At 42.6% G+C, this 61271-nt stretch overlaps 1 protein-coding gene and 1 long non-coding RNA gene across 3 annotated transcripts; one reads left to right on the top strand and one right to left on the bottom strand.

Moving 5' to 3' along the window:
* Nucleotides 1–677: 677 nt before the first annotated feature.
* On the bottom strand, nt 678–19526 carry ARF1 (ARF GTPase 1). The gene is made up of 5 exons (XM_028749937.2): nt 19187–19526; nt 7010–7193; nt 5734–5844; nt 3005–3129; nt 678–2198 (listed from the first exon to the last, which is right to left on the bottom strand). Exons 2-5 carry the CDS (start codon nt 7155–7157, stop codon nt 2037–2039), a joined length of 546 nt encoding a protein of 181 aa, XP_028605770.1. The 5' UTR covers nt 7158–7193; nt 19187–19526; the 3' UTR covers nt 678–2036.
* A 1257-nt stretch (nt 19527–20783) lies between these two features.
* On the top strand, nt 20784–29341 carry LOC144329288 (uncharacterized). Of its 2 annotated transcripts, XR_013394764.1 has the most exons (3): nt 21106–21212; nt 21751–21852; nt 28565–29341. It is a non-coding gene; the product is annotated as an uncharacterized LOC144329288 (long non-coding RNA). The 2 variants fall into 2 exon arrangements; XR_013394763.1 differs by lacking the exon at nt 28565–29341 and having other exon boundaries at nt 20784–21212; nt 21751–21853.
* Nucleotides 29342–61271: the final 31930 nt, after the last annotated feature.

Raw genomic sequence — 61271 nt, 5'->3', positions numbered from 1 at the left:
AGTTCTGGCCCACTAGCCTGTTCCTGCCAATACTCTGCCCACAACCCATATGGTAACTCACTGTAACCCACAATATGATCCCAAGTAAGAGTGGAACTGGTATGTGGCAGATTACAAGAGGGGCAAGTTCCATAGCATTCACATCTACTTTAACATGATATATACGAGCGAATCCCCGTGGCGGGATGCGCTCCCGTTGTTTGGTCCCAGCGCCTGCCAACCTAGCAGTTCGAAAGCACCCCCGGGTGCAAGTAGATAAATAGGGACCCCTTACCGGCGGGAAGGTAAACGGCGTTTCCGTGTGCGGCTCTGGCTCGCCAGATGCAGCTTTGTCACGCTGGCCACGTGACCCGGAAGTGTCTCCGGACAGCGCTGGCCCCCGGCCTCTTGAGTGAGATGGGCGCACAACCCTAGAGTCTGTCAAGACTGGCCCGTACGGGCAGGGGTACCTTTACCTTTTTATACGAGAGAAAAAACAGCTTTACTCTAACTTTGTGGACTTCTTCTTTACTTCAATATACAGGAGCTCAAGGAGGTAGGAAGGGAACTCGTCTAGTCCAAGCAGCTACTCAAAAGCAGAAACTGACGAGCGCAAAGACCATGAAAGGCTTTATTCAGTATGTATTTGGTTATGGAGCCCAGCAAGATGGAACAGGCAAAGCATGAAAACCCCAGGAAATAGTTAAGAGATTTTTATTCTAATAGCTTTAATTACAGTGCTTGTTTGTCGAAATGAAAACTGAAAACAAGTATACAAAACAGTTGATTACTGTGTATTGAAAGCAAATAAAGAGATTTTCCACAACACTAAACAAACCAGTTCTGATAGTTCCTCAGTTAAAGTTTAAACAGCTCCAGCTTCTTCAGTGTTTTATCAAAATACAAAAGAAAAAAAAAAGTTAAGAGGTCTTCTTGATGGCAAATCTGAACCTTGCAGTATGAGGGATGTGAAGGGGTTTCCACACATATACAGATATGGGAGTGTTCCAAAAAATGGCATCAAACACTTCTAGAATGGAATGAAACTCCAAACTCTCATGCTTTTAGTATTTCCCCCCCTAAACATTACATTAGGTGGCTTGGATGGCATTTCTTACTTAAGTACAGTACTTGCTGATGACAGAGCTGAGCACTGCTATGGGCTGCTGTACTCTGTGGAAATAATTTGTCTTCTGGAGTACTGTAGTTCTACATGAGAAAAGTCCAAAACACTTGGGGAGGGGGCGACAACGGAACAGGTAAAGGATGGCATCCAAATTAGACGCAAGAGGAGAAAAACGTTCTTGCCCAAATCTGAGAGAGCACTAGAGGGTCATAGTGTTTTATACGTGCGCCAATTTCTCTTAAGTCTGTGGCCTGAACTGAACTGAACTGAACTCTGACTTTAGGAGATCTCACATTCACAAAAAACACAAGAGAGGTTGTCAAGCACAGGAAGATCCAGGATGCTGCCCATTCCATGGACCTATAACATGTTAAATTGCTGGTATTCAAGTTGTTGCAGAACTCACAATGGACATTTTGTTCAAGTGTTTCAGCTTTCCTTCTTTTCTAAAAAAGAAACTGACATCTCCAGGCTAAAAAATAGCCACCAAATCTGGCCTCCCCACAGACCTCGCAAGCCAAGAGGGATTGTATTCAGCTCTAGTGTACAACCAGACAACTGGCAACTTTTCTCTGAATCCACTTCAAATCCCTTCCCCAGTACTAAACAGCGAGTTGATTTTCTTTATAATAAAAAAGCTGAGTAATATTGCATAGGAGTACCAGAAACTGTCTCATTGGAAACAAGAACTATTTACATTAAATAAGAAACCTAAACTGTTTTCAGGCTTGGATTTGCCACATGTACAGCATGGTGAAGGACATCCTGTGACAAGAGAAATGAAAACAGCTTCCGGCACTCAATACCACAAAGTAGCATGGTTTGCCACGTTAGAGTAAAGCGAAGGGTGAAGGAGGAGGAGGAGGAGGAGGAAGAGGAGGAAATAAGGAGGGGTGGAGAAAAGAGGGAAAAGAAGAGTATTTTTAGGGCTTCATTTCTGGTTTCGGAGCTGATTGGACAACCAGTCCAGTCCTTCATAGAGACCGTCTCCACTAGTGGCACAGGTGGCCTGGATATACCAGTTCCTGTGGCGAAGAGAATGCAGTCCTAGTTTGTCTGTGATTTCTGCTGCATTCATCGCATTAGGCAGGTCCTGAAAAATGGAAGCAATTTGCTTTAGAAAATGGATTTTTGTTTCCTTTAGAGAATTCATAGGAAGAATCTGCAACATACAGTTCAAATGTGGCATAATGGTAAGATGTTGCATTGACCATTAATCTGTGCGATCTGGACTACAGTGTGATATAGACAGAACCAGATCTGGTTCCCTGGGGCCAAAGACATCCTTGTGCTCTCACATGGCCCAACAGTAGCAACCCACCCTTCTCAATCCAGTGAGAACACAGAAGGCCCATAGTACAGATCATGACAAGAGTGGCAATTCTGAATCTGGCCGTATATGTAGTATACAAAAATCCTAAATTGTCTGAAGTGCGGTGGAGAAAAAGTGATAGAAAACTGAGACTTGTAAAGGCAACAGATGCTCTGGGATATTCATATAGTCCTCTAAATTCATACTCTGACAGATATTTTTGGTACTTTTAAACCCCTACATAATGGCATTGTGGTGCCACAACTCCAATTTGTTTGGAGGTGCAGCAGTTCAGGAAAGTCAATAAAGAAGCACTTTTAGAATGGTAAAGTCGTATGTTTTGTGTTGCAAGGGAAGTCCCAGGGGCTCCTTAATGCAACTGTGTCACGCAAGAGACCATATATTTTACTTCTGAAATCTGTCAGTAATATTATTTCCAGCCCACTGCCGACAGCAAGGCCCAGAGACACTAGGCATAACCAACAGAGGGTGACTGGAAGGTGAGAACTCTTACAGGCCACCATCACAACTGGAGGCAAAGGGAACCCTGGGGTACCATTCTGGCTATGCTGTTCACGATCACTTACCTGTTTGTTAGCAAACACTAAAAGGACAGCATCTCTGAGCTCATCTTCTGCCAACATTCTCATAAGTTCTTCTCGGGCCTCATTGACTCTCTCTCTGTCGTTACTATCAACCACAAAGATCAAACCTACAAAGGAAACAACAGTTGTTTACATGGACAGGCATGGAGACAGAGTGCCTTTCTGAAAGGAAGTTTTAAGTATGGAACTAGGTCTATTGCCATAAAAATGTGTCTATACCAATAGGCACTGGCAATCTATAATGTAATTTAAATCAAATTCACTAGTTACGGGGCTAAAGCTAGCCACACAGCAACCAAGTAATAGTGAACTATGTGAAGAAGCCATTTACTCAAGTATTGCTTTTGATCAAGCCAATGGATGTATATAATCTTCTGGAATCTGCTCAAAGTCCAAGGCTATAACAGTATCAAAATGATGAGATAATTCTGGGCATTTGCAAACAAGGTAGGAAAGAATGAGTAGGAACCCTTTAAATAAGATTCTTGGGCTCTTAGAAAGAAAGCTGTAAGAAGCGCCTACCAAAATTCTGCATGCTAAAGCCACAGATGAAAGAAAAAAAGACCAATATTAAGAGAAGAACTGTTTAACATGATGGGACTTGCGTATTTTTTTACCTTCATCTGTCAGTCAACATGTCCTAAGGTGGTGCTATCTAACCAAGTGTTCAAGAGAAGCCATCCTATAGCTAAGATCAGCGCTATTGCTGATGTTTCCATCAGTAACATGCTGATGCAGCCAAATTACAACATACTGGAAAAGCTACTTAAAATAGCTCACCTTGAAAGTGCTTTGATATCTATATGGAAAAAAGTCACAAACTTGAGACCTCGCACAGCTTCATTTACAGAATAGGTATGGAGAAGCTATATGACATTACTACATAGGAATACCTCAACAATCTTCTCCTAATACCCAGATTACTCAAGAAGGATAGCAAAATGCTGGTCGAATGCTTGAGATGCTACCAAAATGACTTTCTTACTTACCAGGATAAAAGCCAATGTCTAGTATTTTACTTATGAAAAGCAGCCAGTAGACGAGGCACAAATGACCACCTGAAGTCATGTCCGAGAAAACATCTGACTCTTGACTTCCTGACCTAAAGCTTGCTTTAGTGCCATGCTGCTGCTGTGGCAACCTTATTACACATGTGCAGGTACATAGGAAGCTGCCATATACTGTAAGTTCATCTAACTCAATTTTGTTTACAGTGGTGCCCCGCAAGACGAATGCCTCGCAAGACGAAAAACTCGCTAGACGAAAGGGTTTTCCGTTTTTTGAGTCGTTCCGCAAGACGAATTTCCCTATGGGCTTGCTTCGCAAGATGAAACACCTTGCGAGTTCTTGCGAGTTTGTTTCCTTTTTCTTAAAGCCGCTAAGCCGTTAATAGCCGCTAAGCCGCTAATAGCCGTGCTTCGCAAGATGAAAAAACCGCAAGATGAAGAGACTCGCGGAACGGATTAATTTCGTCTTGCGAGGCACCACTGTACATAGATTGGCAGTGGCCCTCTTGGATTTCAGTCAGGATTTTGTCAGCCCTACCTAGGTACTCCAGGAAACGTAACCTGGAACCTTCTGCATGCAAAGGTAAACTGTGAAAGCGAAACACATTCTGATCTGTCACAGCCTTTGTTAAGTCAGCCCTGAGGGCTGAAAGAGACACTCATAAAACAGGTCCAAGATTTAATGCACACAGCAATAACTTCACTAAAAGATCATGAAGCTAACAATCAATAGGCCACTGAGTGATCTGAAAGTGGTTTTTATTATACAAATTACATACCCTCAGTTACAACATGCTAGCAGGTTTAGAGAGTTGCCTTCAGTTTTCCCTGGACTTGTTCTATTCAAAAGAAGGGACACTTGGCTAGTGTTGCTGACATGAACACCCAAAACAGACCAGTAGTCCATGGGTTCAATTTGGCCCACAAAAGGCCTTCAATTGTTCCCTGGGGTGATATGGAGGAGTTACACACAGGTGCACAGCTACTTTAAAACAATGTATGGCCAAAACTACTGCAGAAGCTAGAGAGGGGACAACTGGGCAAGCTTGTTGGCACTCCTTTTGTTTGGCTGCCAAATACTGTCACAAAACCTGAAGCCAACACTGAAGGTACTTGTACTGACCATGGCATACTACTGGAGTTTGTTTTTTGTACATCCTGTGGAAAGGAATCTCATAGAATCTTGAGATTAATTTTTGGGAACACAGAAGTTGCAGAAAGAACCAGAAGACTGACCTATGTATCTAGCTCTTTACTGTCTGACAACAGCTCTCCAGGGTTCCAGATAGCAGTGTCTCTCGATCTCCATTGGAGATGCTAGGGACTGAACCTAGATTATTATTATTTTTGCAGGCAAAACTATGGTTCTGATTTAGGGGAATGCAAACACTCAAAATGCAATTGCAAGGGTTATGTCACATATGTGAATGAACTAAGATAACCTAAGCTGACGCAGAATAGAGATGTCCTATCTTGATACTTGTGCTAAGAATGGACTATCCCTACTGCAAGTTTCACATTCTGAATGACAAAAGTCTGTGGGACAGAAAGACCTAAAGACATATCCCATCACACTCAGTACTAGACAGGTAGCTGATAGGTTTACTTCATGCTATCAACATAGTTATGGAGTAACTGAAGATGCCTGAGTGGGTCTCTATAAATACAAAAAAAGGATATGGTCAGTTACAGAAAATAGCTCACCTTGTGTATTCTGGAAATAATGGCGCCAGAGTGGTCTGATCTTATCCTGACCACCTACATCCCACACTGTGAAGCTAATGTTCTTGTATTCTACAGTTTCTACATTGAAACCTGAAACAAAAAAGTGGGAGAAAAGTTGAGCAGTTAACAAGTGAAACAGCATGCTCATCCATATAATCCAAACTAAGATATAGAAGGAAATGGTTGAATTCAATTATATGCTTGTTACCCTCCCCCCCCCCCCCACAATCTCCTGACCAACTGGTCCACATTTTAAAAGCCAGTCTTAAAATGCATATTCAGAATATACACTAATACCCCCCATCAAATATATACTTCATAAGGAGCAAACAGCTTATTTAACACAGATTTTTGCATCTGAAATGGCAATATCAGTGAGCTACTATAGTCCAAAGAGCTGAATTGTATTGAAGGCCACACTGAAAACATATTGCCAAGTGAAGAGCCACAAGTAAGTTAGAATACATAATTGCACCTAAATATTATTCGCTTGTCATTTTCAAAAGCATACAGGTCAAGCTTCACGTATTACAGTGGTATCTCCAGTTGTGGATGGGATCCGTTCTGGAGCTCCGGCCAGATCCTGAGGTTTCCGCAACCAGAGGTTCTGCACATGCATGCAGCGCGATAGAGCGCTTCTGCACATGCATGAGCGGCGAAACCTGGAAAAATACTTCCAGATTTGCCGCTTTTGCAACCTGAAGTTTACATTACCCAAAGGTAACGTAAGCCGAGGTTCTACTGTATTTTGCAATGTTTCTTCTTTCAAATGTTTGCCACAAGTTTTTAAAGGATTTACAGGATGACACCTCTCCTATGGCTAGTTTCTCAATTTTAAAAAGGAAATACAACCAACCAATGAGATAACATATTATATATCACAGCAGATATTAACCAAAGCAACAAAAATGGCTGTAGCAACATCTTAACATTCATAGACATTGTCAACATTTTCGTCCCTCTACTATTCCAGCATTAGTCAAATCCTTTCTTGAAGAGAAGCAAATTAAGAAATATTGGAGTTGTATCTTGTGCTCTCTAAGCAATGAGTTCTAATGGATCTATAAACATGGTTAGAGTGACCAAATGCTTATTTCACCTGGGTAACAAATGCATCATCAGACACATGCAGACCAACCATATGCGAGTTTACTCAACAGTACTGTCAGTCTGTGTACAATTCCAATATTTATCTACTTTTAAATATGTTTACAACAGTCACAAATTTGTAAAGGGAAGCTGCTTGACATCTTACCTATAGTAGGGATGGTAGTTACTATTTCACCAAGCTTAAGTTTGTACAATATAGTAGTCTTTCCTGCAGCATCCAGCCCGACCATAAGTATGCGCATCTCTTTTTTGCCAAAAAGGCCTTTGAAGAGGTTAGCGAAAATATTTCCCATGCTTAAGTCTGGTGCTCACTCACTGGCCAAAGAAATCTAGGAGAAAATAAATTCAAAACAGTTAGTTCTGTACAGTGTGATGATCACGCCCAGCTCAATCCTTAGGAGTAAAAGCCCCCTGGAACCCAGTGAGATTTATTTCCAAGTGTTAAGTGTGAAAAGCCACCTCACAACAATGGAGGCTCAATGCAGAGCTGAAGTTTTAAGAGTGTGAACAGGGAATAGATTGGAAAGGTCATTTTCAATGGTGGGTTCTCAGCTTTGGATACTGCAAAAAGACCAACAGTAACAGATACTTTTAACACAAGACACACAAAATGGGTTTTGTAGGAGACTGCAAGTAGTATGACTATCTTGGCCAGTTTGGGGGAAGGGGAGAGAGAGAGAAGAAAGAAGCTTGAGGAATCCCCACCATCCAGCTTGAATGGTAGCCCCTCCCTCTCCCATTACAGGGCCTTCTGCAGAAGCATTTTGTTTTGAATGAAGCCATCTTCTAAATAAATGGTCTTTTCCATTCTACTGTTTTGTTTTGAATCAATGCTTGTTGTTCAAGAATCTTACATAAACTTTGTGAGGTCTGCCTAAAAAGGGTTGTATGGATACCTTAAATGAAAAGTTTGCTGCCGTAAATTCATATTCTTCAGTATATAGTATTCTAGAGAAAGCATTCAAAGTGTACAAGAAACATATTTCTTTATACTACTGCTTCTCACAGATGTGAACATGAAATCTTTATTACGTCAAAACAAAAAAAATGACCACTGGAGTCGGATTGAGATAATGTCATGCCTATTTCACAACTTATTGCTACTGATTTTCAATCACTTTTTATTTTGTAACCAAACCTCGTAACAAGCAAGGCAAGGCACCAACCAAGGAGCAGTAGGGCGAGGAAACCCCCAAGTTACTCTGAGATAGCATAACAAGAATATTGACAGTATTGTCAGCTACCATGGAAGTCTTACAACTCAAAATACATTGTGAACCTAAATATACTGGATTGTATCAAACCAAGCAGTCCCGTTAGCACAAGGACTTCCACTTGTGCACTAGATCTCTCCCCCCTCCTTGTACCCCCACCATGACAATTTGCAGAATAAATTTGGGGGCCATACAGGGGGAGGAGAGGTTGTGTTGCAAAGTCCTAGTGCTAAAATGACTAGCATCCAAGGTTTTAAAATGTCTGAGTAAAAGCATAATGCTACCAATTTCCAGCATTTTGAAAATTGTCATAAATATGCTATAGTAACAAGGAAGTTAGTATCATTAGCAGGAATGTCATAATAAAATATTATTTTACTTTCCTTAACTAAAAAAAAAAAAATCACTAATCCGCAGCACATCAGGCACCACTTCCCCAAAATTAGGATTGACTTGATAATTCAGAGATGGAAAAATCAGATTCCAGCAGAGCCATTCTTATAAAAGGGTAAAGCACTGTTTCAAAATTCCCAACCCCCCCCCCAAAAAAAAATCCCAAAAAAACCCCAATCCATCACCAACAGAGACTTAGGCAACTAAGCTCCTGGGGTTCTCCCTCCACTCCAAATAGTAAAAACGCTTTAAAAAGCTAAGGGGGAAAAAAGATGATGGCTACTTGGGGACACAGCTTCTACTTAGCCACACTTGGCAGACATATCGACAGCTAGCACCACGGTTCAGGCACACGAGAAAGAAAAAGGAATTATATATTGGTAGCCATGTGGATTTGAAAGCACTTTCTTAGAACAGGATCACTGCTTGTCTTAAAAAAAACCCATTACCTTTATTTAGCAACAGATTTCACTGTGGCAGCCAAAAAGAACATTTTATATACAGTGAGTCAACACATGGTTCACACCTTTATTACACTTACACACACAAAGATCAGGAGTAACATCGTGACTAGCTCATATTAGCAAAGCAGCTTTTTCCTACAGTTTCAGTCATTCTCTCTGTCACCAGAGGAACAAACAACAATCCTTATTTGGTTAGAGGAAGGGCCTTGTAGGAGTAAAAAACAAGTCCTGCTTTCTGGCCACGGTTTCTCCATGACAGCTTTTAACTCTCTGCCTGCACCTTGTGAAAGTACACAGCCCTTCCAATGCTCTGCAACTTATAAGAAAATTCACCCATTTTTTCTTTTGCTCCACAACTGAATACTAACCTAGCAGAAAATGCAGGTATCTATATTATTGTAGTAAGTACGTATCAATGTTCTTAGATCACTGGGAAGTGGCTTTAAATCAAACTCAACTATGTTATTCTGGGACATCGCTTTTCTTTTGAAGATGATGCCCTGCTAAGAGCGTGTCTTTCAGAAATTAACACAGAGGCCAAGAATATTCCATGTTTTCTTACAAAACATATTCCACATGCTTGCTAGGAGTGCTCCAAAGATAATCAATCCATACATTTCACATTTCAGCTTTGCAAATTAACACATCCTATCAACTTTGTTAGGACAAGCTGACAGTATAACATGGTAGTCACACAATGTTCAGTTTCCTGCAGATCACTGTCAACACCACTCAACAGCTGCTAATTGCATTTCCAAAAGTATGACTCTCAAGAATGCTTCAGGAAACAAAGACACCTCAAAAATAACAAAGAAAAGATTGATGGCCAAAAATTTTAAAACTGCATTATTGTCACAGTTTTCTGCTAGGAGCTTAAATATTTTGAGATTAAACCCCTGCTTTTAAACATGCCAGACACTAAGCACATGATATGAAACTCACAAGAAAACTGCACGTACCAGGGGCTCAGTTACCTTTGCTTCAAATACCACCAAAGATATTAACTTTATGCAGCAACAAAACTGAGAGGGCACCACTTACCTGGTGCCATGATCGATGGCATAAATCAACTACAAACATTAGGTGAGTAGTTATTAACATCAGTTCAGCATAGAGTACAGTGTGGGAATCTTTCCTAGGAACATCTATTCACTGCCACACAGTGAATTCTAACTGCATGTACCCATGCTTAGATCTGAGGAGGGGAACCTGCAGCACTCCAGGTTTCATCAGCTCTAGCCAGCATGGCTGTATGATACAGCTCAACATTTAGAAGCCCATAGGTTCCCCAGCCATAGTTCAGGAAGAAGCTGCATTCAACACTCTTAATACCTGACTATTGTGTGCCCATAATTGCTTATTTCACACAGTCCATACATATCATTGCATAGTTGTGTCTAAACTACACATGAAATATTTGTAGCTCAATTGCCTCTGGCTGTTTACAGTATTTAAGATAACATCAAAACTAAAATATTTATGCATGACAGCTGTGTGTACGTTTATACTTAAAATCTCAACCCATAAACTCTTGAGTAATTCTACAGACTTCAGTAAGGCTACTCTGGAGTTGGAAAAGACTAATTTTCAGGTTCCACAGGAACAGGATTAAATAAAAATCATGATTATGCAATAGTTCATTGCAGCATTTCTTGACCATTTTGGAACTTTACAAAACTATAAATTAAGTGTTAAAATAGTGCCATGGAGATACTGGAGTACAATATGCAACTATTTCTGCCTTTCCCCAAACATTTCCACTGCCCTTTCACCTTTCTTCGTACAGGTCCAAGTAACCATTTCTCCTACTTATTCTATACTTTGTCTCCCACCCCCTCACACACCTCATGACTACCAACATCTTTCATTACCCAACAGAATGTGCAGAGATTTTTGTATGCAGTTGTGTACCTTCTGCCTGCATGGACTACAAATACAAGATGGGCATTAGAAAAGGAATACAGTGGTACCTTGGGTTACATACACTTCAGGTTACACACTCCACTAACCCAGAAATAGTGCTTCAGGTTAAGAACTTTGCTTCAGGATAAGAACAGAAATCAGGCTCCAGCGGTGTGGCGGAAGCAGGAGGCCCCATTAGCTAAAGTGGTGCTTCAGGTTAAGAACAGTTTCAGGTTAAGAACAGACCTCCGGAACGAATTAAGTACTTAACCCGAGGTACCACTGTACCTTAACTTTAAAACTACACAAACTCACTAGCTAACCAAATCAATGTTTTCAGTATCATGTGCTGCTTGCTACAGAACAATTCCCTTGTGGTCAAGACTATCTGCACACATTAATCCCCAACTGAGACTTACAGGTTCTCCCCACAATTAAGAGTTGTGCTTTTCAAAAAATAAACTAAAGAGTGCTTCAAGATACTAGCAGTGTCCTGGCTATTCATGTAAGAAGCGTAGACTGGCTTATGTGCATGGATGCAGCACAAGCATTTGTCCTATTTAGAGTCGGCCATTTAGCATCCCTTCCAAGTCCCTTCATGACGAGGCAACAGCCGCCAACACGTATACTTTATTCACTATACCTTATGGCCTGCAGGCTGGTGTGAACTTCATACAGGGAAATGTTATTTCATATTTAGCACTCCCTATAATAGCAGACGTGCATGTATATCCATTGCATCAAAAGGAAGAGTGGGGTGAGGAGACTTGTTCAATGGTACAGAGCCCTTTATTCTTAAAGAAAATACAGCAGCAGGGTCTTTTAACACCCCATGCCTCCCCTCAAACACCAGCCCTGTTCGCCCATGTGTACTGGCAGCATGCTGGCATAAGGAGCTCCCTGGCAGTAAGTCTCCGGGTCTCAAACATGTTCTGCTTTCAAAGTCATAACAATTAGTAAAAGAGAACACACTGTGATATCACTGTGTGGTAGAGTTTCCTATTACTGCTTCACTTGCTCATTTGCAGGGGCAGGGAAACCCTCCAAGGACTCCACATTCTGCGGTCTTTACTAGCTGTTACAGGAAGAGGAAGATATTTCATAGGGCTGTTGCTTCTGGAAGCATCTACCTATCCTGCATAATGTCTACAGTTTAGTCCCAAACATATATTTCAATAATTCTATAGCTCTTTTAACACAATTTTTTGGGCTCTTGCACAGGAAGGCAGATTGCTAGATACAGATACACGGGGCAACTCTCCACATTAAAAAAAAACCCTGCATGTTCCTTGAACATGCCTTCATTTGCGACCAGCAATGAAAACTAAATGGATTGCAATTAGACAAGCAAAGAGCATAAACAGCACACAGGCCTAGAGCAAAATACTTTTTCGCAGTAAATGGCTTAAATATTAAGCTGCATTAATTGTTACTCAGCACAGAAAGGTACTGAACTGTTTTTATACTCTAGTGAGATTATAAATCAGAGGAGGAAGCAAACAATAGTACGTAACACTTTTCAACTGCGATGCCTATGAAAAAATAATTTGAGAATGGAAATGTTAGCATGTGGTATTTCACTTCTCCAAAAAATTACTTAGAAGTAATATTGTTGGATTTTTGCATACTGCAAGAAAGACTGCTGAACAAATTTTAAAAGTTGCAAAAGCTGGAAGCTTACTAAAACTCCTTGCCTAAAAGTTGCAAAAAGGGGCTCAAGTGACATTTCAAGGCTGGACAGCTGACATAGCAAAATATTCAAGTTAGTAAAAGGAATTCCTGCAGATCAGTTTAATGGAACTTCACTTTCACATTCTATTCCAACAGTGGCCATAAAGCATAATCACAGTTACTCTGATTAGTGTTAATACTGTACTGAATTTTTGTCCTGCAGAAATGAAGGCAAGAGCCATTCATTGATATGTCTTCCCAATCATATGCATGGTAAATTATAGGTAACATCCAGGGAACAACACTCGCTGCATTTAAAGCCCCATTCACCTTCAGTGCAATTCTATACATGTTTACTTAGAACTATGTCAGACTGAGTTACATGGTGATCACTCCAAGCTAACTAGGTATCAGATTGTAGTAATTCAGAAAAGAAGAATATCCAGCTGTTCTCCAATCCTATAAAATAACCATGTTTTAAAATGAATCCTAATTAGCCCATACATGATTCATGAATCTTAATGAAAAAACAATTAAGTCATAAAATATGTTAAAGTACATTTGAATTTGAAACAAATAGGACAATGATAGAGACTCTTACCATATCAGGGTATAAGAAAAGCAAATGATTGCTAACTGCTCAGACAATAAATGCCCCTGAGCTAGGGTATCAAGATTCTCCCATAAGGACTATTTCCCAGTTTCAAATGGGAAGCAAGCAGCACTTAGCCAGCTATTTTAGGTATGACAGTAACACAGGCATTCATATTTTGTTTTCAAATGATCTCTTTTGACAGCACTAGATCTCACATAGCATGAGCATATTATATCTTGCTTACTCAAATAAGTCATGGAGCAGATTAATTGAACATTTTCATGACAAATTATTTTTGTCATGAAAGAATTTGAACTTTCAATATTACCCAGACAGTGGGAAAATGTACTAGCTTCAATACCTAAGGTGTCATTAGATTTAAAATTAAGACTAATACAACAGAAAATAATATTTAAAGTTTATTGGACCCTTTAAGGTTGTATTAAAAAGGTTAGCTAAGATAAGCTCGGTGTTGGAAATGTGGCAAGGAAAGCATATTTGTACAGTGTTCTTTACTTAAGAAGTTTTGGGAGAAAGTGTTAGACTGTGTAACTATGACTGTGCAGAAAAAGTTAAATCAGAGGAGAATATTTTATTGAACTATATACCTGCAGTATGGAAATTATCAATGGGACAACAAAAATTGATTTTCTGTGCCCTAATGTTGGCCAAGAGATTGATATTGAGGAATTGGAAAAATAAAGATATGATACCCTTCACTCAAATGGACTGGTATGACATAACTGGCAATTTGTGAACAGACTACTTACAGGCGCAGACTCTGTATGGATAAATACAATAACATTTTGAATGAGTTTATATAAAATGTAGTATGCTATTAACATTTACATAAGCACTAGGACAATAGCACTATACTAATTTATGCAAGAATGTATGGGAATATCATATACTGTATTGCTTTTTGTGTATATTTTCACTTTTATATGTTTCTCGTTTTTCTCCCTCTCACTTTTCCTTTTTTCTGTATCACTTTATTTCTTTTAACTGAAATCACCTTAATAAAATATAAATATTAAAAAAGACAAATTATTTTTGCAAAAGTAGTGCTTAGAGTAGCAGAGATTCCCTCCAAATGTAGGCTAATCTGCAAAAAAATTAAAATGGTTAGTTATGCATTATCTGAATGCTTCCTTTTGTCCAAAGGATGGACTTCACGCAATGCATACATACCTTACCTGGTTGGGGCAATAAGTCACTACCTTAAAAGTGGTTGAAAAAAGGATTAGAAAAAACTCATGAAAAGCAAGTTTAGCAATGACTAATAGCTCTGACTGCTAAATAGGACCTCAATGTTTTCAAAGGCAGCATACCTTTGACCCTAGGACTCAACAAGCAGCAGCTCATATGGTCAGTTTGTAATCTTCCCAGAGATTTCTGGCTGTTCCACTATTGAAAACAGAATGCTGAAGAGATGGACATTGGCCTCATCCAGCAGGGCAATTATTGTATGGAGTCTGCTTAGAGAATTAGAGGCACAATGAACGTGATCACCCCCCCCCCCCGTACAAGTTTATCATACATGAGCTATAAAGAAAGAAACCTCATTACAACAAAGGGGTATTTAATGCTTATACTTCCAACCATGTAACATGCTTCTTCTATAAAGTCTAAAATAAGACTAACATGTATTAAAAGTGCAATTCTGGTGCACATTATCTTGGAAACTAGGCAATAAATAAAGAAACAGAAACTTCACTGAATTACGTCATAATCTGAGATTAATGATACCTGTAAGAGATAGCACCGCTTTACAACAGGGCTGATTAACCCCAGGAACAAAGGTCTGATAAAGTTTCTCAGCATTTTTTTCTGCACCACCTCCCAAACCACATGGATTTTGGAAACAATGGGAAAAGCAAAAGCAAATACAGCATGTGGTGGGGTAGAGAAGTTACTGTCTAGAGCAGAGGTAGTCAACATTTTTATACCTACTGCCCACTAATGCATCTTTCTTGATGGTAAAATTTCCTTGCCACCCACCAGTGTTCGATGGAAGGAGGATTCAGCTTGTGCCATAGAACCCACTACCGCAGACAAGGTTGACAACCCCTGGTCTAGAGGGAAGCTTGTATGGTGCTGAATTTTCATGTCTTCAGCATATTTGTTTCCCCAAGGAATTTGGATAGCACCAGTGGTCTGGCATTTGGTGGCTATTATATGCCCATTTATGTGTTGGATGTGGTGTGTGTCAAACTTAAAATAAAATAAAATGGGATAAGCACTGCAGTATATCTGTTCTGTACTGCTATTCATCATTCTTTTGATAATATTTTTATATTTAGATCACCTTTCCACCTAGAAGCTGAAGGTGGCATATATGGCTCTCCTCCTCCAATTCCCCCCCCCCAGCAACCCTGCAGGGTAGATTAGGTGGAGACAATGTCTGGCTCAAGGTCACCCAGTCAGCTTTATAGCTGAGTGACAATTTGAACCCTGGTCTGCTAGATTTAGTCCTTTGGGACTTCTACCTGTTTTGTGAAGAAACTGACATGTAACTTAAAGTAAACTAATAAACACCTTAGTCACCAGATTGATAAGTGATGCAATGATGACAACTCCCCCTCTTTTGATTTGTGTGTCTGCAAGTGTACATGCATACTGTGAATGAGTGCGCAGAATATGAGGGTGGAGTGGCCACATCCACCACTGGCATGTGGCCAAGGGTTGGAAACATGTAAATGCCTTGGGCCAAAAAAAGGTCACCCACGCTCACTTTTTGAGGAGTGTGGAGTACCTTGGTAAGAACTCCACAACCACTTCAACAGTTAACTTTTTTCTAACTTCAGAAATAATGAGTGTTTCCAGTTAAGGCTTCTTGGTGTGCCCAACCCAAGTAAGGAACTTGAAGTTGAAGACGACAACCGACAAGGTCAAAGATAAACAATGAAGCTGGCTGATTTTATGGCCCACAAAGTTTTAATACAATTATAAGTACAACCTCATGCTACGGTGTAAGCTGATACTTCCCTGAAGGAGTTTGCACAACAGACACTGCCTATTCCCTTGCGGTCGAAAGGACAGCAAAGTTCTTATGCCTGACTAATCCAACCTCCCATATGACAATGTAATCAGTGTTAGAAACTAAGTTATGAAAGTTAGGAGCTAAATGGGACCTTAAACCTAGGTTATAGGTGCAACAAGGCACAGTTTTTAAATAACAAGAATACAAAGCTGAAAATGAATGAACTTCAGCTAAAATATTATGTTCATTTTTCACAGGCTCTAGTCCTTCCCCTGCCTACCCCCCTAATACAGTGGTACCTTTGGTTACGAACTTAATTCGTTCCGGAGGTCCGTTCTTAACCTGAAGTACCACTTTAGCTAATGGGGCCTCCTGCTGTCGTCGCGTGATTTCTGTTTTCATCCTGAGGTAAAGTTCTTAACCCGAGGTACTACTTCCGGGTTAGTGGAGTCTGTAACCTGAAGTGTTTGTAACCCGAGGGGCTTGTAACCCGATCTTAAGAGGGTCTCTTCCCAGTCTTCAGAGAGTAGCCGGAAGTGGGGAGGCAGAAAAAGGTCTCCTTTCCTTCCACTTTGCAGTTTTAATCTGACATTTTAGGTGCGGGACTGCTCCCAGAGCTCAGAAACTGCTTGCGCTAATGAAATTCCGTCGCAAAATGCCGCTAGAACAATGGGAGTTTCGAACACAAGAACAATTCTGTTCTAACCCTGCTCCAGCCAATTAACCACTGAATCCCCCAACATAAGGACTGTTATGTAAAACAACCTGTAAAGCGTTTTTCATCGCTCTCTTTCACAGAGCTGCTTAGAAGATGCATCTAAAGAAGTTAGTCAGAAGAAAATGAGAGAGAGAGGAAGGAAAAGTCTGCCTTGTTCTTACACATGACCATATTCCTTGGAATGAGCCAGCACCACACCAACCTCCTATCAATGTTCATTCTGGAATATATACTATTTGTTCACTGAAGATGTACAGCCAATTTTCCTCAACAAGCACCAAAGTAATTACCTGCACCTCCCCTACACACTACTCACAAGCCGAGGAGGCCTTCAACACTCTCTTACAGCCTTAATCCTTTAAATATAGAAAATTAAGCACCACAGTACATGTGAATACAGGAATGTGGGTAATAGTCCACTAACTGTTTGCACAATATCCCCTTAAGTTCAGATACAGGGGCAAGAGTGGAAAGATATACACTAGAAAAGGAGGGAGAAACAAAACTGAATGGTTGGGAAAGCTGAACTTCTCTAATCTGGATCCTTCCTTATTCTGTAGGTTTCACCCAACATACCCAAAGAATGCACAGAAACACTTCCTAGATTTTCACACACTTACTTCTAAGCTATAGAGTTTAAGCTAAAAACATAAGCTAAACAATGTTTTTCAGGGAAGGGAAGAGGTCTGTAGAGAACTAAATAATTTAAACAGTATTCATGAATGGAGGACTAAATGTATTGATGTAGTTTATTAAGAAATAAAAACACCACCAAACACCTAATGTTTCATTACCAATTACAAGGCATACATAATTAAGAAAGGATATTGACCAGCATTTGGCTGGTATTCCTTCACAGCCAACTTGGAGCTACTTATTCAAAGGGGCCAAGGAGAAAGACATAGGTACCAAACCCCTTCACTGGAGAAACCTATTGCCCTTCCTCATTCCCTCACAGACACACTGCGGTTCTGTCACTACCATACAAGCTGGCAAAAAACCCAAGTAACTCAATGAGAAATATTTCAACTGAAATTGTTTTAGCTAAAAATATAAGAGGATGGGTTGTTGCCAGTAGAGTGCATCTGGCTGCAAAGACGAGCTGTGCCAATGAGCTCAGGACTGCCAATGTTGTAGTGTATTTCGGGGAGGGGGGGCCTATGAAATAATTCTACGGAGCAATGAGACTGCTTTATGTGTCTGCTGCATAAAGCCTCAAATCTCAACCCTGGAAATGGTATCATAACCATTTCTCCCCTGGAAATGGGGGACGAAGAGGAGCTTTCTGTTCTGCCATTTCACACTTTTTCTGCACTTGCGTAACTTTCTGTCCTGCTGATGAAGTCACCAGTGAGTGACTAAGTGATCAAAATTCAGCTTCCCCACCCCATACCCAGAAACCTCGGGATCAACTACAGGAGACGAAATAAAGGGAGGGAAGACCTGCCCACCTATACTCTACGTACCCCAAATGTTGAGATCACAAACTTATTGGGGGGATGGGATGGGGGTGTTGCACAACAACTCCAGGGGCTCGAACTAAGCAGCAGGTCACGATGGGGCGTGCCCTCATAGTTATGGGGGTTCCCCCCCCCCTTCTAAGTCCAGCCTCAACTACTCAGTCAAAGAGGGTTTTTTAATTTTTATTTTTAAGCTGCTACTTTAGGAAGTAAAGGAAAGCAACGCGAAAGCGAGTCGGGGAGGAGGGTGGGACGAGACATTCCTATACATTTCTACAAAGACATAATAATAATAGTAATAATAATTCTTAAAGTGTTTGAAGGAAGTGCCCGGCGTAAATTGGGGCGAGTGCGGGGGGGGGGGGAGAAGAGAGGAGATCTGACCACAAGGATAAACAACTGGCTGTTTACAACATTAAAAAAAAAAAAAAAAAACAACGCGAGGGTCTTTTTCGGGGGGGGGGGGGAGCAAGAAGGGCGGGCGAAGGAGGCCTGGTTGCTTCCTAGCCGAGAGCCGTTAAGGTTCGATGGTTGGCGAGGACGGCGTTCAAGGGTGGGCCGTTCGCCTGCGTCTCGCTTCCCGCGACTATCCAAGGAAGTCTCCCCTCCCCGCTTCAGTATTTTTCACCCTCAGAAGGGCCTCTCCTCCCCCCCCCCCGCCCGCTTCCTCCGCCGAGGCCAAGCCTGCAGTGCGGCCTGCGGCTCCGCTCCCCTCCCCGGCCTGGCGCTAAAGGCCAAACGGAGGAACGGCAAGAGGAGAGCCGAACCTCCGGGTGGAATTCCAACGCCATTATTGCCACCCTCCCTCGCCCGCCGGCCGACCCTGAGCTAGGCCCAAGCGCCGGCACCGCCCGGCCTCTCGCCGCTTCCCCGCCCGCCCTCAGCCTAAAAAAGCGAAGCGTTGAGGGTTAGCGCTGCTTACCGGGCGGCGTCTCGGTCTGCCTCGCTGCTTTGAACCCGGGGCTGCTCCTTCCCTGCGTTTTCCTCCTCCTCTCTCTCTCTTTTTTTGCTCTTTTCCTTCCCCCCCTCCTCCCCGCCTTCCTTCTTTCTTCCTCCCTTTTCCCTCCCTTCTCTTTCCCTCACTGCGCCCAGGCACACAAGATGGCGGCTCCCGGCGGCCACGTCAGTGCCAGGGAACCTCGCAATGCACGACGGGTAAGCAGGGAACGGCTCCCTCTTTCTCTCGGCCTCACCCGCTCGCTCTGTGCGTGCGCGTGGGTGTCCACCACCCCCTCCCTCCCTTCTTTACCTCACGCCGCAGAAAGGGGGGGGGGGCGAGAGAAGAGAGAGGGGCGCCGGAGAGCAGGAAGGTTGAAGGAGGCAGGGGGCGGGGCTTTGGGCGGGGCGGCCGAAGGAAGAGCACCGCGCGTGCGCCAAAGGGAGGGGGGAAGGCAGAGCGGGCGGAGAGGGCGGGGTCACACAAACGCACAAAAACCACAGGGGAGCAAGTGGTGGTGGGGGGGAAGTGTAGTCAAGGGGAAGCTCTACGGGAGCATGCGCGCTCGTACCCTTGGCTCGTGCCCATGTAGACCGTTAGAACGCCGGCTGGGTTAAGGGCGCGCGCGCCTCTTCAAAATGCCGTTGACGGCGCGCGACGGTGGAGGTCGCCCGGCGACAGTGCGCGCGCGCGCTTTCTCACGCAGAACGGCAGTTAGCCTCGCGCTCTAGAAACGAGGCAGCGCCGGAGCGCGCCCGACGAACAGGGGGCGGAGCCTTGTTGGCCCAGGCCGTTCTCTTTGCCCCGCCCCGTCGTCGTGAGGCGACTGGGGAACGTGGTTTCCCTCAGAATATATGCAATACCGTAGTTCCTCGCGGAGAAATAAGCTTTCTGCTTACTCTTTAAAAAAACATGTTCTGTCAGTTTTAAGCACGTGGGCCCAATGCACGCCTCTTAGGGAGCATGTCCCCCTTGAATTCAGCGGAGCTTCTGAGTCGAGTAAACAGCCCCAGCGTGTCCACTTGGGCGAGTGTGAGGGAATTTATTGAAGTTACAGATAGGTAGCCGTGTTGGTCTGCCATAGTCAAAACAAAAAAAATTCCTTCCAGTAGCACCTTAAAGACCAACTAAGTTAGTTCTTGGTATGAGCTTTCGTGTGCATGCACACTTCTTCAGATACCTGAAGAAGTGTGCATGCACACGAAAGCTCATACCAAGAACTAACTTAGTTGGAATTTATTGAAGATTTCAATACAGGCTGCCAGGGCCATAATGCAGAACAACAAACCCCTGTGTTGCAAACTAAACACAACAAACAATCCAAGCAACACGCAGACCAGTATACTAGTTATACTGTATACTAGATATGCCATAATGCAGGCTGCCATAAAACACGCAGGAAGTAACGCCGCAAGGATAAAGCAACAGAAGTAGAATATGCGAATATTCCATGGTTGTGTAGTTGGGGTTGTTTAAAACCACAACATTAGAAGCTCCGCTAGAAAGTACGGTTTTACCTCAGACCAAGAAAGGATGCCAGCCAGGTTAACGAGCAGAGTCAGAAACGTTGCTGAGGGCAGGAAGCCTTTCTGTAGAAAACAGAAGTCCGAATGAGAACATCAAGGTACACAAACTTAAAAGAAGTGTCAGCAGACAGCAACAGGGATGCTAAAAACAGAGAAGAATTTGAAGAGCACATTCAAAGACCATGAAAATATTACTTAAATGCATTGGTAGCAGGAGGTGATCTAGTGAGGCAAATGGATTACAGGTGTGCTAAGGGAGGAGAAGCTGAATGAATTATTTGGATGCGTCTTTGCAGGAAAAGAGTCTGAGGAACTGAGGCAGATAGTGGTGTTGAGGTGTTTATTCTACCTTATTGGCAGAATAAAAGCTGACAAGTTGCTGGGTCTGGAAGGCATCCGCAAGACAGTTCCTAAAAGAACTCAAATGTGAAATCCAGGACTGGGGAGTGGCCAATGCAACTCCAATTTTTAGAAAGAGACCCCAGGCCAGGGGTCTGCAACCCGCGGCTCCGGAGCCGCATGTGGCTCTTTTACACCTTTGCCGCGGCTCCAGAGCGGATACTAGCGAGGGGAGGAGGCGCATTGTGCGCCCTGACACTCCCCACTGTGGCGGGCGCTGTACTGGCTGTGACGTTGCATGGGGGCGGTGCGTGCGTTAGTCACGCACCGTCCCGACGTCACCTTCCCGCCCGCCCGCTACATTGTAAGGGGCATGTATGGTGGTCACTACTACATTGTAAGGGGCATGTACGCTGGTCACTGCATTGAAAGGGGGCATGTACGCTGGTCACTGTTTTGAAGGGGAGTGAAGAACACACACATACAAAAAAGGTAACTTGTTAATTTAACGTTTATTTCTATGAGGAGGAGTAATTCTGAGGGGTCAAACAAAGAAATAATTTTAAAAAGTGACAAAAAAGTTATTTTTATAATGATGAGTTTTGCGGCTCCCAGTTTTTTTTTCCTTCCGAAACGGGTCCAAGTGGCTCTTTTTGTCTTAAAGGTTGCAGACCCCTGCCGCAGGCGATCCTGGAAAACAGGCCAGTTTGCTTAACAGAAAACTGGTGGAAATCTCTTGCCAAGAACAAGTCTTGCTGAAGTGGAACCAGCATGGCTTCTGCAAGGGTAAGTGCTGCCTCACTTAAGATCTTTGAGAGTGTCAGCAAGCGTATACGTAAGATAGAAGTGACGCAGTTGACATAGTGCACTTAGCCTTTTGAACAGCCTCTGACAGAGTGCCGTATTTTTTGCACCACAACACTCTCTTTTTTCCTCCTGGAAAGTAAGGGGAAATGTCTGTGTGTGTTATGGAGGGAATGCCTACGGGTGGCATGCCTACGGATTTTCCTCCTCTAAAAACTACGTGCGTGTTATGGTCGGGTGCGTGTTATAGAGCGAAAAATACGGGTACCTCACCAAAGACTCCTAAGTAAGCTTAGCAGCCACAGAATAAGAGGAAAGGTTATCTCACGGATTGGTTATGTTGCGAAACAGGAAGCAGGACTATCTTGGCTCAGAGGCTTCTAAGATTAGCAAATAAACAAGCACCTACGGTATATTTCTTCCTACTTCCTTGAAGTATTTGCAAAACTCCTTTTTGGTATGAGCACACCCCACTATATTCCATTCACAGCAATGAATATGACATAGGTGCTGTGTTTGGGTAGGGTCACTTGAAGTTCTGCACACATTCACTGTTTAATGACCTGTTCAGAACGAGACATTCTAATTAAACAAAAAGACACATTTTTAACATAAAGAACATACAAGCGCAGCCAAACTTCTAGTACTTGCTTTATCTGCTGTAGCACACAGGTAAGTTAGATCCCAAACGGTGTCATCAGAACCACTATGTAGGTATAGGTTAGAAATCAAAGGTCCTTCTTGCTGACTTTCAGTCAAAAGAGGCAGGATGGAATCCATGGAGCATAGCTTTGCCTAAAGACCCTAAACACTAAAGTTGATTGAATAGGGCTTTGCCAGTAAAACTGTCACAATGCTATAATTGGAATTGTGCTTACATCAAATTCATACACTTCTTGACCATAAAAACCCTCAAAGCAGTTTATAAAAAGGAAGAAAAAGAACAACCCTTATTGAAAACTATTAATGAGGCTATAAAGTTAAAAGCGATACATAAACCATGGAATGAGACAAACTTACAACTGATCCTCTAAGTTTATTGAAAGATGGATTTTATCCTCGGTAGTTTGGAATAGTAAGTAACCATTTCCCTCTTTGTTATAAAAGAATTCTCCTTATACTTTGTTCTTCTTTGCTTACTAATTTATTTCTTGTGTGAGTGAGTTACAGATTTTGTGATTGTGCAACAATGTATAATTGGTGTGTTTGTTTGTTTGTGTGTGTATGAAAAAAGATGATAAAGATACACAAAGAAGAAAGACACAGAAAAAAAGCACTTGCTTAATTTCTTCACAACAAATTACTGCACTTTTAAAGTCATACAAGCAAAATAACTTAGCAAGAATATGTTTGTTGGGAGATTATTTAGCGTTCTTGCAGATTTTTCCTTATAATTTGCTTGAGACCCTCCCCTGTCAGCAGTTATCCATGAGATTTTAAAACATTTTTTAAAGAGTGAGAGAGATGATCAATTATAATGGTGGATACTTTAAAATTACATTTTCAAGCTTTTCAGTTCTGTGAATCAGACACATCATTTATTATACAAAGAAACTCACAATAAACTCACACTAACAGTCAACCCATGGGAGCACATGAAGCAATCTGTTCTGGAGTCTGAGAGAGGGAATCTGTCTTTATTACAAAGTATAATTTATGTGGATTTTATATTTATGGGATTGGAGTCTGAGCACTTCAGTTTTATCTTCTTATTCTTAAGTTGATAAGCGACACATTCTAGGAAGACTCCTGCCTTAAAACCCTTAATCCCTTCTAATATTTAAGGAAAAAATTCATTTGCCTTGTGTCTCATTTTATGCCGGGACATGCATTTCTCATATTTTTTCTTTGATGTCTGGTTAATGTGACTTATTTTTTAATTATTTAAAATTCAAAAGCTTGCCATCTCAATATTGGGAAAAGCTGTTTGCGAATATGTATCAGTATTGTGTCTGATGCTGTGACTTTGCATTGCAGTTTGTAATATCTAATGCATTGGGTTTGGCTCTTTCAAAGCTAAGAAGCAGCATGATATATTTTAATATGTATTATATACCTGTGGAGATTATAGTCTGCTGTCCTTCCCCTAAAGGGAACAGATTTTATGGTTTAGTAGGTCATTGACATCTTTAACCTCAATGACTCTACACAACACAGTGGGAGAAGATTTTTAAATGTCAACACCAGGAGTGGGTCACTCAACTTCCACTGACTAATTCCTGGAAGTTAATTGTACAGTGTTATACTGTTTGTTCCCTTCTGGGAACATAATTTTAGGTTCTGGCTCTAATCATAATGCAATGGACTCTGTTCTGTATACCTTAGAGAACAAATGGCCAAAGTCTCTCTTACCCTGCATAACTCTGTTTCCAAGCAGCAGTCTGTGGACCTGAAACAATACACCCCATATACCTGTATTTACTCAGATTTACTCTCAGCCTGCCTCCAGCCCGCTTACCACCTTCCTCAGCAGAGTTTGCTCGAAGGCATGGTCCAACGCAGAGTGGCCACTGCCTTCCCCTGGCTCTTCCTTGGCATCTTGCTTCCTCTCGCTTCCCTGCAGCAGCAGCTGCCACCTAGGGGGAGCGTGTGGTGCCCCATTCACTGCCTTTGCTTCTGCACCATGGTGCACTGCATGCACCTCATGCTGGAAACTTTGAGGGCGATCAACAACTTGTCGCCACCAATCACCCAGATTTTCACTTCTGTTTTAAGATTTCATTTTCTTAATTTTGGATTCAAAAAAACAGGGGTTGTCTTGTACATGGAAAAATACAGTATGTGCAAAGAAATTTTCACAAAATTAGATCTACTTAAACATTTGTAGGTCTAGCCATTCCTCTCCAGTTTTTAAGACAGAGCTGCTTTCTGGGATCATCAGCTGCTGTATTTCCTGCCTTTGCAATTAAAATTGCTGTGGTAAGGGACCAAAACATATTCCAGTTGTTTTTAAATGTCGATTGTACTTAACGTATGTTGGCCTACCTTTGGCACAAATACAGATACTGCCAGGAACAGGGCAGGTGGCCCAGATCCCAAAGTTATGTTGTCTACCAGAGTGGTTCTGAGTACTGGGGACAGGGGCCTGAAATGCAGTGGAACAGCATACCAAACTTCATGGATAGGGTTCTTCTAATGAGTTGAATCAGCTGAAGCCCTGCGTGAGAGCTTCTGCTTGCACAATGGGGCTTTCCCACCTCTCCTTTCCCTAGCACCCCCAAAACAATTGGCTGGGGGGGGGAGGTTGGGAAAACCCCTAGAACACCACACAGTGGGAGGAGAGGAGGTTTCTTCTATCTGCAGGCTGCAGTGCTTGTGCTGTTAGGATGTTCACCAGAGCACATTGTTGAATTCCACCCCATAGTTCGATCCTAGATTACAATCCTGATTTGGATGAGTTATTTAAACCACAGTTTGCAGTTTGGGTGGCCATGGGAAACTCAGGTTTGAGCAAACCTACAAGTCTTCTATAGCTACCACCCATGGTGGCTATGTTCCACTTCCATTAGCAGAAGCAGTGGGCCTCTAAATACCAGTTGCTGGGAATCACAAGTGAGTAGAATTAGGGTTGCCATATTGTTGCCGTATGTCTGGATTTCCAGGGACATTTCAGCGATTTCTGCCCAGACACTGTTTCCAACTGACATATTCTGGCTATGGCTGGAAAATTTTGGACGTATGACAACCCTAGTAGATTGCTATTGCACTCATACCCAGCTTTCCAAAGGCATCTAGTTGGCTATTGTGTGAATTGGATGCATTTTAAGGCACTGGTTATGTTTTAACCTGGCTTTTATCCTTTGAATTGGATATTGGATGTTAATTAAAGACATGTTTTTCAACATTGCGTTTAGGGAGATGTCCACGTGCCCAGGATACTATAAAAGCAGTAAGCCTTTATGATACCTGCCTTTAATTTTCGACACTTGCAATGGTATTATCCTCTTGGAATCAAGCTTTGGAATAGCTTTTTCTTTCAATAAACTTTCAATTTCTTCCTAATATTATTATAGTTTTGTTTGTTTTATGTTTAATAACTTCGTTGGAGAGAGAAACATTACTGAAGACCTCACAGTTCTGAAAACTACAATCGGAGCTTTAAAATGCTTTAAATGTGGTGAATTTTTGGCTGATGTGTGGATGCTGCCCTTAGTAATTAATTATGTTAGTGGTTTGTATGTTTGTTAATTCCTTATGGGGAATATTTTTGCAGTTATCATCTGAGAAAGTTCTTCAAAATGGGACCTTATCTGGTAGTCTTTTGTCAGTGCTTAGAGGATTCTTCAGTGATTTTTGCACTGTATGGTTCTCTGCAAGCCTTGCACTTGTAATAATATTTTGCCTATTTTATTGTAAACTCTACAACTGTAAAATCAATACGCAATAAAAATACATAATACATAAAATACACGATAACAATTCCACTGGGGCATTGATACTTCTTTAATTAAAATATGTAATATTTAATAATAAAAGGAACGATTAAAAAGCTTGTCAGTTAAAACAGTTAAAAACAGTTAGAGCAAAAACAAAAACACAACCCAGAGCTTTAGTTCTGGGAATGCTTGCCTAAACAAGTGTGCCTTCAGGGGCCTCCATTATTTCAGCAGAGAGGATATTCTGCAACACTAGTGCCACCTGTGAAAAGACCCATCGCCACATTACGGCATCTCAGTAATCAGCAGATTGTGGTAAAACTAACTGGGTTCCATTAGTTGATCACAATGTCCTTACTTGAAAGTGAAGAGGAAGACAGTTTTTCAAGTCACATGGTCCAAAGTTGTTTAGGGTTTTTTAAATTTATTTAAGTAGCAAAATTTTAAAACGGGCTCAGTGGGTTATAGGCAAACAGTGCAGATCTCTCAGCACTGGTGTGATATGTGCCCAACAAGGTGCACCACTCACCACCTAGGCTGTGGCATTCTGCAACAGCTGCATGCAGCCTCTGGATCAACTGCAAGGGAAGCCCTACATAGAGCACATTACAACAGTCCAGACATGAAGTTAACAACACATATGTCACATTGGTCAGGATATTCCTGTCAAGCACAGTGTGCATTTGACGCACCAGCCAAAGCTGATGGTAGGGCCCTCCTGGGCCCCCATGGGCAAAGATGGTTCAAAGACCACTCCTAAACTACGTACCTGTTCTTTCAGAGGCAGTGCAGTCCCATTTAGAGCAGGCAAACCCCCCAATTCCCAGACCTGGGGACCACTTCCACAGTGTTCAAAATTAGCCAGAAGCCAGACATGTTTTGCTACTGGCATGGGTCCAATTGTGACCATGTAAAGATCTCTGAATGCCAGGTTGGCAACTAGGGAAAGCAAAATGTCACTTAGAGAAGGATTTGAAATATTTTCCTTGAAGCTTGAATTTGTTTTCTTTGATGTTTTAATGTGTTGTAAACTCCTTTGAGATTTGTTCTTTAAAATATAAAGCAGTATAGAAATAATAATAATAATAATAATAATAATAATAATAATAATAATAATAATAATTTCAATTGTCATCAGCATCCTGATCACACAGTGCTCCAAATCTCCTGATGATGCTCCCAACAGATTCATATAGATGCTAAACAGCATTGACAGACTTGTGCCTTGTGGCACCCACAGCTAAAATGCAAAGATGTAGACTTGTAGTCCCCCAATGCTATTCTTTGGTACCAGTTATATAGGAAAGACCCACAGAGACAACCCAGGAGAATTCCATGGTCAATGTTATCAAAATCCACTGAGAGATCCAACAGCAACAACAGGGTTACACTCCCCTTAACTTCTTTTGAGTCATCTGCCAGGGCGATCAGGGTTGATTCCATGCCAAACCCAGGCCTGAACCAAGATTAGAATTGGTCCAGATAATCTATTTCCTCCCATAGTGCCTGCAGCTGAACTGCCACCACCTTATTGAGAACCTTACCCTCAAAACAGGTATTAGAGACTTGATGGCAGTTGTCAAATACCTCAGGATCCAAGAAGGGCTATTTCAGTAGCTGGCCTACCACCACCTCCTTCAAGGCAGTTAGGAAAATCCCACTCGGATTTGTTAGCTGCCAACTGGACCCACTCAGTCAACCTCTCTGACTTGCACAAACAATCCAGCATGGGCAAGGGTCAAGACGGCAAGTGGTGGAGCAGGTGGCCAGAAGCACCCTTCCCACATCCTTAAGCCTCAATAGCTGGAACTAATCCCTCAGAACTGGATAAGACAGTACGTTGGATATTTCTTCAGAGACTATATTAGCAGGGGAAAGATCAGTATGAAGGCGAACAATTTTGTCTTCAAAGTGCCTAGCAAACTTAACCACAGTAGGCATTTGATGGTTTGAATGTCCCATTGACTGGAACAGGTAGGATAAACTTTTTCACCACTTTAAAGAGCTCTGCTAGGTGGCTACCTGAGAATGCAATGGAGGCAGAAATGTGGGCCTTGATGGGAAAGATTTCATTATGTAGGCTCCTTTTTTAGGACTAGCAGAAAACACATAAAGTAAGCAAAATAATCAGATATATGCTAAGTCTGGAGCCTCTTGAATCGTCAAACCAATTCCTGCTCCTCTTGGTTTAATAATAATCAAAGAGAAAATGAGTAAACTAGTAACATGTGTTGTTGATCTCAAGCATGACCACTGGCAAATAAATTAATGTGTAATGCCAGATGAATCAAGCTTATTTTCTCAATTCTTTTTCCTAGAGAGGAATAAAGTTCCATCAACAGAACCTCATTAGGTTGTGCAGCTTATACTAATTTGAGGAGCACATAGCTTGACAGTAAGCATAAGAAGAGAAGACAGAAACCCAAACGAAAGCTGCCAATCTACATCATACAAGAAGTGAACTTTGACCTCTCATAAGAAGGATGGTGATTGTTTCAAGTGCAAGAAGAAAAATGGAAGCTTGTCTGCTTATAAACATCAATGTCAGGGCACATTCCCTAATGGGACACCTGCATGAGCGAGGAAAGAAAAGAAAATACCAATCATGTTTGTAAAAAATGGCAAATGATAAGCTCCCATGTCTTTATTGCACAGTCGTCATCATCATCACCTGCCTCCTTCAATAAAATTCCCAGGGCAACTGGTAAAAATTCAAAATACAATAAAAATAAAACACATACAGATTTAATATGTGGATAAAATACTAAGAAAAGTAAAATACAATAAATGGGAACAGCATGAAAACCGTAAAAACAACAAACTCAGTCCAGATTAAAAGGGTTTTGCTTGGTGCCAAAATAAGAGTTGGCACCCGGCAACCCTCTTTTGGGAGAGCAACTGGGGCACTGCCACTGAGAAGGCTCTTTCCCCAATAGCTTCTGCCATGCCTCTGATGGCAAGAAATTCAGAGAAAGGTCTCTGATGTCATGCAAGTACATTTTGTTTTGAATATTTAGCACTACACATGCTTTATGCCATAAGAAAAGCTGGACTCTACCTGAAGGGGCTTTAGATTCAAAGTTTGACAATGGGGAGACACATCAGGAGAAGCAAGAGTAGGAAGGGATATTTGTGAGCAAATATTGTTCATATCCTTAGACTTAAGAACCTAAGAAGAACTTGCGGTATCAGGGCAAAGGCCCATCTAGTCCAACATCCTTAACTAGATGCCTCTGGAAGCCCACAAGCAGGGCATGAGGGTAGTCTTCAACTGAGGGATCCTGCTTCCAGCCCTGCTGGTTCCTGATCCCCATCTAGAGTCATCCCACTGGTCCATCTAGCTCAGTATTGTCTACACTGACTGGCAGCAGTTCTTCAGGGTTTCAGACAGGGTACACTATCATCCCTACCTGGAGCTACGAGAAATTGACCATGAGACCTTCTGCAATGAAAGCAGATGCTCAACCAGTGAGCTATGGCCTTTCCCCTGATGCCCCATGTTGAAAGAACTACAAGGCTATTCAACAAGGTGGCCTTTTCTCAAAGATGTGGTTAGAGTTGTCTAAATAAGCTTAAAATGTTGATAGATCAGCCTTACATGATTTTAAAATCCTTTTTGAAGCATAGGGAGGAGGGGAATTGGTCTGAACTAGTATTTTCTATGTTGAAGTTGTTGGTTTTTTTTTAAAAAAGCCTCCTTCTTAATTAACCAAAACACAAATGTTGCTTAAGAATTTCCAGCAAGCCCTACTTATTTCAGAGTAACACTGTCTTACATTCCTATTTTAGCTTGGCCCTTGTGTGGCTTCACCTCTCATCTATTTCAATTATTCATTTGCATTGACAGCTGATATATGCGATGTCCTTATCTCCAGGGAAACAGATCGGCTGTTGCCGTTTGATTTATCCTACTGGAATGCATTTCAATTACCATCTTAAGCCTGCGTCCATGATGTGGGGGCTAAGGCAATGATGTGAATCACCCTATTTAATATGCTCTGTTACTTTGCTGAAATCCATTGCGATGGGCGTTCAATGTCTGTAGATAATGGTGTGTGTGTGTGTGTGTGTGTGTGTGTGTGTACAGATGCATTTGTCAGTTTGTGGTGAGGAGGGAGAGTCACAGTTTATGCTTTCTCCTTGACACAAATCTTTAGTTGCAGTTCCAGCAATGTTATAGATATGGAGGGGAAAGCAACCCAAAATAACAGAAGAGTGCAAAGGGGAGCGTAGGAAGACTCTGCTGCTTTGACTGTTTAATAAACCCAATTCATATGTTTATATGAATACATTCATCAATTTATTATTATTTTTAAAAGTATAACTCACTTTTGAAAGAGGTGCAGAATTGTTCCAGAGATGATAGTGGGACAACAGGTTTGTGATGCCACTAATACCAGCCAGTTAGGCCTGTGCTGAAACACAGAACTGGTTTTAATTGAGTCTTGACAGAGAATCTTGTATGACTATATACAGTTTGGTATGTGTACTTCTGCAGTAGTGTGACCACACTAACAGTGGGTTTCTTTCTTTCTTTCTTTCTTTCTTTCTTTCTTTCTTTCTTTCTTTCTTTCTTTCTAGCAGATTTTTAGACATCAAGGATATGCTTGGAAGTGTGCATAAGATCTAGGATGCCAAATAAATTGTTGAGTAAGATTCCTAGTGGGTGAATTTGGGATGGGGGTTTAGTGTCCTGCATTAGTTCCTATTCCCTCTAATAACTATACAAAATAGGTTAAATCATCCAAACTGGACTGTGCTATAATAATTCAGTATTTATGCAAAGCTAAATTCTATGCCAATAAAAATTGAAATGCAGAAAGTACTTTATAAAGATTTAGTTTTAAAATATTTCATCACAGGTTTGAGAGTGGGAGAAACTGGCAAATAATGTTCTAGAGGTAGTTCTTGAAACAAAACTGAAATTTGACTAGAGGCCTCTGAGGCAGTGTCTCTGGAGGTGTGAAATGGTGTGAAATCAGTAATTAGGAAGCAGCTAATTAGCTCATGCTCACCAAGAGTGCACATTGAGAGAGAGTTATATATAGCTAGAGGCAAAGTGGTGCTCCTCAGGATCACATCACTGCACAAGCATATTGTGCATGAAACCGAGTCTCCAAAGCTGAGTCTTGCCATGAAGTGATATAAAGCAGTGTTTGTGGGCTTCCTGGGGCCCCTCCAGACATCCTGTTTATTGGATGATTTGTTATAATTCATGATGATTTGTGCTCATTATAGTTTGAGGCAGTTACATGCAATTCCACTTTCAATACTGTTCACACCTTCAAAAGTTTCAGGGCAGACATATTGCTTCCTTTCCTGTTGGTGCGTGTTCTTGCTGAAATGAAGGGCCAGAACCAAAGTGGGATTGGTCATTAGCTCCACCCCATATCATCAGGCCCAACCCCTAAAGCTGGCATGGGGGGCCTCTGGACTGTAGGCCAAATTAGGCCCATCTGGGGTTCTAGTTAGGCCTGCAACAGTTTCTCCTCATCATGCCACCTGCCCCATACCTGAAATCCTATCTGTCCCACCCACCTGCCAAAGTGGCCTGCAGAGGGCATAGGAACTCGGTATCCAGCATGCTGGCTGCATCTTAGTTTCCACCCTTGCCCATATAGCCATTAGGAACAGCCTGGTGTTGCCTGACCCGTCAGATGATATCCCTTGTCATATTCTACAAAGCACTACCCCTACAAAGCTGCATCACTCAGCTCCAAGCTTCCACCCTATGGATCTCAGAATCTGAGCCTCAAGAGATCTGGCAGTCCTGGGCAGAAACTCAACTGGAGAAGCTTTCTCCATGCCAGGATGTTGCACCTGTAGATTTTTCTTTGCTTGCCTTGAAGTTACTAGAGACCAGAGTGGGTGGGGATGAGCCGGTCCTCTTTTTAGGAAGGGTTCCATGTGAGATTAACCAGCAGGAAAACTGCGGAAGAGTGGAGGGATGTATGTGTGTGCTACCATGGCCACATCAGAACTATACGTTTCAAGCAGTATCATGCCACTTCAAAGAGTCATGACCCCCCCCCCAAACAAATCCTGGGAAGTATAGTTAGTTACATGTGCCAACAGTTCTTAACCTAGGTAGGTAGCCGTGTTGATCTGACACAGGGGGGGGGGGATAAAAAATTGCCTAGTAGCACCTTATAGACCACCTAAGTTTGTTCTGGTATAAGCTTCCATGTGCATGCGCACTATGTTGGAATTTTCACTAAAGGAATGGGGAGGTCACACCATCTTGTCCTTTGCCTCAGATAGCAAAATGTGTTGAGCGGGCCCTACAGACATATTTTGGATGATATATATTCTTTTTCATCAGGGCATCCTGACCTGTTGTGATTTCCCTGCAAATCTGAGCATTTGCCACTATATAATACTACTAATTTTATATTAGTTTTTAGGTTGCTAGTGGGTGGCTGTGACGCTAGCAGCTGAGTCATTTTCATGGGGGGATTTTGTTGCTGCCAGGGTATTCAGAGTTCTGTGTGGGAGGCTGACTGAGAGATGGAAATTTTCTTCACCCCGTGGCATAGTTCTGGAACGAAGAGAAAATGATTTGCCATTGATGTGACAAGTTGCTGTTAGTAAGGTGATTCACTTCAAATTACTCATCATCGAGAGGCTTGAAAGCAGACCATATAGTGTCCCACAAGTGGATCAATCTGCTTCTGGGTTTTTTGTTGCGATGTCCGTTGCCCTTGGGTAGAGGTGGGACTGACTGTTAAGAGCAGGCATAGGCAAACTCGGCCCTCCAGATGTTTTGGGACTACAACTCCCATCATCCCTGACCACTGGCCCTGTTAGCTAGGGATGATGGGAGTTGTAGTCCCAAAACATCTGGAGGGCCGAGTTTGCCTTTGCCTATGCCTCCGTAAGAGGATAAAGCCAAGTAGCTCTCGGTGATAAAGACTATGCATACCTGCCAGAAAATTTGGACACCCCCCCCCCCCAGTCCTGTGGTGAGGGTAGACAGCAGCAGCAGCAGCCTATTTGCTGGGTGCAGTTGAGGGATGCCTTCGTGCTTGTTTTGGGGCAAGAGTCTTATAAGAGATCCCAGAGTGGGCTACAGCAATTTAAAAGACACTAAAAACAATTTTAGTGACGCGGGTGGCGCTGTGGGTAAAAGCCTCAGCACCTAGGGCTTGCCGATCGAAATGGCAGCGGTTCGAATCCCCGCGGCGGGGTGCGCTCCCATTGCTCGGTCCCAGCGCCTGCCAACCTAGCAGTTCGAAAGCACCCCTGGGTGCAAGTAGATAAATAGGGACCGCTTTCTAGCGAGAAGGTAAACGGCGTTTCCGTGTGCGGCTCTGGCTCGCCAGAGCAGCGATGTCACGCTGGCCACATGACCCGGAAGTGTCTCCGGACAGCGCTGGCCCCTGGCGATGGGGTGAGCTCCCATTGCTCGGTCCCTGCTCCTGCCCACCTAGCAGTTCGAAAGCACATCAAAGTACAAGTAGATAAATAGGTACCACTCTGGCTGGAAGGTAAACGGCGTTTCCATGCGCTGCTCTGGTTTGCCAGAAGCGGCTTAGTCATGCTGGCCACATGACCCGGAAGCTGTACGCCAGCTCCCTCGGCCAATAAAGCGAGATGAGCGCCGCAACCCCAGAGTCGGCCACGACTGGACCTAATGGTCAGGGGTCCCTTTACCTTTAACATGTCAGTTGTATATAAAAGGTTAGGATAAAGAAGTACATATTCAGCATATGATAGAAACTATGTAATGAACTTGCCAGTTGCACCTCTGTGGGAAAAGAGCTCCACAATTTAGGGGCTGCAACACAGCCATCACCCCCTCACTGAACTTCACAGGGCACAGACCTACCAAAAGGGTCCATTTGCTGATCTTAACACCCAATAGGGTCTGTAGGGAATTGGGTGGTCTGAGTTATTTAAGGGCTTTTAACACTAACTCGAGGACCTTGAATTAGGCCTGGAAACTAACTGGCAATGCAACTGTTTAAAAATGGGTTATGTGAGATCTAAATGGAACCCCAGTCATTTGGATGTTGCATTTTGGACCCATTGAAGTTTCCAAGTCATCTTTAAGGGCGGCCCCACACAGAGTGCATTGCAATAATGCAATCTGAAACATACTAAAGGTAAAGGTAAAGGTACCCCTGCCCGTACGGGCCAGTCTTGTCAGACTCTAGGGTTGTGCGCTCATCTCACTCTATAGGCCAGGAGCCAGTGCTGTCCGCAGACACTTCCGGGTCACGTGGCCAGCGTGACAAGCTGCATCTGGCGAGCCAGCGCAGCACACGGAACGCCGTTTACCTTCCCGCTGGTAAGCGGTCCCTATTTATCTACTTGCACCCGGGGGTGCTTTCGAACTGCTAGGTTGGCAGGCGCTGGGACCGAACGACAGGAGCGCACCCCGCCGCGGGGATTCGAACCGCCGACCATGCTATCGGCAAGTCCTAGGCGCTGAGGTTTTACCCACAGCGCCACCCACGTCCTTGAAACATACTAGAGTATGGTATACAATGGCTAAATAATTTCTGTTCAAAACAGGCCACAACTGGCACATCAGCTATAGCTAGAAAAATGTATACCTAGCCACTGAGGTCATCAGAGCCTCTACTGACCCTTGAACCCTTACACCTCTAATCTGTGGACCTGCTCCTTTCAATGAAGTGCACCAAACTGTCTTCAGTCTGATGAGGTATTAACTCTTTTGAATGGAAATGCTTGATGCAGGCACCTTTACTGGCATTTACTGCATTTCTTTCTGCAGTAAATATCAGTAAATGCCCCCCAACATAACAAAACCTTGTATTTTATGTTGAAATGACTTCACTGGTTTAACTGGTTGCTGTCAATTTCCCCCTCTTGAAACATCTTTACTTTTGGACAACTGCACAGCAGAGGGCAGCAGTAAGTTTGAGTGGAAATCTGGACTATGTTGAAGCGGCTAGTAGTACAATGCAAAGGGAATCTAGCCCCAGCAAAATCCTTACCAGCATTCCAAGGGTTCACTCTAGCTGCCAGTATGAAGTCCCCACAACTCTCTCTTTCCTTACCAAAAAATTAAAAAGCAGCACTACTGACTTAGCTTGCTTCCATGTGACTTGTTTATTGATCATTCAGTCTCATTTGTTTTCACAAAGTTTGCATGGAGTTTAGATAATGTTAGCTATGTACTGAGCATTCATTCCAATTTGTTTCTGTGGAAGTTATAAGACACTGATTGCATCAAGAAATTGTCATCCCATACTTTCCAGTGCATTTTCTCATCACTTTCCTTATTTCAAAAAGTTGATTCTTCTGGGGGAAGCTGGTTTGAAGTGCACTAGCTCCAAATCAACTTTCACTGCACAATCTGAATTTTCTAGTATGAGGCTGACTTCCAAAATAATGACATAGTTTCCTTTGGATTAGAGGACACTGAATATTCTATGTTATATTGCAATATTGGATTTCTGTCTAAATACACTAGTAGAACATCACTGGAAGCAAACAGGCCTTTTTTAAAAATAAAAAAAGCAGACAATAAATCTGTTGCTGCCTCAGAAAAATCCACAAACCTTTTTTTAAAAAAAAAGATATTTCCATTTTCTATAGTCATAACAAATTATATTATACAATACTAATAAAAATCCACAAACCTGGCTCTCCTCCCCTGGGAAGACCAATTGTGTCTGGGACCAATTCTTTATTAGATCCCCTATCCAGATACCTTGAATCCTTTATTAAACCTTTTGTTATGAAGTCTACTACTTTTCTTAAGAATCCCATGCATTTCGTTAAAGAAGTGGAAGGTATTTCAGTACCTTTTAGGCTCCTGTCTAATAACAATGAATGTCTCCTCCGCTAAACACGGTCATTTCACACAATGAAGCTTGTGCTGTTGTAGCCATTACATTAGATGAAAGATCTCACTTGACCCCCCCCCCCCCCAATTTTCTTTTGGATATTTTTGATTTATGTATTGAAAATATTTTCCCCCAAAATTTGAACAGAGATTCTCTTTACAAACAAAAGAAGTGGCAGTGGGGAGTGCTCTCACCCCAGTATAGCTGGTTTTTGTACATGGCTAACTTTGAAATTGACACTATTCAGAGTCCGAACAACCCTTAAGCATCTGATATTTTATTTTACAGATGTTATATTGATGATTTGATTTTCTTTATGAGGAATAGGGAAAGTGCCACTTACTTAGACACTTGGTTAAATTCCTTAAATTCCTTAAAGGATCATCTTAAGTTTTCCCTTAATACTGATGAACGTTCCATTGCAGTTTTAGACACTGAGGTTTACTTTAATGAAAGTAACTGTATCCAAGTCCATTAAAAAAAACAACAACAGACAGAAATGCTTTATTACATTTTATGTCCTGTCATCCCAGACATTTAAAAACCAATTTGCCTTATGGTATCTTTTTAAGGTTTAACATAACACATCCAACTCTGAGGAATATAAGGATTTTGCTCATAATTTTGAAGGGAGATCTTGGAGATCGTGGTTACCTTCAGGCAGTAATTCAACAGGCATGAGAAAGAACCACATGGGTATAAAGGAGCAGTTTATTGGATACTAATGAAAAATCTGCACAACATAGAGTTAGTTCTTTCAAATTTTCTTTGTTGGATGAACACATCAAGAAAGTATCATCAGACAATGGCATCTTTTGGGTGATATCCTGGGATGCAATCTTAAACCGCTCATTGGATATTTTTAGGGCTGCCACCTTAAGGGATATGTTAGTACATAGTGATCTTGCACCACCTAAAAAAAATACCTAATACCAGGGGGTATTATAGTTGCAATAGATGTAATTGTTGTCCCTTGACTATTCAAACAAAAACAATGGATTGTCCAGAAGTAGGTTTTAAATAAGATATTCAACATTTTTTTCCAATTGTTCTAGTGCAGGGGTTGTATCTTTCATCTATTGTCCCTGCAAAAAGAAATATAAAGAGAAAATGACTAGAGTTGTGAAAATTAGGATTAATGAACATAGATCCAAAATTAGACAAGGGAACCAAGACACTTTCTTATGTAGAACATTTTTAAGCATAGGACACAAGGACACAGATCTTTTTGTGTTATTGAAGGAGTTACATCTCCAGCACACGCCCCTAATGATATTGAAAGTAGATTGCTGCAAAGAGAAGCTTTTTACATTCATCATTTAAAGACAATTATTCCTCCAGGTCTAAATTCACATCTTGACCTGAGTCCTTATATTCAAAAGTTGTTTAATAAGATCAATACATCATAATTTGCATTGCTAATATCCTGTTTAAGAAAAAATCCCTCCATGGGTATTTGCATAGTAACATCTTGGCTATGCAGTATTGGCAACATTCTTGGTATGAATGGCAACAGTATACCTTTAAGGTATGTTTCAGGTGCAACTAATTAACTTTGTGCACTGGTGTAACTGAGATACAGTAGGATTTGGTATTAAGATCAGGACACCAGATAAAGATTTTTTTCAGTGAGGCTTGTATGATCAGAAGATTGATAAGCAACAATTATTTCTGTGCTTTAGTTTTTGGAGTATTTTTGATATCATTTTTATTGTATTAATGGAATTGATTTATATCAGCATAGCCTTATGGTTTTAAAATGTTTATAGATGGCATATTGAACAGATATTAATTATTGCTTTGTGTGTTTTGGCTTTATATCAATATGTATATACATTGATGGATGTATTTGGAAACGGGTGTTTTATGCCACCCCGTCTGTTTTTTGCTCATTAGCATTTTATGCTGAATACAGTATTATTCACATAAATTCAATTTTCAAATCAGCCTTTTAGTGCACTTTTTTTTTTTTTTTTTTTGCTTTAGCCTCAGAAGCCTAGACAAGCCTTTGCCAACCTGGTACTCTTCACTTGTTTTGGATTATGACTCCCATCCTCCCTCACTATTGGCTGTGCAAGCTGGGGCTGATAGGAGTTGCATTTTAGAACATCTGTAGGTAACCAGCTTGGCAAAGGCTGGGCTACAGAGTGTTGTGGCCAATTCCATGCCAGTATAACCATTCTAGCTAATTGCAGCTAAAAGTCCTAATCCTGCTCAGCCACAATGAAACTCTGGGTGATCTTGATCTCATCGCTCTCAGTTTAAACCACCTCACACTGCTGTATGTATTTCCTTTGGGAGCTGTCTAGTAGATAGACCTATGTTAGGGGGTGGAGGAGTTGTTTTTATGGTTTGGTTACCTTGTAATGTGCTTTGTTTTCAGTTAGTTTTATATGTTGGTTTTTTTGTGTTTTACTATTATTTGTAAGTAACCTTGAGATGTAATGTGAGTAATAAGGTAAAGGTAAAGGTACCCCTGCCCGTACGGGCCAGTCGTGTCCTACTCTAGGGTTGTGCGCTCATCTCACGTAAGAGGCCGGGAGCCAGCACTGTCCGAAGACACTTCCGGGTCACGTGGCCAGCGTGACGAAGCTGCTCTGGCGAGCCAGCACCAGCGCAGCACACGGAAATGCCGTTTACCTTCCCGCTATAAAGCGGTACCTATTTATCTACTTGCACTTAGGGGTGCTTTCGAACTGCTAGGTGGGCAGGAGCTGGGACCGAAAGACGGGAGCTCACCCCGCCGTGGGGATTCGAATCACCGACCATGCGATCGGCAAGTCCTAGGCACTGAGGTTTTACCCACAGCGCCACCCGCGTCCCACAATGTGAGTAATAACTTTAATTAATTAATAGTGAAAACAAGCAAACCTCTTCGTTCTCTGTCTGTCTCTGTCTGAACCCTGGTTTTCATTTGCAGGGGTAGTAAGATTCTGTGGTAGTGGAATGGACTGTACCATTTTAGGCTGCAAGTGGAGGATTCCAATATTGAATGTTCCCATAGTTGGCAAAGCAGCAGGGGCAAAAGAGGGTGGAGCAATGAATGTAAATTTAACCTTTGTACACTAGGCTAGTTTCCACACACATTACCTACCCATCTCTCATCCATACAGGCAACCAAGAAGCATTATCAGGATTCTTTCTGATACTTTCCTGCCAGGCAAAAACATTTGAGGAGGGAGTAAAGCTGAGTGGGTAGCTGGCGGTTAGCTGGGAAAGGGTGAGGCTTGAAAGTACCAAGGATCAGACAGAGGATTGGTGTGTCACATTCATATCTGGGTCTGCAGTTCTCCAACACTGCGGTATTTCATGTGCTAATTCAATAACTCCCTAATGGTACACTGCAACAAATACATGCAAAATCCCCCTGGAAGCCTCAAATACCACTCTCCCTTCCACTACCAGTGGAGGCTACCCATTGCGTCTTTGGGACTTGCTTCCATACCCAATCACTGTTTTTTTAGGGATGTTAAAATGTGAGTTATTTCCTCTTCCGAGTGCTGCTTTTTGAGCCATCCTGTGCAGTGTGAAGGGGCATGCTTGTAAATGGGCTTTCTGCTTGGCTTCACCAGACAATGAAATGAGACTGCCCCCCTCCCTGGAAACTGAACTGAAACTATGCAAAAGGCAAAGATGTCATATGAGAATTGGAAAAGGTCAGGGGCCTCACTAGTTGTGTGTGTGCCCCTTGTCTGTCTCTAAATTCGACTCTCATGCATGGATTATGGGAATGGGGGTGGTGAGGGGAAATAGAACAAAAATGTAATCCCTTTTTAACATTATTAAGGGGAAGAGGACAATATGAATGTGGGTTTGTAACCAGGCTGAAGGCCGTAGCATTCCTGGGCATCCTCTGTCTCCATCTAATTGCCTTTGACCTACAGTGATGAATGGGGTGGATGGGTAGGTGAGGGAGCAGAAGGCCTATTAATATGTCCCATCATGATCCAATTGCTATTGACCCCCATGTGGCCGGCAGCCTTGCATGTGGTTCTGGTCATGTGATTCCCAAACCCTCTCAGCTTGTGGGAGACCCGCTTTGTTCAAATGGAGCCTGGGTGGTCCCTCCCGGCACCAGTAACTGAAAAGGTTCATCAGAATTGTTGCATAGCTTTATAGCCATAACTGCAGGGAGTTATTCTTTCCAGAATTAAGTCCGTGACCATTGGAAAAGCATTAAGGTGGGGTTTCTAAATTCCAATTATCTTGGTCTCTTGAACAAAAAAACAGATTAGGTCTCACCAGACAAAGGAATCTCCCCCCTCCCATGTCACTTTTTGTCTTGTGGAACTTTCCTGATGTGTAATGCCCGTATAACTACCCCTGTAGTGAGGCCATCTTATGTTTTTTGGTCAAATCTCCTATTTACAAGGAAGGGACAGATCCATTCAAGGAAGAGGGGGGTGGGGAGGAAAAGCCACAAATGCACATTCAGTTCTTCTCATTAACCAGACCCGAGTGAATGCAGCGTCTCGAAGATATGATCTGAACACAATCCTTGGTGACCACATTAACAGAGATGAATGGAGGAGAGCTTGTCTTTCTGTTCATACCTCAAAAGCCAGGATGTCCTATTCTTCAGCCTGGCCTCTGCCTTTTGATGCACCAAAGACCTTCCCTTGCCACCATCCCCAGGACCAAGGCCTTTCTCCCACTCTCCAGCTGCTCACTCCAATTGTACAATTTGGAGCGTATTCATGTTAGTTAAGAAGCTGGTAACTCAGGCAAAGAACTTCATCACTGGTTTGCGGTACATATTTTGGCATCTAGTTGCCACCACATTAGAAAATTTAAAAGCTGCCTTATACAGAGTCATGGAGGATAAGGCTATCAATGGCTACTAGCCACAATGACTATGATCTGCATCCACTGTTGGAGGCAGTATGCCACTGAATACCAGTTGCTGGAATACCACCTTGCAGGCTTCCCTTAGGCATCTGGCTGGCCACTGTGAAAACAGAATGCTAAACAGGTTGGATCCTTGGTAGGATCCATCAGGCTCTTGTGTTCTTTTGTTGACCATTGGTCCATCTAGCATTTCAGTCAGGGGTCTTTGCCAGTCTTTCCCAGAGATTCTGTGAATGAGAGAAAGGGCTGTAGTTCATCTGCTTTGCACAATGATCTTCCCTATGTCAATAATTATTCAGTTTCTCTAGTCTTTTCCATGTGCCATTTTCAGCCAGTGGGACTTTAACTCCTGGGGCTTTGCTAATTAGTGCTGTGGCAAAATTTCAAGTGTTCTTCCTCTGCAAAAGAGGCTTCCATATTTCTGTCTTATTTTCAGGCCACTTTAGAAAAGTTGCTTGCTTGTAAGAATCTGAACAAATTTTTTTTACATATATCTATACATTTGTCATTTCTGTTAGCTTTTAAAATAAATTTTAAAGGATTTCTTTAGAATTTTGACCTTATGTTGTGAGATGACCAAGGACTGTGTGCTTCCGCCACTCCCCCTTCCAGTAAACATTTATCTAGCACTCTGCAGCCTCCCTGGCTGCCTGCAGTTTCTCAAAGATATAGAGCTTTTGTGAATAAAAAAATGTGAATAAAAATGCATGCATTCATGAAAATAACACATAAAGTTCTTATAGTAAGGGAAATTGCTTTCAGATAAAATTCCATACAGAAATGAGTATATTAAGAAAAATGGGCCTCTGAAAAAGGCCCATGGAGGCATTACCCATGATGCCTTTCCCTGGGCTTTGATTGAAGCATGGGCATTTGGGAAGGCTGTACAGTACAGACTAGTAGTGAGATGACTTGCAGAAATAATGAAAGAAAGACATCCACAAATAGGGATGGACAAATCTGTCAGATTCAGCTTATCTTTATTTCTCATCTTTCTGATCTTAAACTGAGTTCACCACATTTTCATATTCGTTCATGATTCTTCTAAAAAACTTGAAGAATTGTCAGTACATTTTTCTTAATATACTCATTTCTGTATGGAATTTTATCTGAAAGCAATTTCCCTTACTATAAGAACTTTATGTGTTATTTTCATGAATGCATGCATTTTTATTCACATTTTCTCCTAATATATACATTTTTGTATACATTTTTTGGCTGGATAAGTGTGTCACAAAATTCAGAGAAGTGTGAATTTCAAGGGTAGCTGTGTTTCAGTTCCTGCAATGTTTTTGGAAGTGCCAAGTCAAATTTTGTAACCATCCTTCTGCACAAAATACCCCTCCACTACATCAAATGTAATGTAAGCACAACAAAAGCTCTATATCTTTGAGAATTTCATCAATATTCCCCCCCTGTAATTTTTGAATGCTATTTCTTTTGTTATTAATTGATTGAGATTTTTTTAAAATAAAAAAATCAGAGGAGGAGTTTTTGGCACAGCACTAGTGCTAGTATTCCATGCACTATTCCATGCACTAATGCACACATGTAGAAAGTGTAGGATGCAGGCAGAAGTAGTGAGTAGCATCTAAACCAGTCTTCCCTAACTTCTGAAGGTGCCCTTCAGATGTTGGACTACGACTCTCATCACCCCCAGCCATCATGGCCAATGGTCAGGGATTATGGGAGCTGGAGTCCTAAACATCTGGAGGGCTTCAGGTTGGGCAAGGCTGATCTCAATTATTCTAAAGTGCTTTCAGTGGGAGGAAGGGAAAGGAGAATGTTAGCTGCTTTGAGACTCCTGAAGGGGAGTGAAAGGCGGGATATCAAATCCAACTCTTCTTCTTCTTCTGAGTGAGATTGTATGAGAGCTAAAAGGACAGGCAATCATTGAACAACAACAAAACAGAACATAATGTCTAATATGTTATGTAAACAGAGTGCTTCCAGAATTATATGATGGTACAGTGGTACCTCGGGTTACAGATGCTTCAGATTACAGACTCTGCTAACCCAGAAATAGTACCTCAGGTTAAGAACTTTGCTTCAGGATAAGAACAGAAATCGGGCTCCGGTGGTGTGGCAGCAGCAGGAGGCCCCATTAGCTAAAGTGGTGCTTCAGGTTAAGAACAGTTTCAGGTTAAGAACGTACCTCTGGAATGAATTAAGTACTTAACCCGAGGTACCACTGTACTAAATTTTAAGTTGTGTTGCACCTTATAGACTTAACAAATTTTATTGTGATAAAAGTATAAACTTACATAGCATCTCCTGTGTTGGAATTTGCTTTATGCTGGGTGGTGTGGGTCATCCTACCTGACTGGCAGGCTGTTTTTTAAAAAAAACCAAATTCAATGTGGTGCATCTGTGGTATCTAAAAGATTAATTAATAACCACCACAGTAGGTGGTTGTGGTGGGATCCTCACTGGGTTAAGTCAGTGGTTCTCAGACATTTTTCTCTGGGCCACACTTTCAGAATAAAAATTTGCTCTCGCCACACTTAATTGATAAGAAATACATTTTTTAAAAAACTGAATCATTCCCAAAATATAATTATAAACAAATGAGCCCTATATTCTAAACAAAGTGCTTGATTAACCTGGAGGTAGGCTGTATGAACTCTGTATTGATTTCTAATGTTTTGTTGGGTCTCTGGACCGTAATAAAGATAATTAATAATTATAAATGAGTCTTCTCCAGCACTCTGTTCGAATAGCAATTCTTAGCAACAACTCAGATTCTCTTTGGTATCATTTGATACTCTTAGTCTCATTTTGAAAAGATACATATCAATATTCTGCAAATAATTTTTTTATACTCTACTGAAATGTTTAAACGTTTCTTTGAATGAATCTTCCCGCCACACTTACCATCCTTTCCTGCCACACTAGTGTGGTGCACCAGACCCTTTGAGAACCACTGGGTTAAGATGTGTTTGGCATCCTGTATTTACAGTAAACCCTAAGTGTATCTAACACAGAGAGAGGCACACTTCCCTCCTCATAGTTGTTACCACAATCCCCTTAAATCTGGGATGCAGAGGCCCAAGGGTGTTTCTTGTCTGAAGGTGTGGTTTCTAGATAAGCTCCAGTGCCTCTTTCTCTTTTGGAAATAAATCACAGGAAAGAGCATTCCAGTCTAGCAAACCACATTTACCAAATTACAGATAACTGAAAGAATGGAAGCTAAGAAAAAGAAAGGGAGGGGAGCTAATTTGTGCAGATCTGAGTAGCACTGCTGGCAGCAAGAGAATCATTAATGCTGCAGACAGATAAAGTCCTTCCTTCTTCCATATATGGCTTCTGGTTGATGAATCTTTTGAAGCACAAAATTACAGTGGAAAATTATTGCTTCTGCTTCAATTGCAGCAGATCTGTGGACTGGTTCATACATGCAGGTTCAGTACCTCATGACTGTAACATCAAGCAACAACCTGCATGTGTGAATGACTCTTCACAGATAGAGAAATAATGTTTGGATCTCCTTACATCACTTCTAGTGCAATGATTTTCTGTTAGACATCCCCCCTTCAGCCCAGTTTATTTTTTCTATTGTGACTTCATTTTTCATCCAAGGACTAGGACCTAGGAGACCAGGGTTCAAATCCCCACTCAGTCTGGTTTGCCTTATTCCAGGGATGGGTTGAGAAAGAGTAACTGCCCCAAGATAATCAGACTCCCTTCACTGCTGAGCAGAGGTTTGAAACTGGATCTCACCAGTCCACATGCATGCAGTCCAGTCTTGGCACCCTCCAGATGTTTTGAAGTATAAGGGAGCCAGCACAGCCATGATCACAGGATCGGGGTCCCAAAGGTCAGAAGGAAGCAAGTCATCAGCCAGCTGTGAACCAGAGGCAAATGGTGCAGTCCAAGATAGGTGAAATGGCAGGTAATAGGCAGGTAGTAGGTCAATAATGTAACATGGGATGCGGGTGGCGCTGTGGGTTAAACCACAGAGCCTAGGAGTTGCCGATCAGAAGGTCGGCGGTTCGAATCCCCGCAACGGGGTGAGCTCCCATTGCTCGGTCCCTGCTCCTGCCAACCTAGCAGTTCAAAAGTACGTCAAAGTGCAAGTGGATAAATAGGTACCGCTCTGGTGGGAAGGTTTCCGTGCGCTGCTCTGGTTCGCCAGAAGCAGCTTAGTCCTGCTGGCCACATGACCCGGAAGCTGTACGCCGGCTCCCTCGGCCAATAAAGCAAGATGAGCGCCACTACCCCAGAGTCTGCCACAACTGGACCTAATGGTCAGGGGTCCCTTTACCTAGGCCAATAATGTAGTGTACTGGTTAGAGTGCTGGGCTATGACCATGATTCGGATTCCAACTCAGCCGTAAGGCTCACTGGATGATAATGATAATGATAATGATAATGATAATGATAATGATAATGATAATTTATACCCCACCCATTTGGCTGGGTTTCCCCAGCCACTCTGGGCAGCTCCCAACAGAATATTAAAAACACGACAAAACATCAAACATTAAAAACTTCCCTAAACTGAGTCAGTCAAGGTCTCCCAGTCTAATCTACCTCACAGGGTTGCTGTGAGAGTAAAACTGGAGAGGAGAACTGTATATGGCACCGTGAACTCCTTGGAGGGAAAATTGGATTTAAATGTAATAATCAACAAATAAGCAAGGAAATAAATATGAGGCCAAATGTATGCTGCAATGTCTAGGCAGGCAAAGGGTCAAGTTTAGGATGGGAGGAGTTTGGGGTTTATAGTTGCTTGATTGTAAAAACTGTCTGAGGAATTTGAAAGAGAATATAGAAATGCCTATAAATGATTTTTTTAAAAGCAAGTAGGTTACTTTTAAGTCAGACATACTGATCTGAGCTATGGGGCAGAAAACATTGGGGATTGTGTATATGACCCCTATTAAAGAGCTCCATTAATGTGCCCCATACATTTTAGCATGGCTTCTGTAGGCAGCAATCTCAGCAGAGCATGTTTCATGTTCACTAGCTTGTGTATGTAGGCAAGGCAGGTGATACTATATGGATTTGTATATCTGGCACCAAAATATCTTGGGACAGTCCTACCTTTCCACCCCTCTCTGAAGCAGCTCCTGTTTGAAAGTAATAATCCATGGCGGATTCATGGAAAGTGGAGCTAGGCAGGGACCACACAGAACTCAGCTCAACTCCCCAGCCACCCTGTAGTTCACCCCTGCAGGGAAACACTGCGGTTTTTGCCTGACTAGATTTGGAAAAGGCTTCTGGAAAAGCATTTTTGCCTCCACATGCAGCTCTGCATCATAGGAGGTTTTTGGACAAAAAATATGCATATTTTCAACAGTAAAATGTTTGAGAGTATGCAATTCAGAGTCTTCAGCAGCGATGGCCAAATCTGTCAACTTCCGTTTCTCTCAGTTTCTCATTTTTCTAATCTTAAATTCAGTTTTCCACATTCCCACAGTAATTTGAGGTTTCTGTGGGGGTGGGGGTGGGGTAGAATCCTCATGAAAATTAGTCAACAGTTTAGTGTGAATTTCTCCTAGTAAACACATTTTTCCTTGCAGTTTTAACTAATATACACATTTTAGTAAGCAAATTCTCTTAACATACAATGTTTTAAAATGTGCTTTCCCCTAATATATCAGTTTTGATGCATTTCCTCCTAAAATATGTATGCTCTTACACATTTGTTGGAGAACTGCATCACAAAGTTTGGAGGAGTGAGAATTTCGAAAGATAGCTGTATTTTGGTTTGATGAGTGCAACTTAGGTAGTTTCACATTAAAATGCAAACAAAATCAAATCACCTCCCCAGTGTTAGCCAGACCAGCACGGGATGATTACTTACCTTACATTGTGGGCTGAATGAGATCCACCCGTTCAGCCGCAAAGGACTTCCAAGAAAGTGACACCTGGTATGACCCTGGAGAAGAACAAGTATGAGGGGAGGAAAATCTCTGCTTGAACAATCCTGGTTCCATTTGGACACCATGTAATTGCTTTTGCTGTTCCTGTACTAGATTTAGGGATGGTTTTGTTTAGATAATCCTTTGCAAGCTGCTTTGAGAGACCCCTGAGGCTATAAAACAGAATATTTATCTTTATGTATTTATTAAATTTCTATCCCTCTCTCCATTCATGGAAAGGAGCCAAGTGCAGTAAACAGATAAGTAGTAAAGCAATACAATTAAAAATAAAATAAAACATTAAGAAAAATTAATAACATCCAATAACATTTTAAAACAACCACTTACACTTGCAGCTAATAATTTCAAGGTTAGCTGGGAACAGTATCTTTCAGCCATGAAATGTCTGGGTGAACAGGAATCTTTTTAATATTCCCCCCTGATTGTTAATATTGAGGGTATCAGACATATCTCATCAGGGTGGACATTCCATGAATGGGAAGCCATCACAGAGAAGCTGTGTCATGGGGCAGCCCCCAGTGGAGGCAGCACCAACAAGAAGGTCCCTATGCCAATTGTAGGACCTGAGATGGTGGATAATGGAAAAGGTACTCTTTTAGGTACTTGGGTCTCAATTTGTTTAGGGCCTTGTATGCTAGTACTAGGGACACGGGTGGCGCTGTGGGTTAAACCACAGAGCCTAGGACTTGCCGATCAGAAGGTCGGCGGTTTGAATCCCCTTTATGGGGTGAGCTCCCATTGCTCGGTCCCTGCTCCTGCCAACCTAGCAGTTCGAAAGCACGTCACAGTGCAAGTAGATAAATAGGTACCGCTCTGGCGGGAAAGTAAACAGCGTTTCCGTGCACTGCTTTGGTTCACCAGAAGCGGCTTAGTCATGCTGGCCACATGACCTTTATGCTAGTACTAACACCTTGAATTAGGCCTGGTAGCTCAACTGGTGTAGCACTAGTGCAGCGCTTTCAAAATCAGTAATATGGTCTCATTGGGCTGCCCCACTCACCAACCTAGCAGCCACTAGAATATTAGCATTTTAAATTAATACCTACTTTTGCAGTCCCAAGAGCTGCTCACACTCTCAATGTGGTGGTTTAGGTCCTCATCCTCCTTTCTTTTCAGCTTGCATCTTTGGGGACGTAGGAGTTGAACATCAGCTTGACAGACCCACCCAAACACATCTCAGCTGCTTTAACCACATGAACAGAGCAGTCTGTTTAGCTTGGCACTTGAGCCTGGGTACTGTGTGTGTGTGTGTGTGTGTGTGTGTGTGTGTGTGTGAGAGAGAGAGAGAGAGAGAGAGAGAGAGAACAATCCCAAAGTAAAAAAAATTAAAATACAATTAAAATCTTGAATTGCTGTAGTTTCACTAGGTTTGTTGCCCTCAGAATTTCTGGTGTTTTCGTCTGGTTAAAGGTACAGTTAATATCTGCCAGTCTCCCACACTCCCTATGCAGTTGACAAGCCCTCATGACATTTCCTGAGAAAGTTTTTGGAGCTGGATGAGACCAAAAGTGGAACCGGAGGCAGATTTAGGGAAGTGTGACCTGTTTGGACCTGCGCGTAGTTCCCTGTCCTCTCCCCCAAGGCCAAGAAGGGAGAGAGCCAGGAAGGGGAAAGGCTGCTGGCAATGCAGCGCAGCTCCCCCCCCCCCCCCCAGTATGCAGCCAGGAGCAGTGAGGAAGGGAGCAGCTTATATTCAGGTATTTTCTCCCCCCCCCCTCTAATTTTAAAGGTGCAGCTTATATTCAGGTGTGGCTTATATTTGGGCCAATACGGTATGTTTGGCACCAGCTTGGTTGCTGGAATCATAGAATCATAGAACCATGGAGTTGGAAGAGACCACAAGGGCCATCGAGTCCAACCCCCTGCCAAGCAGGAAAGTTGCTGGAAGGAGGTGTACAAAGCTCGATCCCACTGGTGTAGGGACTACACTTTGGATTTGTGTAGGGTTACTCCTTAGCCTTTTCTTCTTCCAAAGATATCCTGCAAGGCAACAGAGGTTTAGGATTAGAATTTTCCTTCTCCTAGATGGGCTACCTTCCCATTTGCTAGGCATATTAGCTATATATATTACCTCCAGCATCAGAGCCAGTATGCCTTTGAATGCCAGAGGGGAGAGTGCTGGGCTACTCATAGGCATGTAGTTGGCCACTGTGAGAACAAGATGCTGGACAATCTAGCTGCAGGATTCTTCTTATATTATATTATGTGACTTTATGTCAAGTCCCTTGGCTTGAATGCTTTCCACATTAAGGGAGAGAGGAAGTGGACACTTGTCTGGAGACAGTTTGCCAACCTAGTGAGTTTCCTCTACAACAATCCCAAGAGAAGGGAACACAGTAGACCTTGGAACATGCAAAACATTAAAGGTAGGGCACCCAGGGACATTTTCTGAGGGACTTCAGAAGGGCTTGCTACCAAGCCTGACATCCCCACCCCCAAATCGCTACATCATTTATTCATTGCCCTGTGGCCTGCCATTACAGCACCACCACCAAGTGAAGCCACTCACAAATGAGTTATGGGGATGGAGAAGGATCCCTCACTCTTGTTTGCAAGCAGGCTTTCCTGCCAATAGCATTATAATGGGCTGCTGCAATCAGGTAAGCCCTCTTGCATGGTGGACCTGTGGCCCAGGCTCTGATTAGGAGGCTGGTTGGTACAGCGGCCCACTGAAGACAGCCTACCCAGGGCTCTCCAAAATCTGGAGCCAGGTCTTGGAGCTATATAGAAGGCAGTGGCACATTACTGGCCTCTGGATTAACATGGTTCTTAGACTGAGAGGTTTGTGGTCTGTGGTTTTAGCGTCATGGCTCAAACTGCCTGCTGCTTCCTATTCCTTGCATTGCAGTTTGAAGCATGGAGTTGGTATCTGACCCACAAGCCTTATCATCAAAGCCTGGTGATGCCTGATACCTTCATTTAAGCTTGGCTTTCAGAATGTTACCTCTGTTTTAGGAGTTTTAGGAGTGCCATGACTTGGTACCTGAATACCTAAGGAACTATCTTCTGTATGTCTTTCCTCATACTTTGTTCTGGGCGACTCTGCCAGATGAGATAGGACCAGCATCTACCAGGTGCAAGGCTGACTACGAGCCGAATTCAGACACCACATGAAATCCTGACTTTTCTAGCTCATCATTGGGTAAATGGAAATTGGGATTTATTTTTCACTTCTGGTTTGGTCTCCCAGACTTATATTGTTGTTGTTGTTGTTGTTTAGTCGTTTAGTCGTGTCCGACTCTTCGTGACCCCATGGACCAGAGCACGCCAGGCACCTCTGTCCTCCACTACTTCCCGCAGTTTGGTCAGACTCATGCTGGTAACCTCGAAAACACTATCCAACCATCTCGTCCTCTGTCGTCCCCTTCTCCTTGTGCTCTCCATCTTTCCCAACATCAGGGTCTTTTCCAGGGAGTCTTCTCTTCTCATGAGGTGGCCAAAGTACTGGAGCCTCAGCTTCACGATCTGTCCTTCCAGTGAGCACTCAGGGCTGATTTCCTTCAGAATGGATGCATTTGATCTTCTTGCCGTCCATGGGACTCTCAATAGTCTTCTCCAGCACCATAATTCAAAAGCATCAATTCTTCGGCGATCAGCCTTCTTGATGGTCCAGCTCTCACTTCCATACATTACTACTGGGAAAACCATGGCTTGAACTATACGGACCTTTGTTGGCAAGGTGACGTCTCTACTTCTCAAGATGCTGTCTAGGCCTGTCATTGCCCTTCTCCCAAGAAGGAGGCGTCTTTTAATTTCGTGGCTGCTGTCACCATCTGCAGTGATCATGGAGCCCAAGAAAGTAAAATCTCTCACTGCCTCCATTTCTTCCCCTTCTATTTGCCAGGAGGTGATGGGACCAGTGGCCATGATCTTCGTTTTTTTGATGTTGAGCTTCAGACCATATTTTGCGCTCTCCTCTTTCACCCTCATTAAAAGTTTCTTTAATTCCTCCTCACTTTCTGCCATCAAGGTTGTGTCATCTGCATATCTGAGGTTGTTGATATTTCTTCCGGCAATCTTAATTCCAGCTTGGGATTCATCCAGCCCAGCCTTTCGCATGATGTATTCTGCATATAAATTAAATAAGCAGGGAGACAAAATACAGCCTTGTCGTACTCCTTTCCCAATTTTGAACCAATCAGTTGTTCCATATCCAGTTCTAACTGTAGCTTCTTGTCCCACATAGAGATTTCTCAGGAGACAGATGAGGTGATCAGGCACTCCCATTTCTTTAAGAACTTGCCATAGTTTGCTGTGGTTGACACAGTCAAAGGCTTTTGCATAGTCAATGAAGCAGAAGTAGATGTCTTTCTGGAACTCTCTAGCTTTCTCCATAATCCAGCGCATGTTTGCAATTTGGTCTCTGGTTCCTCTGCCTCTTCTAAATCCAGCTTGCACTTCTGGGAGTTCTCGATCCACATACTGCTTAAGCCTTCCTTGTAGAATTTTAAGCATAACCTTGCTAGCGTGTGAAATGAGTGCAATTGTGCGGTAGTTGGAGCATTCTTTGGCACTACCCTTCTTTGGGACTGGGATGTAGACTGATCTTCTCCAATCTTCTGGCCACTGCTGAGTTTTCCAAATTTGCTGGCATATTGAGTGTAACACCTTAACAGCATCATCTTTTAAAATTTTAAATAGTTCAGCTGGAATACCATCACTTCCACTGGCCTTGTTATTTGCAGTGCTTTCTAAGGCCCATTTGACTTCACTCTCCAGGATGTCTGGCTCAAGGTCAGCAACCACACTACCTGGGGTGTACGAGACATCCATATCTTTCTGGTATAATTCTTCTGTGTATTCTTGCCACCTCTTCTTGATGTCTTCTGCTTCTGTTAGGTCCTTACCACTTTTGTCCTTTATTATGGTAATCTTTGTACGAAATGTTCCTTTCATATCTCCAATTTTCTTGAACAGATCTCTGGTTCTTCCCATTCTGTTGTTTTCCTCTATTTGTTTGCATTGCTCGTTTAAGAAGGCCTTCTTCTCTCTCCTTGCTATTCTTTGGAAATCTGCATTCAATTTCCTGTATCTTTCACTATCTCCCTCGCATTTTGCTTGCCTTCTCTCCTCCGCTATTTGTAAGGCCTCGTTGGACAGCCACTTTGCTTTCTTGCATTTCCTTTTCATTGGGATGTTTTTCGTTGCTGCCTCCTGTACAATGTTGCGAGCCTCCATCCATAGTTCTTCAGGCACTCTGTCCACCAAATCTAAATCCTTAAACCTGTTCCTCACTTCCACTGTGTATTCATAAGGGATTTGACTTAGATTGTATCTTACCGGCCCAGTGGTTTTTCCTACTTTCTTCAGTTTAAGCTTGAATTTTGCTATAAGAAGCTGATGATCTGAGCCACAGTCAGCTCCAGGTCTTGTTTTTGCTGACTGTATAGAGCTTCTCCATCTTTGGCTGCAGATAATATAATCAATCTGATTTCGATGCTGCCCATCTGGTGATGTCCATGTGTAGAGTCGTCTCTTGTGTTGTTGGAAAAGCGTGTTTGTGATGACCAGCTTGTTCTCTTGACAGAACTCTATTAGCCTTTGCCCTGCTTCGTTTTGATCTCCAAGGCCAAACTTGCCAGTTGTTCCTTTTATCTCTTGCCTCCCTACTTTAGCATTCCAATCCCCTATAATGAGAAGAACATCCTTCTTTGGTGTCACTTCTATAAGGTGTTGTAAGTCTTCATAGAATTGGTTAATTTCAGTTTCTTCAGCACCAGTAGTTGGTGCATAAACTTGGATTACTGTGATGTTAAAAGGTCTGCCTTGGATTCGTATCGAGATCATTCTATCATTTTTGAGATTGCATCCCAGTACAGCTTTCGCCACTCTTTTGTTGACTATGAGGGCCACTCCATTTCTTTTACGGGTTTCTTGCCCACAGTAGTAGATGTGATGGTCATCCGAACCGAATTCGCCCATTCCCGTCCATTTTAGTTCACTGATGCCCAGACTTATATTGCTTGCTGGCAATTCCTGCCAGTTTCTCATTTTTGTTGCGCTAGATTCTCTCCACCTCCCCAAACACTTTTAATTGAGTTGTGTTAATTTTTTAATTCAAATAATTTAATTTAATTTAATAAGGGACGCAGGTGGCACTGTGGGTTAAACCACAGAGCCTAGGACTTGCTGATCAGAAGGTCGGCGGTTTGAATCCCTGCAACGGGGTGAGCTCCCGTTGCTCGGTCCCGGCTCCTGCCAACCTAGCAGTTCGAAAGCACTTCAAAATGCAAGTAGATAAATAGGTACCACTCCAGTGGGAAGGTAAACGGCGTTTCCGTGCGCTGCTCTGGTTCACCAGAAGCGACTTAGTCATGCTGGACACATGACCCGGAAGCTGTCTGCGGACAAACGCCGGCTCCCTCAGCCAATAAAGCGAGATGAGCACCGCAACCCCAGAGTCGGTCACGACTGGACCTAATGGTCAGGGGTCCCTTTCCCTTTCCCTTTAATTTTTTAATGTGACATTGTCAAGTACCTTAAGTTGTTCTACTTCACTATATATGGGATATAGGTAAATATGTACATAAATAATGAATAGGAAATCTACTGCATTATCTAGTCATTCACCGTATTTGCACCTTGCTTTGCAACCAGGGTCAGGCCATTGGGCCATGAAGTCCAGCATCCTGTTATCACAGATGCCTGTAAGAAACCCATAAACAGGAGCCAAGCACAAGAGCACTTCTAATTTGTGATTCTCAGAAATTTAGAGACTTAGTGCCTCCAGGAGTGGAGATAACATAGCCATCCTGGCTGGTAGCCATTGGTAGGCTTATCCTTGATGCCATCTAAGAGAGCTTATCCACACTTCCTCATGCCCAAGTGCTTTCCTTGGGGGGGGGGGGGAGCTCTTTAGCACTCAGTCGGAGCAAATGGCAATTTGCCGCCCCCCCCATTGCCATTTGTTCTGATCTATTGCTAAAGAGCAGGCTTTTCCTGGGAAAGGATTGTGGATTTGAAGCATATTTAGATATACATGCCTGTATCCCCTAGCTTACTTGATTGGGCAAGGAAGTTTTCAGAGCACTGAAGTGTTGCCCTCAAATTTCTGAAAATGCTGCTCAATTCCTCCCCAGCTTCTGTATTTTTTCCAGGAACTGTCAATGTGTCCTGAGAGCTAGAGATTTCTGAGTCACTTGTGCAGTACTGTCACTGTCACCCTACTCTAATAGCTTGACCTTGTTTTTATTTTATTTTTCCATTTTTATTTGTTCTCTTCCCTGGCTGCAACTCATGAAAATTAAGGCTGGTGAAGGGGCTTGTGGAGTGTTTCCAACACTAGATGGAGCAGCAGGCCTAAAGAAGAGAAAATGGGAATACTTTCCCTACATGATGAAAACCTTTTCTGTTTCCAGAACCATGGGGGGGGGGACGGGACGACAGGACACTAGAACTTGAATGTCTCCTGCTTACATAAATGTAATATGTAGACAAAGGCAAAACTTAGGTAATATATTCACATATGTCCTTTGACCCAGTACGATAAGCAGAGTCGCAGCAGGAACATAGGAAGCTGCCTACTTAGTCGGACCATTGGCACACCAAGCTCAGTATTGTCCAAACTGACTGGTAGTGGCTTTCCAGGATTTTAGGACATTCCTTGCTCTACCTGAAGATGCCAAGAATTGAATCTGGGACTTTCTGCATGCAAGGCGGTTGTTCTACCGCTAATCTTGATGGAGAGGGGATACGAGATTTTGCTTTCCTAGTAGGTATTGAGCAATATACTTTGTTGAGCGCTGGTCAGTGGGCCAGAGAATGATAGTGAAGAAAAAAGCTCTCAGAGGAACTTAGGAACCTCCCTTATAGTCAGACAATTAGACAATGAGACACTTCCTAGTTGCCAAGTATATCTTCCTGTTTCTCCTGGACTGGTTGCCCTGTCTGTTTCTTTATGTATTTTAGATTTAAATGAAAGTCAGGGTTTTTTTTCTGCTAGAAGGAACTCAGCCCTTTCAGATCAATAACAGTAAACACAAATAAAAAATATATAGTAAAATTAAAAGTCCACTCTGTTTGGTGTCCTATGATCCTAGCTTTCAAGACATCCCAGTAATATCAACATTGGACTAGTGGTATTGTTATCTCTGTTGCATTCATTCATTCATTTAAAAGTATTTCTAAAGCACTTAATAGTTTTTAAAATGTAAGTAGCTAACATAAAAACAAACATTTTAATTAAAACAAAAATACAGTCTAAAACCAAGAAAACAGCAGTATAAAACATGTAAAAACATATAAAAGCAAATAAAGTAAAAATGCATAGTTTTACTCATCTCAGTAACTGGAGTCCAATAAATCTGAACCATTGCACAAGACCACCAGAAATGTAAAATCCCAGCACCCTCAATTCCAATTTCCCAGCAAAGTGCACTTATAAATCTATATTCTAACGATATACTGTATCTGTAAACTTTAGAGGCTGCTGCCACACTAGCTGTTTCCCTGGAGTTGCTGGGGATGAATCCAGGACCTAGCTGCTCTACCCCTGAGCTCTGGTCCTTCCCCATCATTTGCCCACTCAGAGAATATGGAAAACATCATTTCCAATGTATTACAGTCCAGTGTTTCCTATGCCATCCTGCCATTTCCCTCAATGCCTGATTTGTGATGATTTTTCTGACCTGTTCACTGTGTGTCTGCAGAATTCTGAATGGAATGCTGGACTTGCAAAGCACTATTGATGTACCTAGTAGGAGAAGTGGCCCATGAAGTAGTTGGTGATGTGCTTACTGTTACCTGGTGTCCTTTCTGGATTGCTTGCCCTCATTTCCTGGTTTCACTGCCATTGGATGTCCCACCATGTGATTGGAACATAGGAAGCTGCCTTATACTAAGTCAGACTGTTAATCCAGCTAACTCAGTCTTGTCACTTACTGATAGTGACTCCCCAGGGTTTTAGGCAGACGTTTCCCCAGCCCTAGCTGGAGACATTGGGGATTGAACCTAGGCTCTTCATCCAAGGCAGATGTTCCACCACTGAACTACATCCTTCCCCAATTAAATGTTCATATATTGCTTTCTTGGCGTTCCCCCTCATGTTATGGCAGCAACCCAAGAGCTGGGAAACTCACCTACAATAAATGCTCCACAGAAAGCTGCCCTTAGCTCTAAAACATCACTGTCCTGCTCTTCAACGGAGCATGTCAGGTGTATGCTTGGTGCATAGGTACAGGTGCATAGCTAGGGGTTGGATAGCTTGGCCCCCACCAAGGGTGCAGGCCCAGGGGCTAATTTGAGTCCGGAAGGACAACAGCTCAGTGGTAAAACATCTGTTTTGCATGCAGAAGGTTGCTGGTCCAATCCCTGGCATCTTTAGGTAGGGCTGTTTGAAACCTTAAAGAGCCACTGCCAGTCATTGTTAACAATACTGAGCTAGATGGGTCAACTCAGAATAAGTTGTGTTCATAATTTCTGTTTCTCCATCACCATTGACATGGTGCTACTATTGGTGCTTTGTCATTCTCTGCATCCCATGTTAAGTAGGCAGTTTCCTCCTTTTTTGTTTCTCAGGGCTAGTAATAGATTCCTCAGTCTTAAGACAGTGATGTTGGATGAAGCAGTAGGATTAACCTCTGCTCAAAGAGTTTCTCTTGCTCTCGGATGTTGACTAGCCCAAGGGGTGGTGATTCCCCCTCCCTTCCCCTTCAATTGATTCAGGCCACCCTTTGGAGATGCAATGGCTATTGCTTGATGGTGACGGGGAATAAAATGAGTCACAAGGATCAGGAAAGTTCAAGATCCAGGTCATTTCCTTTTTGCCTTGACATGTGAATTTCTGCCTCTCTGCACAATAGGGCTCTGACCAAAGGTCAAAGGCTGGGGATTAAGCACACAAATGATGATGAAGACCAATACATACATGAAGCTGCTTTATCTGGCCACTGGTATGTCTGGCCCAGCTCTTTCTTTTCCTGGCAGTGGCTTTCCAGGATCTCAGGCAGGGGGTCTCGCCTATCTCTACCCCTGGAGCCCCTTTAAGCCATAGATGCCAGGGGTTGAACCTGTGACATTCCACATGCAAAGCATGTGCTCTTACTACCAAGCTACGGAGCTTTCTCAAAGGTTTGGCAATAGCCAGTGGATGATGATTGATGATTCATTCTGCATCAGGGGATGCCAATGGTATGGTTACACATTACACATTTAAACCAGCTTCAAACCTGTATAATTTGCACAACTCTTAACTTGGTGTTAGGGATCAGTCCTGCCCGGACGGACCTGAGCCCTGAGGTCTCCTCAAATGAGGAGCAAGGAATAGAGGCAGGACCCTCCAGCAGATCTCCACACTGCCAGTGACCCTGAAGACCCATTGGATCTGGACTTGGCTGTCCGAAAACTGGAGGTTCACACACCAGCTGCCTGGATTCCTAGCTGGCTCTCAGAACACACCCTTCTGTCCCAATCTCTCACAGGACAACAGGAGTAGAGGAGAAGGCGAGCCAGGCAGAAACTTCAGATTGGTGCATATCCACAGGTTTCTGCTGGAATCCCATTAACTTGTCATACCACAAATGTTCCAGGAGTTGTTTGTTTTATTTTATTCCGCTTTTGTTGTGCTATAGCACAGGAGTAGCCCTCTTGATGGCAATAATGCAGTAACATTGGGGAAACATCACAGAAAAGCTAATTAACATGGGATGAGGTGTGACTGATCCACTTTAAATCCACCACTAACGTACTATGATTGCCAAATACACCTATTCCCCATTCATATTAGACCAGAGTAGTTCACGCCTTCAGGCATTTGAATTTGTATATAGGGAACAACCTCAATGTTTCATGTTTATACCAGTAGGCATTCCATTTTGTGTTTGTCCTTGCCTTCTACTGTAATTTGTTGATTTTATTAACACCAAAGACAGCATGCAGATAGCTGAGCCTGCACCTTGTTGTTGTTAAATTCCCTAACTAGGAAGTGTGCAAAAGCACACAGTCAGGCAACTTTTGCAGTTTTCTGGTTTTGTGCAAATACATGGGATCAAAAGAAAAAAAAACATATAAAGCGTAGCCCCATGGGCATAGCCATGGGGGGGGGGGTTGCAGGGGTTGCAGCTGCTGCCCCAGTCAAGTAAATAAATAGAAATATTTAACTATCTGACCAATTACCTCACAGATATCTTGGTTCTGCCCCCCACCCCGGTAACATAAAGCCTGCCTCCCCAAATAAATCCTGGCTATGCACAGGCTGTGCCCCTATGTTCAGGAGCATGCTGGAAATAGTTGTGAGCATGGCAAGAAAAGAAATGAAAACTTTGAAGAAGTAGTGGGCATGGAAAGGGCAGTAGCAGGAAGTGATAACTGATCCACCTTACTGAAAGTACTGAAACAAACTATCTGCCACTCCAAGTGAAGCTTGATTTCCCCATATTTGTTGGATTATCCCCCTATTTGGTAAACCCAGATTTACTGGGGGCAAGGGGCGGGGATTGAGTCTGCTGTTGTTTGAGGGTAGCGCCTTGTGGACTACGCAGATTAAATGGAAATGCAAACAGCTACAAAGAAGCAGTAATGGTATGGACAAGCCCAGTGACACATTGCAGAATACACTTGCAACACCCTCACCCCACCAGTCTTGAAGGCCCTGAGAATATCTGTGACTATGAAATTGTACATTCTTTATAATATAATAATAATTATAATATTGCATTCATTCAGTCTGGATTATCCCTTAATCAATGACATGGTGCATAATCCACCTGCAAAAAACCACCAGTCCAGATTGGCCCTCAGCCATTGCCAGTGCTGAAGCAACAGCCCTCATCTTTCTGTCCTGGGAAACTGGACCCTTGGAACTGCAGTTCTCTGGACTTGTACAACTGGGCTGGGAATCTCTAGGAACAGGTTTTCAGTTCATTCATACAGTCATAGCAACCTGTTTTAAGTTTGTAGTGCTGATCTATCCTGATGCTTCTCTGCGGTAAATTTTAACTCCTGGATGCTTCTCTGTTGTAAATTCATTCTCCTAAAGAGGACTGCAATATCAACAAGCAATATTCATTTTTTAACAAGTTAGTTTTTTTGTTAAACTCTTAGAAATGGCATTAGCAAATGTTAACAAAAACATGAATGGAGTGGTTGTTGTGGCAATGGTTTTATTTATTCTATTGCACAGTGTTGAAGCAAGGATCAGGCTTCAGTTAGAAAACATTGTATCCCACAATCTTAAGCACCCACCCTTGAAAATCCCATTAAAACTAAAAGGGTAGTATTGATTTTACATATTGTTGGTTGTTTTATAACTGCTGGGTGTGACCTTGGGGTTCCTTTAGTGAAGAGAAAGGAAGGCGGGAATATTTTAATTAATAAATAAAGGCTGCTAAACACAGGCATGAAGATAGTCTTTACAAACTGGTACCAGCTGCATCAATGTTTATTCTGATTTTAAATTCTGTGTCCCTGGCCCCATTTGAATAGGGGCTGCTATCCCTTAACAGCCCAACCTTTGTTGCTAAGGCTGACAGCTTTGGAGATGCCACAACTTTGTAAGGTGTTTAGCTAGCCAAACCTTCTGCTTCTTATGAGGTCATTATCTTTGCGTGGGATCCTGGACTATTAAGTTTGAGTTGCCATAAATCTCCAAAAGAAGAACAATTTGCTGAGGGCATTGTTCCATGCTGGGCAAAATGTATACTGAGCTGCTTCATGCAATTGGCATTGAAATGATGATGTATTCAAGATAAATGGTGCTTGAGAAAGTTTGCTTGAGAAAGTTCTGGGAAATTATTTGGGCTTCAGGCAATATCTTTTATACATTTTCTCCTTCAGGAGTTTTATCTCGATTTATGCAAATATCAATAGTCATGCAACAGCATGAGATTGTTTGTGTCATGTACTACAAGAAAATATTTTATTGCACTATGCAGTGAATGTAGAGTTGAGGGACACCCCCGCCCCCTCGCTGCTATATTTACAGTGCAGCAGAGCGAATAGGACTCCGACCCCCTGCAGTGATTCTGTATTTTCCATATTATCTACTCAACTGCAGGCAGGAAGAAGATGTGTGATGCTCTTTTACATGTAGATTGAATTTAGCACCTATTTTCAAAACCTTCGAGATTAACCATTTCCCTATCACTTTTGTTTAAAATGATGTTATTTTTGCAGCCTCTGCTTCATATTGCTGCAGGCCTGACTCCAGGGCTGAGGATCCAGTTGCACATTCTATCTGAAGGCTAAAAGTTTGCTTATTTATTTATTTAGATGATTTATAGACCACCCTTTGCACAAGCCACAGGGCAGTTTGCAACTAAATTCAACAAAAGAAAAAGAATAAACGAAAATCCATAAAAAACATAACGTTTAAAAGCAACAGCACAGAAACTCATAACAAATAACTATCAATTTATCAATATCAGCAGCAACCACAAATCCATTTGTATGATCAGCATTCTCACCCTCCAAAAGCCTGCCAAAAATGGTGCATCTTAGCAAGGCACCTAAAGCTATAAAGAGATGAGGCCAAATGCACCTCAGTAGGGAAGGAGTTCCACTTGCAAGGAGATGCCAGTGAAAATGTCCTGGTACTAACCTGTGATATGGCCTTCTCAGTAGTGGCCCCACGCAGTGGCGTAGCGTGGGTTGTCAGCACCCGGGGCAAGGCAAGTAATTTGCGCCCCCTAACCCGTGGATTTGTGCCCCCTAACCCGTGGATTTGCGCCCCCTAACCTGTGGATTTGCCCTAACCCCAGATGTTGCGCCCGGGGCGGCCGGCCCCCCCCTGCACCCCCCACGCTACGCCACTGGCCCCACACTTTCGGATATAATAAGAGACTGCTGGATCATCTACTCCAGCTTTCTGTCTTCACAGGGTCAGACCAGATTTTCATGGGAAGCCCACAAGTGGGACATGGGTTCAATGGCACCCTCCCCACCTGCAATTCCCAGTGATTGGCAGATTGCCTCAAACAGTGGTGAGAGAACATGGCCATGGTGGCTAGTAGCCATTGATAACCTTATCCTCCATAAATGCACTCACCTATCTCTCTTCTTCTGTTTCCTTTAGCTCTTGTTTCATGCTCAACTGCTGTGAAATTTAAGATTTATCAATTGATATTTGTGTATACTGTATTCATATGTTCCCCAACCCCCCTCTACTTTCTTTGTTCTCTCCCCCATTGTCAAAATTTGCATTGCAAACTCATAGGAACATTGAGAAGTGTCATAGCTCAGTGGTAAAGGTAAAGGTAAAGGGACCCCTGACCATTAGGTCCAGTCGTGGTCGACTCTGGGGTTGCGGCGCTCATCTCGCTATATTGGCCGAGGGAGCCGGCATACAGCTGCCGGGTCATGTGGCCAGCATGACTAAGTCGCTTCTGGCGAACCAGAGCAGCACATGGAAACGCCGTTTACCTTCCCGCCAGAGTGGTACCTATTTATCTACTTGCACTTTGATGTGCTTTCGAACTGCTAGGTTGTCAGGAGCAGGGACCGAGCAACGGGAGCTCACCCCATCAAAGGGATTCCAA

The sequence above is a fragment of the Podarcis muralis genome, chromosome 12 (assembly GCF_964188315.1).
Source record: "Podarcis muralis chromosome 12, rPodMur119.hap1.1, whole genome shotgun sequence".
Classification (NCBI taxonomy): Eukaryota; Metazoa; Chordata; class Lepidosauria; order Squamata; family Lacertidae; genus Podarcis; species Podarcis muralis.
The sequence above is the reverse complement of the archived record's forward strand: the minus strand, read 5'-3'. Positions and strand labels throughout refer to the sequence as shown.

What these genes read in the sequence shown, in the direction of transcription:
- ARF1 (XM_028749937.2), bottom strand. Translation starts at nt 7,157, where the DNA reads ATGGGAAATATTTTCGCTAACCTCTTCAAAGGCCTTTTTGGCAAAAAA. An exon ending in AACTACCATCCCTACTATAG is followed by an intron (nt 5,845 to 7,009) that starts GTAAGATGTCAA and finishes TTTTTGTTTCAG; the next exon opens with GTTTCAATGTAGAAACTGTA. An exon ending in TTATTTCCAGAATACACAAG is followed by an intron (nt 3,130 to 5,733) that starts GTGAGCTATTTT and finishes TTTCCTTTGTAG; the next exon opens with GTTTGATCTTTGTGGTTGAT.